The following is a 72,089-nucleotide window of genomic DNA, read 5'->3' as shown; positions in this document are numbered from 1 at the left end:
ACACCTGTTACATGAATTGCAAAATGTGATCAATTTAAATATACTTCCCCCTTTGAGCACTTTTAAAGATCTTTTACAAACATTTTTTTAAAGGAAAATTGTAATTGTTTTTATTGATCTGAGTGTATGTGTGTGTATATATGTTAGTATAGTAAGGTACCTTATATACAGTGAGGAAAATAAGTATTTGAACACCCTGCTATTTTGCAAGTTCTCCCACTTAGAAATCATGGAGGGGTCTGAAATTGTCATCGTAGGTGCATGTCCACTGTGAGAGACATAATCTAAAAAAAAAAATCCAGAAATCACAATATATGATTTTTTAACTATTTATTTGTATGATACAGCTGCAAATAAGTATTTGAACACCTGTCTATCAGCTAGAATTCTGACCCTCAAAGACCTTTTAGTCTGCCTTTAAAATGTCCACCTCCACTCCATTTATTATCCTAAATTAGATGCACCTGTTTGAGGTCGTTAGCTGCATAAAGACACCTGTCCACCCCATACAATCAGTAAGAATCCAACTACTAACATGGCCAAGACCAAAGAGCTGTCCAAAGACACTAGAGACAAAATTGTACACCTCCACAAGGCTGGAAAGGGCTACGGGAAATTGCCAAGCAGCTTGGTGAAAAAAGGTCCACTGTTGGAGCAATCATTAGAAAATGGAAGAAGCTAAACATGACTGTCAATCTCCCTCGGACTGGGGCTCCATGCAAGATCTCACCTCGTGGGGTCTCAATGATCCTAAGAAAGGTGAGAAATCAGCCCGGAACTACACGGAAGGAGCTGGTCAATGACCTGAAAAGAGCTGGGACCACCGTTTCCAAGGTTACTGTTGGTAATACACTAAGACGTCATGGTTTGAAATCATGCATGGCACGGAAGGTTCCCCTGCTTAAACCAGCACATGCCAAGGCCCGTCTTAAGTTTGCCAATGACCATTTGGATGATCCAGAGGAGTCATTGTAGAAAGTCATGTGGTCAGATGAGACCAAAATATAACTTTTTGGTCATAATTCCACTAACTGTGTTTGGAGGAAGAAGAATACCATCCCAAGAACACCATCCCTACTGTGAAGCATGGGGGTGGTAGCAGCATGCTTTGGGGGTGTTTTTCTGCACATGGGACAGGGCGACTGCACTGCATTAAGGAGAGGATGACTGGGGCCATGTATTGCGAGATTTTGGGGAACAACCTCCTTCCCTCAGTTAGAGCATTGAAGATGGGTCGAGGCTGGGTCTTCCAACATGACAATGACCTGAAGCACACAGCCAGGATAACCAAGGAGTGGCTCTGTAAGAAGCATATCAAGGTTCTGGCGTGGCCTAGCCAGTCTCCAGACCTAAACCCAATAGAGAATCTTTGGAGGGAGCTCAAACTCCGTGTTTCTCAGCGACAGCCCAGAAACCTGACTGATCTAGAGAAGATCTGTGTGGAGGAGTGGGCCAAAATCCCTCCTGCAGTGTGTGCAAACGTTTGACCTCTGTAATTGCAAACAAAGGCTACTGTACCAAATATTAACATTGATTTTCTCAGGTGTTCAAATACTTATTTGCAGCTGTATCATACAAATAAATAGTTAAAAAATCATACATTGTGATTTCTGGATTTTTTGTTTTAGATTATGTCTCTCACAGTGGACATGCACCTACGATGACAATTTCAGACCCTCCATGATTTCTAAGTGGGAGAACTTGCAAAATAGCAGGGTGTTCAAATACTTATTTTCCTCACTGTATATATATACACACACTTATTATTATTATTATATATATATATATATATATATATATTTTTTTTTTTTTTTTTGTATATTTGGAGTATATATCTTTTCAACTTTATTGTGAAACTATATGTGCTGCAGTCTTGACCAGGACTCCCTGGAAGAAGAGATTGTATTATCTCAATGGGGCCTTCCTGGTTAAAGGATATAATAATTATTATTATTTTGAAAGTTGCTAATATGTGATTATTAGAAATGCTGTTTCATAGTAGTAAGCAGAATTTTTTTAAATAGTATCACTTATTAAATGTGCCACTTCATTTTACGTAGCTCCTCCAGCAGCTGAAAAGGCTGATCTGTGATTTATGCCGACTCTATAACTTGCCACAGCACCCTGATGTGGAGATGCTGGACCAGCCACTTCCTGCTGGACCCATTAGTCAAGACAGGAAGGTGGGACAAACCTGCACAGATTTATGCAGCCCTATTACCCTCCCATCTGTTTTCTTGTTACAAAGATATTTCATTTAGTGCAAACTAATTGTTGGGTCATGTTCTCTCCAGCATGGAACAACAGATGAGGTGACATCAGAAGAAGAGGAGGAAGAGGAAATGGCAGAGGTACTATACATTAGGACATTTAAAGCTTGTTCACCCAAAAAAGACTATTCTGTCATCATTTACCCGTGTTGTTTCCAAACCTGTATGACTTTCTTTCTTGGAACTCAAAAGGTGACTATCACTTTAATGTGTTCTTTCGGATGTGTTTTTATGACAAGAAAAGTTATCAATTCATACCTAACACTTTTTCTTGTGGCAGCAGGATATTGAAGATCTAGACCACTATGAGATGAAAGAGGAGGAACCCGTTGATGGGAAAAAGTCAGAGGACGATGGCATCGAGAAGGAGAACTTGGCCATTCTGGAGAAAATCCGCAAGAACCAGAGGCAGGACCACTTGAACGTAAGTGTGCATTCGGTAAGGTACCTTTTTTACAATTTTGGGGGTGGGGTGAAGCTATTTTAAAATGCTTATAGTTATTCACACATTTTACACCACTGTTTTAACAATCTTGTATTTGCTCATTAGGGCTGGTAAAAACATAGATTTTCCGATGTGTCGTGTTCTTCGTTGAACAATCATAATATCTATTCTTAAATCCCAAGGTTGATCTTTCACTCTGTGGCAACTATCTATAATGCAAGTAAATGAATCGCATGTGCAACCAAATCTCATGCTATGCAACTAAAATGTCTATGATTTGCCACTTGCTAATACATTTTTGATTCCACTCACCAGTGATTTGAGTAGTATAGTGGAGAAAAAGTTATTAGCCGTTATTAGGGTTTCACCGTTACCACGATTTCTTCCGATATTGGAAATCTCTGTATCGGCCGATCCCATACCAGTGTTGTTTTATTTTTGCATAATCCGTTTAGAATATCTTTACATTGTGTGGAAGTAATTGTGTGTGCTCTTTAATATGTAAAGAGAAACAAACCCCTCTAACTACACAGTATTTCAATATAAATGTATAGCTTTTAACACTTTATAACACTTTATTATTAACTAGTATACTGGATAATGTAGCAGCAAAATTAACAATAATTCCAGAATAAGTCATCAGTAGAAAAGAAGCCCCTTTTTTTTTTCTCAACTTGTATCTGGACTTTAAAGGATTCAGATCTCGTTGAATTTAGTTGTAAGATATCAGTTCACTTTTCAATTTACAGTTATTTTTTTGGAACCCATTCAACTTAAATATTATCATTTGTAAACTACAAGTGATAATAATATATAAATTATATAAACAATTGTAATGTATATCTCAATCGTGCACCTTTAACTTTTTAAACCCTCTCGCTGAACTGGTGGGTCTGTTTGTAGGCAAGTTCACAGTAGTTTAATAAACTTCTTATTCAAATTCTGGTAAAATGCACCTCAAGTGCGATGCTAAATTCATATTATAAGTGAACCGAACTATTGAGCATCTACATCTGAGATGTAGTTCGTTAGTAGCACTCAAATACTGCGCACCGCGTGAAGGCTAAAAATAGCCGTGTGTGTTTGTAAACAGAGCAGCGCCATTCCCTGATGTGCTGGAGCTGCCACATGCATTTTATATATTTACTTATTAAACACAGTTTTTTGTGATTCACAGAGCTGTCGCACATCTTGAAGTGGCTTTGAATAAAATGCACGAGTCATATGAACTACTTTAATTGTGTTTTAATGGTTCTTTTATGTCATTTGTTTGGAGCGTGACTGTAACGAACATGACTAACACAGTACGGATTTGGATCTGGCTCATCGGACCATACCCGATCCGTCTTAAAACTTTAGTATCGGTGCCGATACTGATCCAGGTATCGGATCGGTGCATCCCTAGTTTAAATCAAAACTGATGTGACCAATTTCAATTCTAGTGAGACTTTTCTAGTTTAAAGCGTTATGGAGGAAGTCAAGTCCAACCTATCAAACAGTAGGCAGCTCTAACATGCCAAACTGCGCTGAGCAGGAAAAGAGCAGCACTGTGCTATGCGGCAAAAATAAAATCATTAGAAATCACCTTTACAAAATTGTTTCATGATTTTACATGAGTAAAAGTAACCTATATTTTTACAATGTTATAGTTTCATATGAAGTAATCTAAAGGTAGAATCTATTAGACCTCATTTTATATCAACAGCGGCAGTTGTAGTTAAAGTTTCAAGATGTGTTTCAGCTAGTATTTTTTCATAAATGCAATCATTTGTTATTATTATTTAAGACACGTACATATTACACAGGAGGAAAGGCTCCTCATAACCATGGTTAGCCTTTCCTCCTGTGTAATATGTACGTTCTGTTTGAATTATGTTTGAGATTAGGAAACAAACGGTGTAATAATGGGCTCATATAAGTAAATATGCTCTTCAATTTTTAAAATGGAGGGAGAGAAAGCTTCCTGTCGCTTTTGTTGTTGACATCAACAACAAAAATAATGTCACTTGATGCAGGCCCTTGTACTTGAAAACCATGAACAAAACTATGCAACATAAAAGAAATGCTACCCAGGATACATTAAATACACTTTACGGTTTTACTATGGTGGGTTGCCACTTGATTTCCAATGTAAAATCTGTCCTGATGCAAAACCAGTTGAGAAGCACTGAGTTAAAGTTACAGACAGGAGCAGTCTGGTTGTGCTGTCGTGCTCCTACAGTATATGTTAATTATTATTAATCATTGGACATTACTTTTAAAACTCACAGCTGATGTTATTTTTCATTTAGTAGTTAATGTAACATGCTATGCTAACGTAAACTAACATGCTTTAGTTATATAACATAGTTACATGCTGTTTATAAATCGGTTTATTATTATAACTCTGATTGCTTTATTTTATTTTCAAAAGAGAGACTTTGTTTTTACACATACTTCAATTAAAAAAAATGGTTTCAAGTTTCAATTATAATAAAGCATTTGTTCCACTCCTGTATTAACTGATAATAATTGCGTAATACCGTGAAACCATGATATTTTCTGAGACTGTTATCGTACCGTGAAGATCTCATACCGTTGCAACCCTAAAAGAGACAGTACCAATTAAGCAGATGTTCAACATATCATTGTATGAATACTTGTAAATAGTATCAATTATGCAAGTAAACATGAAGAATGTAACCAATATATGCAATTTCAAGACATTCATTGATTGAGTAGACTGAATTTGAATTTTTCAAAAGCTAAAATGTGACCAATTTGATGAAAAACTAATGATAAAAATATAATTTGTAAAATTAATATTTTCTAATTTTAACTGTATGTTTCCTTTTATAATTAACAACATAAGATGAGAGAGAATTTCTTTATATGTTGGCAAAATGGACATTGTATCATAAATGTACCCATATGAACCCATATTAAATCGAGATCCAAATCAAATCAAGAGTTTGTGAATCGAATCGGGAAGTCTGTATCAATACCCTGCCCTAATGCTCATTGGTAAAAGTAACTTTTTAGATTAATGAATTGTGTTTACTACTCTCCTCATCATTTGTGTAATGCACTAATGCAGAGATTTTGTTTTTATCTGCTATTTGCAAACTCTAATGTGTTCACTGAAGAATAATATTTAATATTATGTATCAATGTGCTGTATATGTTCCCTAAATACCTTATTGTGTTGGTCTTTTAGGGTGCAGTTTCTGGTTCAGTTCAGGCCTCTGACAGACTCATGAAGGAACTCAGGGAGATCTATAGATCACAGAGTTACAAGACAGGTAATTTCAGTCTGTTGTGCATTACAAGAATGACATTTCCATGTCTCACGATTTCTGTTTGCTTGACCTTGTTCAAGTGAAAAGATTAAAAACAGATTTTTTTTACCATTACATTCTGTCTAAGGTATCTATTCAGTGGAGTTAGTCAATGATAGCCTGTATGAGTGGCATGTCAAGTTAAGGACGTAAGTACAGATGCATAACAGCAATATCAAATATCATGTTGGTTGATGATGTTTTTTAGTGTTTATGTCTTTGTGTCTGGATGTTGTTGTTTGCATTGTTTTAAATTCTTCTGTCTTTAAGGGTTGATCCAGACAGTCCGTTGCACAGTGATTTACAGGTTTTGAAGGAAAAAGAAGGCATGGACTACATTTTACTAAATTTTTCTTATAAGGTAAGTAGTTTGTTTCTTTGTTCTACTGAAGAAGAAACAACTGCTAATTGCTGATGTTTTGATTGCAATGAGAGAGAGCTGAATTTCTATTTTTCTAATGGCAGGATAATTTTCCTTTTGATCCTCCATTTGTGCGGGTTGTGTCCCCTGTCCTGTCTGGAGGGTGAGCTTGAACCTTTAAACGTAGTCATGACCTACTAGGCTGGTTTACTTGTATGAATGACATATTTTTATTTTTTTTACATTAATTGACTATATATTTGCAATTAAATAGATAGGACTGCATGTTTCTGTACTCGTAAGACCTTTGTTATTGGTCTTCTGGGTTAAACACTCACATTTTTGAAAATAACATGAAAACACATAAATAAAGTGATATGTGGAAAATGTGATGCTAAACTTAATTTTATGCATCATGATTTAATTGATTTTGGAAAGGGTGTGAAGTATTTTAGACTATGATCAAGCCTGTGTGGGCTTGATTTATGCCAGCAAAAAGAAAGTGGAGAAAGTTTTCTAAAATTGATTAAAAAGAATGAACTTAACTATTTAAGTAAACTAGATTCAAGTAGACAACTCTAATTGGCTGTTTAAATATTGTTGTTTCTACTTAATTTTAGTTGAATTGACTCAAAGTTAGATAATACAATAACACAGCTCAAATAAAGAAGATTATAACTGATTCATGGTGAATCATAAAATAAATGTAATTTCCACAGAAATACATATACACTTGTACTTCAGTTGCACATGCACGAGGAGAACTGTGGTAGTTGGCAAAGTCCAACTTGACCAAAGGGAACACCGATCACTCGAATGGTGACCTCACGTGAACCGACTATTTGTAACAACAAAAAAACATAAATTACCCTCAAAGGGATAAGACCTCTATGAATTCTTAATAGCAACTATTTAAATGCCTCCATAAGTTCCCTTTGACCAAGGAAACATTACTAAAATGCAAGAGATTATGGATATTCTCCATAGCCTCAATGTTGTACTCAATTGTTTGAGTTATTAACACTTAAAATCTTAAATCTCTGGATTTTAAGATGCATAAGTTCAAGGAGCTTAGAGGTTTGATTTGTGAACCCCAAACTAGACATTTCAAGTAATGTTTAATTAAGAAAACTTGATTTTTCCATTAATGACAACATTAGGGTTTACCGTGTAGAATCCATAAAAATGGGATCCATTTTTATTTATATAGGATACATTATTGTCTTAAAAATCGTATTTGTAAATTAGTAAGGCAGCACATTTATATAATTAGCATGTATGTATGCAATTGGGAACTTAATTTTTTTCCTTTTTATAAAATTAAGTTTCAAAATTACAACATATAGTGGAAAAATTTAAAATTATGATCTGAGATATTTGTGCATCCTAATAATAAATGGTTTGTGTTTATCCAGCTATGTCCTTGGAGGAGGAGCCTTGTGTATGGAGCTACTTACCAAACAGGTTTGATTTTCCTGTTTATTATGGCTCTATTTACACCTTGCATTAACATACATTTTCTTGATTGGATCGCTGTCGGATAGCACATGACAACATTAAATGACAGGTATGACACAAATGCATAGAAGACACATTTTCATCAGATCACTGAAACCACATTCAGAGGTGATCAGGGACAGATTCAAAGAATGTGTAAATGCCAAAGTGTTTTTGTTATCCTTATAACTACACAAGTTATTACGTGATGAGGTCATGCTACAGTTAGGTTTGCGACGGTATACCGGTATCACGGTATACCACAGTATGAAAATTGACAGTTATCATACCATGTACATTTGCTTATCTACAGTAATGAGAAAAAAAAATCCAAACGGACGGAGAATCTCACCTGCACATGCGTATCTCCTTTCCTCCTTGAATGCCTATTAGACTCGTCAAATTGTGACACACACATGCCGCGAAAATGTCAGAGAGAAGCGAGGTGGTCTGCTTTAACTCTCTCTCTCTCTCACACACACACACACACACACACACACACTTATGTCAGTGTTTCTCAACTGGTGTTTTGCGACCCAAAAGTGGGTTGCAGGTCTATTCGGACTGGGTCGTAGACAGTAGGGAAAGAACAATGACATGTTCTCCCATTGAAGATATTTCAGTGGCCGTCCAAGTGATAGCCTATTTAGGACTCCCGAAGCAAATTCAATGATAAACTCGCAATCAGCTAAAGGCTTCTCTTCTGCACTTTCGCACAAGTGTAACGGAACCAGCTCACAATCATGATCTACTCTTCTTTCTGGCATGCGCGTGCAACAACTGGGCTTCCCTCGATATTGCGGCGCACAGACCTCAAAACTGATGTGACCAATTTCAATTCTAGTGAGACTTTTCTAGTTTAAAGCGTTATGGAGGAAGTCAAGTCCAACCTATCAAACAGTAGGCAGCTCTAACATGCCAAACCGCGCTGAGCAGGAAAAGAGCAGCACTGTGTTATGCGGCAAAAATAAAATCATTAGAAATCACCTTTACAAAATTGTTTCACGATTTTAAATGAGTAAAAGTAACCTATATTTTTACAATGTTATAGTTTCATATGAAATAATCTAAAGGTAGAATCTATTAGACCTCATTTTATATCAACAGTGGCAGTTGTACTTTTTATTCTGCCAGTGCAGTGTGAAGAACACAACAGACACTTTCATCTTGGACTCTTGTCACCCGCACAATTAACAATATCCCATGAATTATTCCATTGGGATACACTTGAAATATCTCGTTACTATCCTCAAATTCCAACTTGCTCGCACCTCTCCTGTTTTGTAATCTATGTGGCCCGTGCGACACACATGAAACCAGGCTTTCCTCTCGCGTTTCAGGTATGGAGCCTATTTAGCACATACAAAGTGCCATCAAGAGACCTCTGCAACCTGAAATTTCGCCATGACAGCCACCAAAACATGTTCTATGAGGGCAAAACCCTGACTGTCAAAGTGATTGAAAGCATTTCAATGATCCATCAATGTTTTCGGTTCAGTTTTCTATCTGATCACAGTGGGAAGCATTTTACTGCAAGGTGTAAACGCAATCCAGCTAAAGAATATCCAGATACTATCTTTGGTTTCTTCTGTTGATAACAGGGCTGGAGCAGTGCCTACTCAATAGAGTCAGTCATCATGCAAATCAATGCCACTCTTGTCAAAGGGAAAGCCAGAGTGCAATTTGGAGCAAATAAGGTTTGTTCAGCTCTCTTCTTACTTATCAAGTTCACTAGAGCTGCTCCCTCTCCCCCATACTTAAAGTAATGTTGAAGAACAGTTTTGACATTGGTCCTTCCTCTTTGTTTTTGCAGAATCAGTACAATCTTGCCAGAGCACAACAGTCATACAAATCACTGGTTCAGATCCATGAAAAGAATGGTAGGTATTGGTAGGTAACTTAAATGACCCAATTAAAAATGTGTTTTGATCTATTCTTACAACTTTTTTTGTGTGTATGTGTTTTTCTCTAGGCTGGTACACACCCCCTAAAGAAGATGGCTAGGAGAAGAATTTATCTGCTTGCACACTGCAAACATGGGATATCTGGTCAAACCTTTGCTTTATTTTACTAATGTTATTCGCCTCTTCAGCTTGAGTATGATGCTCCCTCGTGTAAGTGGAATCCATCAGCGGGGAAACATTTCCCCTCTTGCTGTCTAGAATAATTGGAAATTTGCATCGTCCTTTATCTTCTGCAAGGCTGGACTTTTTTTGACCTGATCCCATGCCGTCTGGATTTCTCTTTGTTTCTCATGATCATTTTCTTTCTCATTTATGTTTTATTACACTGATGGGACGTTCAGAGCCTTGGTACTAATAGGCATCTAACATGGAGTTTGGAAAAGGCTCCAGGTGTCCTGATCAGAGAAAGACATGTTTTTTTTTTTTGCTTTCTTGTCCTCACTTTTACTCTTTGGAGCATGGCTCTGTTCAGGATAAAAAACATTGATGGAGATGCTCGATGAAGATGCTGGATCTGATCTTCTTTGCTTTTAAAGGATGTTCTTATGGCCATGGTGTTTGGACTTTAAGTGGTGGTTTACTGAACTTAAAACAGGAAATGGATGCAACTAGAGACAATGTGAAGACAATGTGCCACTGCTCTTGCATCTATAAAAACTCCTTTTCTTCATGCATTCTGAGTTGAAACATACTGGTACATTTAATACTGATGTTGTCGAAGAATCGTTACTTGCCACAAATATATGCGCAACTTCTTTAGCAACCCTAATGTTAATGGTGATGGCGAGGAAGAGTAAATGGGGCAGTTATACGAATCTAGCTCCTCTTGTTTTTCCGCTAAGGATGCATTCCATCCAGTGTCCTTATGCTTGATTTTAGCATGAGGCTGATCTGACCAGTAATGGACAAATGCAAACTTTGGCTTTGAAAAGGGTGAAGCAGGACTTGCCGTTGCTCCATAGTTGAACAGAGCTCCACTTGTATACTTGTAAATGGATTTGAAGCGTCTTAAATGTGGTGTTTATGTGAAGTGGGGAAATTCAGACATTGGGACTCGAAATGAGAAAAGGTCTATGTGTCTGGAAAAATAATTGCTCAAAACAGGGGGTAATATCTTAAAAAAATGTATTTATATAAGTGATATGAATATAACTTCTTTTTTTCTTTTTTTTTTGTTCCCACCCCCAGTTTTGTCAACTCCTTGCCTATTTGAAAGATGTTCATGATTTCTGCTCCATTAAAGAACAGTTGTTACAGATTTGAGGTTTGCATTACAAATGGACCTCACATTATCAGCAGTACTTCATAATGCTTTCAAAAGTTTATCGGAACCTTCAGTTTCCTTTTGTGATCATAGATGTATTAAAATCAAGGGTGCAAGTAATCCTGTTCTTGTAGAACAACGCTACAAGAGCATGGACAATTCTCACAATGGCATTGTTTAATATACCTCCAGGATATGATTGTCCAGTATAGAGTCTTAATGATCAATGCTTCAACATTCAAGGTCAATATACATCATACCATACTATTGCTTTGTCACCTGCAACTTTGTGTTGCAGTGAATTATAGAAGTACATTTTCAGCTCTGATGGCTGTCAAAGGTTGTCGTATCTTTAGGCATCTCTCAGTTTTCAATGAAAACTCAGGAAAATCCATTCTGTTCTACAAATATTTTTGGTCCTTTTGTTTTTTCTGGCCTTGCTCTAGCTCGATTTAAAGTAGGTTTGAACAGCTTTCTCTTGCCACAAGTATTTTATCAAGGGGCTTGTTTTCATCATGATAATAAGTGTTAACAGTCAATGGTAATTGGATGATTCTGACTGCATTAGCATATCAGAAATGCCCTATTATCCTGTTCTCATTATGTTTACTGAATCTTAGTTCTTGGTCAAATTTTAGCACATAAATGTAGTTACATGTTGTTTGTCAACCCTCTAAAAGAGCAACTCTCCCATTTGTAAATATTGTGGGACATTTGGGTTGTGATTGTGCCTCTTGGATCTGCACAGATTTTAAGTTAAAACTCCTGAGCCACCAGCATCACATAACAGAGAGGCTCTTGGATACATAGCTTATATCTTTAACATGGATGCAATTTTAATCTTTTACTACAAGCACATGTAAATGTAATTCAAAACAGCGATTGCAAAAGGAATATATTGAATTACTCAAGTTATTGCTGCTGTCCTGTTTTAACAGTTAAGTGCTCGTCTTGGTTTCATCAGTGATGTACAATTAAAAGGCAGACCTCTCCAATTGATGTTCCTTTAAATAGACTTGTCATCTTCGTTCTCAAAAGTGAATGACCCAGGTTTGTCCGCATTGACATAGGTTACTTACATTGGCTCTTTCCTTGTCTCACTTTGAACATGAAGCTCACAGAAACAAATAACAGAACTTCTCTCCGGTGCCATCTCATAACAGAATGGGTTTTGAAGCTCACACTGATGGCATGCTTTCTCTGGTTTTTGTTAGGATTTTTTTATTTATTTATTTTTTATTTCAAGAGAATTTTGACCATGTACAGTATATTTGTAAACTTGCATCAAGTTTATGAATAAAGAATATTACGAGGAACCTCATTGGGGTTGCCTGTTATTATAAAATATTAATTTAAAAACCTCCATATACATTATAAGAGTAAGTGGAAAAAAAACCTTTGACCTTTACTATCCCATAATCCTTTGGGAGTTGAGCTGTCACATAGAGAACCTAAAGTCAGTGTATATATATATATACCAAAAAAAGTTGTTCTTTGTGCTTAAATGGTGCATGTTTAACAAAACCAGAGTCAAGTTAAGTCATTTTTATTTGTATAGCGCTTTTCACAACACAACGCTTTTTTGTTTCAAAGCAGCTTACAGAAAATCATGCTTTAACAGAAAATGAAACTAATATCTATGAAGTCTTGGGTCATCATTGTCAATTGTGTATAAAAAAATAATTAATTGGTTAATAATAATTGCATTTAGAACCTCAGTGAGCAAGCCAATTGTCTCAATTGTGGCAAGGAACACAAAACGCCATACGATGTTGGTTAATTGAAAACAATAACCTTTGAAGAAACCAGACTCCCTGTCAGAGCCAGTTCCCCTCTGCCTAAACAGGATGAATATAATGCCAATATTAGTTATTTGTGAGCAGTACAAGTCATGGTTTAACATTTGTAAAGTGTTAAGGGCCAGTGTTTATAAAAATAATTTGTATGAACTGTAAATTTAATGACTAATGTCTTTGAAGTCCATCCTGGATTAACTGCAGAAGTTAACATAGATGCATTGTCCTTTGTTAGTTAGCTGATGAAGGCTATTTTTTAGCAATTAAATGATAGTCTATGCAATCCATTTCAAGAGTGTAGTCCATCAATAAACAAAGCTCATGCAGGCAGAGATCAATGAGGTGCATCACAGTTCAACCGGTCATGTCGGTGGGGTCCATCCTAAGTCCAAGGTTCAGGCAGTGGCATATGTAGTATCCGATGTCTTACAGTTGGAGTTGGCATCAGTTCATCCTCTGAAGTCAAAAAACTGAAGTGATGTCTGGCTAGCACCGGCTGTAGTTTGTCATCATCACTCAGCAACATGTAGCAGTGGAGTCCCATACCAAGCAGGAATGGAGCTGGATCTGGCTGGCTCTGATAACTTTTGGATATAAATTGTCACCTGTGGGAATTGGTGGGTTATAATATGGGTTTGTGTTGCAGTGAGGGCTGGAGGGGGATAAAAGGGCAATCCAGGCCACTGGAGGAATTGAGAGACACACAAAGCCGTGATTGTGTGTGCTTTTTGTCCTGCTGAAAACCATTAGTTTATGTGTCATTGAAAAGTTTGTGAATCAAGCTTTACGTTTGATTGTTAAACAGCGCCGTGACACCTGCTGAAGGTGGCTGCTGGCTGAAGAATGCGATGCCAAGGGAGTGCTCGATCTGATGGTACTGGAGCAGTTCATCACCTGGCTACCGAAAGGAACAGTGGAGGGGGTCCAGTGCCACCAGCCGGAGTAGCTGAATGATGCAGTCCAGCTGGCTGATGACCATATGGTGGCGTATTCGGTGACCCCCCCGTTCCAGTTCCCCAGAAACAGGGAATCATGTCCCCAAAACCTGCTCCCGTGGAACGTTCAACCCACCAGGTTGCCCTAACCCACTTCACTTTCCCCTGCAGGCTAGTGAATAGATTGACGGGCTCTTAAACAAGCCTTCATAATAAATCTACAACTGATTGACAAATTCACTTGTGAAATGGATTGCTGTAAACTGTGTGCCAATGATTGACTTATGATCAACAATATGGTAGTAAACAATACATTATATTCTTTGCTTTATTTATTCAGCTGTATTCTAAAGCTGCTTTTTGTATTGTCTTATCAATGATTAACTCTTCTGCTACAAGAATGTAATGCATTTTAATTATCTGAATATTTTTTATTTTATATATATATATATATATATATATATATATATATAAGATAACTATATAATTATATATTGATATAAATGTATAATCTTTATATATTGAATTATTGTTATATGAGGGGCTTTCTCAGCAAATATTTGTATATGCAGTTAATTACGGTTAATTAATCGGAACACCATGTAATTAATTCGATTAAAAAATTTAATCAATTGACAGCCCTGCTAATTAGTTGACTTAATTGATTGAGCAACAGTGCTTCTAAAACTATTTAAGTTAACTAGATGCAAGTAGACTAAACTCTGATGTGCTATTTAAGTATTGTTGTTTCTACTTAATGATTTTAATCGAACTGACTCAAATTTAGATCATACAATAACACATTGTATGATCACTTTATCTCAAATAAAGATTATAACTGATTCATGGTGAATCATAAAATAAATGTAATTCCCACAGAAATGCATATACACTTGTACTTCAGTTGCACATGCACGAGGAGAACTGTGGTAGTTGGCAAAGTCCAACTTGACCAAAGGGAACACCGATCACTCGAATGGTGACCTCACGTGAACCGACTATTTGTAACAACAAAAAAACGTAAATTACCCTCAAAGGGATAAGACCTCTATGAATTCTTAATAGCAACTATTTAAATGCCTCCATAAGTTCTCTTTGACCAAGGAAACATAATTAAAGTGCAATGGATTATGGGTATCCCCCATAGCCTCAGTGGTGTTCTCAATAGCTTGAGTTATTTACACTTAAAATCTTAAATCTCTGGATTTTTAAGAAATACAAGTTCAAGGAGCTTAGATGTTTGAGCTGTGACTTGTGAAACTTGACATTTCAATTGATTTTTAATTAAGACTTTTTTATTGTTCTAGTAATGACAACATTAGGGTTTACTGTTTACTAACTGTTGGCACATGTATGTCTTAAAACAAAAGATGGCATGTAGAGTTGAAGTGAAAACATGTTATTATTGTCCCTGCTCTCCTCTAGTCTAACAAAAAGATTACATGAATTGCAAAATGTTCTTGCCACGTGGGGTAGCTGTTTGCCATTCTTGAAAGCTTGTAGTTCTTTCTCTCTAATAAACAGCTGTACTGAATTGGACTAAAACATCATAACTCTAGCATTCACTAGGCCCCTTAGAAGGTAGAATGATTTTAAGGTTTGTTTTGGAGTGTAGATTAAATGTATTGTTTGCTTGTTAATGAACTAAAATTGTTAGCCAACTTGGGTGTCATTGTTCTTAAAAATACATTGCATGCATCTTTTACACCAACTGTAATGTTTTGTACTATTATTTTCAATTCCCCAATACAATTTTCTATTTGGTGTTTAATTAAGGTGCTTGTTTCCATTGCAATAATTAGTGTTAAAGGCCAATGGTAATCTGAGGGCTCCAGCTGTAAAACATATCAGAAATGCCCGATTACCTGGTTCCCATGATGTTTAGGAGTACTTGATCAAATGGGGCTTTTTTGAAAAAATAAATGGCTGTGTGCAAAACCACACCGTGTTCAATAAATGAGGTGCAGACGGTCCACTCGTTAGTGATGAGCGAAACGAAAAAGTCTCTCAGGAAGTGTCTCAGCTGTTGGCCGCACACGGCTACCACAGGACCTACCAACAGTGTAGGGAAAAGTTAAAAACACTTAAAAGTGACTACAGAACCATCAAAGAAATGTGGAAGTGGTTCGACCAAATGGACGCTATCTAAACCGGCAAGCAATGGGAGGGAGAGAGCCCTGGACTGATGTTGATCCACGATGGAGGATGGTACGTTTTGTTACATTAACTCTATACTCTGCTTGAAAGAACATATTTTTAAACATAACTTGCACTAAACTGCACTGTTGCAATGCTGTCTTTGGATGGCAGGAGTGCTAGTAAAAACAAACTTGATAAACTATTCTTGGGTAAAATTGACACAACTAGCAGGATATTAATATTGTATTAACGCAGATCCATGTTTTAAAAGAACTGAGTGGAAAACATGTAATGGAAACAGGGTTCGGGAGTAATGGAATACATGTAACTGGATTATGTATTTAAAATACAAAATATAAGTAAGTATTCCACTACAGTTACAAATTAAATCATTGCTAATTAGAATACAGTTACATTCAAAAAGTATTTTGAATACTGAAGAGATTACTTTTCATTTTATTGTCATTTGTTTCATTTAATATTTAGTCCTTTCAGATGGAAAACATTTTAAAAATGATGTGATCCAAAGTGCATTTGAACAGCGGTGAAACACTTTCTTATGATGTGTTACATTTCATACGAGCAGACAGAGAAGTAAGTTTGAAGTGTTTGGAGCAGAAGAAATTTAAATAAACCTTGTGTAAATTGTCAGATTTATGCTAAGCTAAAATACTATTTCTAACCATTTTACCAGTATTTGAGTTTTTATAGTCAAAACATGTGAAAAAATCTACCAGTGCTGAAGAAGTAATCCAAAGTATTTAGAAATACGTTACTGACCTTGAGTAATCTAACGGAATATGTTACAAATGACATTTTACAGCATGTATTCTGTAATCTGTAGTGGAATACATTTCAAAAGTAACCCTCCCAACCATGAATGGAAACAATTACAATAGGAAGGAATTAAAGTTCAAAGTCATTGTGCTTGGGCCTTTTTTGCTTGTGTTTATTGCTGTGACAGCCTTTTGTTCCACCAGACTACTAGTAATCCACTGTGGAAAATACATTTGAGTAAGAGACTATGTTAAATGACTTTAATTATTCTCAAATCTGTGTAATATCCTTACAAGCACTGCCATAAATCCTAGTTTTTTTATTGATACTGGGTCAGATGCTAGGTCAGATGGGAGCTAGATGTTTGCAACCATTTTTGGGGATGTTTTCATTTTTCCCAGTTGGTTATCATCTCTGTAGTACTTTTTTTTATTATTATTTACCAGAATCTTAATGTTAAATCAGATTGGATTTCCATTCATTCATTCTGCCGGTTACATAACCGGCTTGATAAACTGCACTAGGAGCAACCATTTAGGTCAGTCCTCCTCTGGGGTGAGATTTAACATGAGAGCAAAAATTTAATTTGACTTGTTTGGCTAAGGTATCTTGTGGATTATGTATACCGCAAAACCATAGAGACTCCCTTTTTCATTATTTGATTTATAGTAGCATACCATAACAAATTCCTTTACATTTTTCTCAGTGGCTGTGTAACAGTATATTCATTAATAATGTTTAGCTGGTTTTTGCTAAATATCTTTGAACCCTATTATACTGTCTTTATTTAACTACCCTGTGCAGAGGCAGGCTTTTGCTCTGTTAACTCTTGCTAAGGAGCCTTTCACCTAGAATTACTTAAAGTAATACTTGAAAGCTTATAAAAATAGTATAATAAAAGCATAAATTCTTTTGGGTTCTACGCTGTGTCAAGGTGAATTTCAAGGAGTAGCTGCATGAGCAGGTTTTTAGGAAAATATTTAAGTATTTACAAACAATAATTATCTTAAAATAGTATTTGTTTTGGTAAAGTTGAAGTTCTTGCTTTGTCAGTCAGATTTCAGATTAACATTGAAATAAATCTTCTCTTAGATTATTACATAACAACTGTCTTTATAACTCATTGAGAGAATTCAGCCAAATTCAGCTTTTTTCAACTTTCCAACATGTCTTTTTGGACAATAAAATTACATGTATATAAATATACATAAATATATGGATTTTATTTTTTAAAAGTTGATTAAATTCAAATCTGTCTCTTTTTTTCATTCAAAACTAAATTGCATTAGGTGTTGGTTTCACAAACTGTCAAAAGAACATGTTGTTTTTACTATAAGATATAACTAAAAGTTGCCAAGTAACATTGTTTTAGCATTTATTCTAGGAGCTGATATGCATGTGATATTGGTATTCCAAACATGCACTAAAATTATGTAACTGGTCTTTTTTTTTTTTCAGATGTTGGAACATGGAGAGAGTCTGACTCTTAGCACGTAACATGTCGGGGCTACAGACTAACATTTTAGAACCTGATTTGGTAGCACTGGTGGGTTTTAGGGACTTTAAACTGAAAAAGACACTTTTCCTTGTAGAAAGCTGGAAATTCCGGCTTCCTGAGTTGAATGGAATGCAGCATTACATGTTATCTTCTGAGCATCAGTCAATTAAGTGCATTTATGTTCAGAGATCCGAGATACCAAGTCGGAATATCCCACAAATCCGATTTTGAATTTAATGCAACATAAGAACGCTTCTTACCTGTGGCAAAATCACTGTAATGCACTGCCTCTCATGGTTTATTGCTTTAGTAAAGTCTTGCCAATAATGTTAACAAAAATAATCTTATTGTAAAGGCATTAGGTATTGAACTGAATTACATGAACTTGTTGGGGTTGTTTATGAAAGTGAGGATCCAAATGCAGAATGTTTAATCATTAACAAACAGAAGAAAATACAACTATGAAGGAACCTTATGAAGAAGAATAAGGTTACACAAACATAACAGCAATGTGCTGTTTATCAAAGAACTACATACAAACAAGAATCCACATGGGAGCAAAGAACAAGATCTACCAGGGATACAATTGGGGTAAAGAACAAGAAGACAAACATAAGAGGAAAACACTAAACTTCAAAATAAGAGTCTCTTCAAACTAAGAGTCCTTTGGGGAAAACATAAGAATAACGAGACAGAACTAACATTTAACAATTTTTTTTAACATCTCTGGAGAGATCTGATAGTGGCTGTGCACCGATGCTCCCCATCCAACCTGATGGAGCTTGAGAGGTCCTGCAAAGAAGAATGAGAGAAACTGCCCAAAAACAGGTGTGCCAAGCTTGTATCATAATACACAAAAAGACTTGAGGCTGTAATTGGTGCCAAAGGTGCTTCAACAAAATATTGAGCAAAGGCTGTGAATAATTATTGCTGCACTGTTAACTGTGGGACAGGTGTGTGTGCCTTTCCAAATCATGTCCAATCAACTGAATTTACCACAGGTGGATTCCAATCAAGTTGTAGCAACATCTCAAGGATGATCAGTGGAAACAGGATGCACCTGAGCTCAATTTTGAGTGTCATGGCAAAGGCTGTGAATACTTATGTACATGTGAGTTTTTTCCCCCCGTTTTTTATTTGTAATAAATTTGCAAAGATTTCAAACAAATGTTTCACATTGTCATTATGGGGTATTTTTAGGAAAATGATGAATTTAATCCATTTTGGATTAAGGCTGAAACATCAGGCTAATCAAGCCTCAGAGAGGGATAAGGGCCGACTGGAAGCTGCAGTGCAAGAGAGAGAGAGAGAGATTTACGGACAGCTGTCCGAAACCTGTGTGTGTGTGTGTGTGTGTGTGTGTGTGTGTGTTTGTCTTTTTGTTTCAGTTTATTATTAAACTATTATTTATGTTGTCTAGATGGTTCTATCCTCCTCCTTTCCGTATTTCGGCACCAGTGTAAATGGATTAATGCAAAGGAGGAGGTGAGAACCGGCTTGACAATATAAATAATAGTTTAATATAAAACAGAAACAAAAAGACAAACACGCACACACAGGTGTCAGACAGCTGTCCGTAAATCTCTCTATCGCACTGCAGTTTCCAGTTGGCCTTTATCCCTCTCTGAGGCTTGATTAGCCTGATTAGGGGCCGGGTGATCTGAGGTACAAACATCAAAGAGGAGTCTTCTTACTACACCTCCATTACTGTGAAAACTGGCTTATTTGACGATGATTTTATAGTGATGTTTCTCACTCATTTATTGAAGGTCCAGAGACAAGGAATGCCATTTTGGAGTGAAATTGCAATTGCTGATGAGATATACTGTATAGCAGGTTTACAATATTCATCAGCAATGTGCAATATGACAACCACAATATTTGAAAATGAGACCTTGATGAATTCATTGGAGGATGCAAAATACGACCTTGTTCTTACAGATCATGGTTTTGGAGTTGGAGTATTATTGGCACGTCACCTTTCCCTCCCTATTGTGCTTAATGTCCATTGGACCATGCACATTTTGGCATAGCTCCATCTCCTTTCTCTTATACACCTGTTTCAGGGTTGAAGTTCACCGATAAGATGACTTTCATTCAATGAGTTAAGAATGCGATCACATATATGATGATTCTTTATACGAATTGAATGTACTTTGGCCATCCATACAAAGAGCTCTCCCATAAATGTTTTGGCCCGATGTTGATTTCTTCTCCCTTCTCCAGGATGCAGACAGCTGCCTAATGATAATTCATTTCCCTTTTGAGTTTCCAACTCCATCAATGCCCAATATCATAATCTACATGGTCTACTTCCAGTGAAAACCAACTGTTTATCTAGAGGTATTAAAGGAGGTATTGGACAACCCATTTTACAGGGAGAACACGCAGAGGCTGCCACATGATCAGCCAACGAAACCCCTTTATCGTGCTGTATTCTGGATTAAGTCAGTCACGAGGAATGTCCTGGATTGCTTACCACTCTAGATGTTATTTTGACTCCGTTAGCAATTGCGTTGTTAGTGTCAGTTGGTATTGCCTTATTGATTAAGCTACTTTGGTGCAGGGTTTTAGAAAACAAAGCTAAAGTAGGTGTCAGATTTGACAAAGCTGATGTTGACAGATTTGACATAAAATATGTTGTATAACCTATTATTAAATAAAAACAGTCAGTGAACATTTTTACTAAATAATGCATTCGATTTGGGTTTGTTTCTCAGCAAACATTATCGTATGCTTTCATAACAATCCTGAGTCTCAAGACATTTTTAGGAAAATAATGAGAATTCCACTTGTCATCGTAATTTGTGAAATACACAAACTAAGAGTCTATAATGACTCATACACCAATAGCGGCAGAGCTGCCATGCAAGGCGCTAGCCTGTCATTGGGAGCAACTTGGGGTTCAGTGTCTTGCCCAAGGACACTTCGGCACGTGGAGTCATGTGATTGGCAGCCAACCCGCTCTACCAACTGAGCCACAGCCACCCCTGTTAGACTTCTGAAGTATACTTTTGTGTCCATTTGAAGCCTGAAGGCACTTACCACCATTGACTGCCATTTTATGGCATCTCTGAGAAATAGTTTTCTTCCCAATTTCTCCCTTTGTGTTAAGAAAAGAAAGAAAGTCATATGGGATTATAACAACACAATGGTGAGTTGAATTGTAATTTTTGGGTGAACTAATCCTTTAAGCAAATTTAGGGAAATTCTATGCATTTGCCCGGCCAATCACAGGCGGGAGGAGGCAGACAGGAATGGCGCAATTTTTCAGCGGTGAGGCGATTTTATCTTTCTTCACGACAACTAACATCAATTAGTTTTCTTTGTTATTGTTGTTTGATTAATGGCCTTTATCAGAGCTTAAAAATTGTGGCACCATTTCACTTGCATTGTAAATCATGTTAATACCACCACCACATCTCCGCTGCTCCTGACTAAAGTCCAAGCGAATGACAAATTGCCACTCAACACGGACATCACACTGCATCCAGCAGCCCGCCTGCCATCGAGAAAACCTGTCTGGTTGAACCTGCCGCCAGAGGATATGACAGCTAACTCGGCATGGAGAGATGAGTGGGCAGCAACTGATGTTGTGAACCACGCCCTCGTAGCTGAGTCGTCGGTCTGTCCTCCTGCCTTCGACCTTCCTCGACGACACTGGTCAACGCTGAACCGATTCCGGACAAGAAAAGGCCGATGTGTCAACATTGTTCGGTGGGGTCATGCCACTAACCCGAACTGCAGCTGTGTGGAACCAGAAACCATGCAGCACATTTTCAACAAGTGTCTGCTAATTTATTTCAATGGCGGACTCAAGGCTCTACACCTGGCTGAACAAGATGCTGTTCTGTGGCTGGGCACACAATGCAAACGCATACAAACTTGCATTGTGGACCAAAAGAGCTGAAATATTCTTCTAAAAATCTTAATTTGTGTTCTGCTGATGAAAGAAAGTCACACTTCTGGGATGGCGACTAAATAATGAGAGAATATTTTTTTTGTGTGTGAATTATTGCTTTAAAGTCCGATGTGGCCCCTGTACCAAACATCCACCTCTATTGTGTACCAAACATCCACCTCTATTGTGTACCAAACATCCACCTCTATTGTGTACCAAACATCCACCTCTATTGTGACAAGTGACCCTGCTTTTTAAGATTTTTTATGCACAACAATAACTCTCTCAGTTGGCATTAAGTGAAATTTAGACTCTGCACATAAACTGATTTTTATGTAATTGTTTCATACATTATGAAAAAACTTTTTATCTTTTAATTTCTGTAATCATGTTGCCCTTTTATTTATTTTTTAAAATCAGATTCATGTAGTGTTTACAGCATCACATATAAGAGTATTTTAAAAGTTGTCATTCAGAAACACCTATAAAATACTTATATTTTTTATTGTCTCTGGCAAAAAGCCATGAAAGTGAATGTAAATTACGGTATGTGTGCTACATTTTTAATGTTTTTTTGAGTTTTTATTATAACGGGGCATAGCTTTCACAACTCAGGACTCACTACTCATGAGTACTTTTAAATGAGCTACTCTTTTACTCTTACTTGAGTGATTTTTAGGACAGGTACTTTTACTCTACTCAAACTACATTTTTTAAGAAGTAACAGTACTTTTATTTTTCAGTACTCTTTCCAACCCTGATGCTTTTGTGTACAAGAATAAAAAAGGTAAATGGCCTGTAGATTTGATATTATTATTATTATTATGATTATTATTATGGTCTAAACTACAATTTGAGTTTCATAGCATGAATAACCAATTAATGTAGGCCTACTAATTAGGTTTTCTTTAAATCTATGGTAATTTAACCCTTCTGCGTCAATTTAAAAAGGTTACTCAAAGGTCCTTAGAGGACAAAATGTCAGTGTCAAAAAACTGCCATAATAATATGATATATTATTTTAGTAAATTTTTTAACCAACATCAGTCCTGATCATAACTACCAAATATTCATTCATTTTCAGGATTTAATCCTTTAAATTTGTTAGTTTTTGGCAGTTTGTTTACATTATGCCACTGTTGTTTTTACACACACACACACACACACACACACACACACACACACAAATGTTGTGTTTCCATGTTTTATGGGGACTTTCCATAGACATAATGGTTTTTATACTGTACAAACTTTATATTCTATCCCCTAAACCTAACCCTACCCCTAAACCTAACCCTCACAGAAAACTTTCTGCATTTTTACATTTTCAAAAAACATAAATTAGTATGATTTAGAAGCTGTTTTCCTCATGGGGACCGACAAAATGTCCCCACAAGGTCAAAAATTTCGGGTTTTACTATCCTTATAGGGACATTTGGTCCCCACAAAGTGATAAATACACGCTCACACACACACACACACACACACACACACACACACACACACACACACACAAACACACACACACAATTTCATCTGCATCATTTATTCAAAAAGCATGTATTTGCTCCATAGGCTAAACATCAGAAAAATGGTGCCATCTGGTGGAAAACATTAAAAATCATAAATATAATAGAATTAATAATTTTATGCTTTAATGGCACTGGGAACAAATATTGCTGTTTTAATGGGTTCCAATTGGGACATTTATGTCCTTTAAGTTCCTGAGTGTAACTACTTTGTGTACACAGTGTATTAAAGATGTAGTATAGGTCGCACAAGAGTTAATAAACTTGGGCAATATAATAAACAATGCAATGTGCTCATAGATTATTTTCCAAAATACAAAATGAAAAACAAATAAATAAATAAAACCAAATTCATCAAAAAGTTTTATTTCACTTCTGATTTCCTGCTGTGTAACACATATCTGGCTGGGTTGGTTTTCTACCAGCTCACATACTTGTATTTTTTTCACAGGCAACAAGTGAGCTTCAGTTCATGTGGTAAGTGAAGCAGATTGCCTTGATTTTCTAAATAGTTTTTTTGAGGAGGGAAATGTTTTTTTTTTTGCTGAATTACAAAATGTACCGTCATTTACTGATTACTTGCTTCCATCAAAGGTTGACAAAGAAGATGCATTACATTCCCGTCACTTTATTAGTATTCCTGTGCATATTATCTCAAGTGTACGGAGGTGCAGTGTTGGTATTTACAATTGAAGGAAGTCACTGGGTGAACATGAAGGTGCTTATTGAGGAACTACATACAAGAGGGCACAACGTGACAGTGCTTAGAGACTCTAACAGCTGGTATATCAAGGAGGAGTCTCCTTTCTACACCTCAATCACTGTTTCTAACAAAGGTGGCATTGAAAAAGAACAGCTTGATGCATTTTTGATAGAGATTCTCGTCATCAGAAGACAGAAACTGTCCTTCTGGAACCATCTCAAAATGGCATTAGAAATTGGAAAAGAATTACAAGAGATGCACCGCAATCAACTTTTGAAGATGGGAGACATTTTTGAGAATAAAACCTTAATGGATTCAATCAAGGATGCCAAATATGACATGGTTCTTACCGATCCAGCTTTTGGAGCTGGAGTGTTCCTGGCCCATCGCCTTTGTCTCCCTCTTGTTCTAAATGCACGTTGGACCATGCATGGAGAGGCACATTTGATATAGCTCCTTCTCCACTTTCATACGTTCCCACACCAGGAGTAAAACTAACAGATAAGATGACATTTGGTCAACGAGTGCTTAATGTAATCGGCTACCTTTTTTCGCTTCTTTGCAAAAAAATTTTCGTCTACTCACAATACCAATCTTTTTGCAATAAATACTTTGGATCAGAAATCCATTACGTTTCCCTCCCTCAGGATGCAGACATTTGGCTCATGAGAAATGACTTTACCTTTGAGTTTCCACGACCGACTATGCCAAATGTGATCTATATGGGCGGCTTCCAGTGCAAATCCGCTAAGCCACTTCCAACTGATCTTGAGGAATTTGTGCAGAGCTCTGGACAGCAAGGTCTCATTGTCATGTCTCTAGGGACCCTGTTTAGCTATCTCCCACAGGACATCACAGAAGAAATTGCTGCAGCTTTTGCCCAAGTGCCACAAAAAATAATTTGGAGATACACTGGACCTCGACCTGCTAATATTGGTAATAATACATTACTTGTTGATTGGTTACCCCAGAATGATCTGCTTGGACATCCCCAAACTAAAGTGTTTGTCACACATGGAGGCACTAATGGAATTCAAGAGGCCATCTACCATGGGGTGCCCATTTTGGGTCTGCCTTTAGTATTTGATCAACCTGACAATCTTTCTAGAATGAAGGTTAAAGGCACAGCAAAACTTGTGGATATTACTGAGTTGAACAGGACTATGATTCTACAGGCACTGGAAGAATTGCTGTATAACTCAACTTATAGGGAAAACATGCAGAGATTGTCCCATCTGCACCATGATCAGCCAATGAAATCCCTTGATCTTGCTATCTTCTGGATTGAGTTTGTCATGAGGAATGGAAGGGCATCTCATTTAAGAACACAGTCATTCAGAATGTCCTGGATTGCTTACCAATCTATAGATGTTATATTCACTCTAGTGGTAACATTTGTGACATTTTGTTTTGTGACTTACAGTGTCATAAGATGTATGTGTTTTAAAATGATATTTAAAAAGAAAATGAAATCTGAGTGATTTAGAGTTAAAAGTTTGCCTACTTCTAAGAAAAAATGTATAATCAATATTGTTTTTTATGTGAAAAATTCAAATCTTCTTTTGTTTGTTTATAATTCAATACATTGCTCATTAATTACGTGAATCACAAACTTGATTGCAGTGTACAATCATTGAATAAAGTCATCTTTTTCTATGTCATCATTTCTGCTTGTTAAAATCACAAATATTATAACTAATTGTTATCTTTAATTCAATAAAATCCACAAGCGTAATCTCACTGCAATTTTACTTAACTATTCTGCATTAAAACTGGACTCACTTGCGAAAACCAAACTTGAAGAATGTATTTCAGTTAATCATATCCAATGTATGAGTATTAAAAACCTTGTTGAACAACCATGTGTGCTGTGTTTGTTTAGGAATGGAGCAAACAAACTGTTCTTTATATACTATGAGTATATAATAATGTACAAATTACATTAAAGACCTTTTTCACAGACTGTGATGACACATTTCTGCCATATTTTTCAGTGTAAATCTATAAAAAACATTTTTTTAAAATATTGAGTGTAAATGTATAACATTATTCTTTGTGTTATATTACCCTATAATTACTACAGCTGTGAGGGGGTTTCTTTTACAGTTGCTGAGAGAGTGTCAGTAAATTTGTTTCACTCTTCTGGAAAGTCATTCAAATGTAATAGTTTATTTTTCTCTTTGATCTTGGAGTAAATGGGTAATTAAAATAATATTTGCTGTGATCTCCCATTCACTCCCATTCACCGCTGTCAAAGTTTACTCTGCAAACGTTTACTTCCGTTCCAAAACCCAGAGTTTGAAAAATACGAAGGTAAAATAGTGCCTAAATGATTTGCATGCGCAGAGGAAGAATTGTGAAAGCTTAACCAAAGTGCAACTTAAAAATAAATTGCATGCACACTGAACATTTTGTAAAGGTGTAAATCAAGTTGCAAGCGTACAAAAATAAATATTAGCAATACTTTAATGCTTTGCATAAGTGTAATTAATGTGTTGTGAATCTGTAATTACTTATTAACACAAAGTAAATTTGGTGTGACTTTCTTTTTTTTCGCGCTTACACTTTTGGCACTGTTTTTGCACCTAAACATTGGCAAAAATATTGCAAACCTACAATCAACGATATGCAAGCAAAGAAAGGGTGCCATGAACTGCTAAATGGATTGACCACGTATAATCAGTCTGTATGTGTACTAACTACTGAAAATGTGTAAATGACTTGTATTTGTGGCATAAATATGTCTAGAGATATAATCTCAAATTTTTGACATGAATTCCTTGCAGTTTTGCAAGTGCAAGGGGGAAGGCAGGTCTACCTGCTTCTAGTAACCAATGAGGTTCAAATGAGTTTTTCCTCTCCCCGGTCGCAGGAACCTCATAGAGCACCGCATCAAGACGACCCCGGGGGAGGTGGTTCATAGCCCCTATCGCCTTCCTGAACACAAAAAAGGTCCTTAAGGAAGAATTAGAGGCAATGCTTGATATGGGCGTAATAGAAGAGTCAAACAGCGGTTGAGCCAGCCTGGTGGTTCTGGTACCTAAAGGTAATGGGACGGTCTGGTTCTGTATAAACTATTGCAAAGTGAACACGGTGTCCAAATGTGACGCATACCCAATGCATTGGATTGATGAATTGCTTGATTGGTTGGGCGCAGTTCAATTTTATTAGACGCTGGACTCAACAAAGGGTTATTAGCAGATCCTTTTAACTCCAACTTCCAGAGAAAAAACTGCTTTTTCCACACCATTCAGCTTACACCAATTTGTGACCCTTACGTTCGGTTTGTTCAGGGCCCAGATCATGTTTCAGCGTCTCATGGACAAAATTCTCAGACCCCATACAGCATGCTGTAGTATATTTAGATTATATTATTATTTATAATAATGACTGGTGGTGGCACATGCAACATCCGAGAGCTGTCCTGAGGCAGGGCTCACGGCCTACCCAAAGAATTGTGGAATTGGGCAGGTGGAATTTGGGTATCTGGGGTTCCACTTGGGCCATGGGCAGGTGCGTCCCCAGGTTAACAATACTGCAGCGGTAGTGGCCTGTCCAAGGCTCAAGACCAAAAGGAGGTGAGACAGTTTCTGGGGCTGGCTACTACCGAAGGTTTGTGCCTAGTCTGGTATCACCAGCCTGCTGACTGTTCTTACTAGAAAGGGGGCCCTCGATAAAATCTGCGCTTTGTGGGGGCTGCTTTTACGTGCTCCTAATTTCTCTCTCCCCTTTATTTTGCAGACAGATGCATCATGCACTAGATTGTGTAAACAGCTAACAAAATTGTGACCGCAGGCCATGGACACATGCAGGCCATGGATACACTTTGATTTGCTTTCAGTCTGTCAATAATTTTTCACTTTCTCATAGTGTAGTAGTTGAAGCAAAACATTCATGTCATATTCATATTCGTAATTCAGAACATGACATAATCATATTCTTAACAGTTTCAGCTGAGGGCGCTATTTTGATAATGTTTTGTTTAACAACTCTGAAAAAACCCAATGCTGCTCTACTGTTGGGTGATGGTCTCAAAGGTATCTTTGAAGGGTGGTGATTTAAAAAGAGAGGGCATGTTTAATGTAACGGCTCAGTCTTATTAAGTTCCAGAACGGCTAAAATTGCAAACAATAGCAGCTTCAGAGTCTCTGTGCGGATTAAACAGCGCTACTTTAAAAAAAAAAAATGATATACTTTGTGTAATCATTCAAAAATAATGTGATGATAATGCTTCTTATTGCATAACCTTGTCTAGAGGGCATGTGCCAGTATTCTGAGAGTGCAAATGATATGCAAATAACACATTTCTGTTTTAATTAGCAAAGAGGAAGAACATAATGTTTCATGCCAGAGGCATCATTAGACATCACAGGCTTCATCAGAAATTGGTCTTTGATAATTCATTACTCATTGCCCATAAGGTGCCTAGTATCCTGTAGATATTTTTATTATTATTAGCCTACTGGTGAGGACAGATGTTAAGATGGGCAAAGTTTGCATGAATTAATTTGGAGGCCTGAAAAGCAGAGAACTCAGTCATCAACAAATGTCCCTAAAACAGATTTTGTTCATAATAAATTAAGTAAATAACTTGTACGTTGCTTGTCATATTAGAATAACTTGGCTTCAAAAGCTATGAATCTTAAATTTCAATAATTTGGCACAGCGATATGGGAATGTAATGCGGTCGAAAAGCCTGAAACTACTTTACTGCAGTTTACTGCAGAAAATTAAGCAGCACATCGTATCATCTTTCAACCAAATAGAATGAAGCATTCACATTCAACAGTGCTGTGGTATAAATGGTCACCATTCACTTGCATTGTATGGACCTACAGAGCTGAAATATTCTTCTAAAAATCTTTGTTTGTGTTGTGCAGAAGAAAAAAAGTCATACACATCTGGGATGGCATGAGGGTGAAAATTATGAGAAAATGTCCATTTTAGGGTGAAATATCCCCTTTAAGACAAAAGAGTCTTTTGTATCTGTACAGAAACCATACAGATAATATAGGTTGTCAACCTTTTCTGACTATTTTTCCATATTTAAAGAATACTTTTAAGAAAAAGAAAGTGACAGAAACACAACATTGCATCATAACTCCCTTTTACGTGGCTCAAACAGGGGTAGGGACAATCCATTTTATCTTTGTGAGAGAAAGAGTTTAAAAATCAGTACTAGGGTGATGTAGAACTAATCTGTTGTCATTTCTAACAGAAGGACTGCCAAAACTGGTTTATCATCACCAGCATAGACAGTTGTCAGTTTGAGTAAACACCCATGCTTCCCTGTATAAACTGGTGAAAACATGATGTTTATGTAGAAATAAATATCACCGTTAACATCTGTTCTGGTCAAAGCCAGTGAAAACAGCTTGTTCATGGCATAAAGTGCCATGTCCGCCTACTCAGGACGAAACTATATCGACACAGCTGCAAATATTCACAAACTGGAGTGCAACATGAAAGACCCACAAATGAATTAGCATGCAGGTGTCAAAATGTTGCAGTGGTGTTGTTCAGTTTGGGTAGACAGAGTGCAGTTGTAACACTGAATATTTCCCTTCTAATGCAAGTTTGAATTGTCAATTTCACATTCACATTAGTATGTGCTCTCTGTGTGGGAAATTTGAAAATCATAGCCTACATTGATTCGAAATTATTAGAGAACCGTTTTGGGGGGCACATTTGTCATTTTCTTCTCTTTCGTTGTGAATAAATCATTATTCCTGAATAGCCATGAAAGGATACTTTCCTTGTTGTATTTACTGATTTGTCTACTCAAATTAACATTTTGTGACATGCTAAGATGCAAGGTCACTGAGAAAATCAGGCAAACATGCAATGTGATCAGAAGTGGACAGATGTAACCCTGTTACACCTGTACCCGTTGCATTTGAAAAATGGTTGCCAATACTCCTACTAGAATTTTGTTAGCTTTTATTTAGTCTGAAGCTTAGATAAGACAAATAAATGTATGAATTAATTGGTAGAAAACCAGCCAGATAAACAGCATATTATTAGTGTGTGTGTGTGTGTACGTGCGTGTGTGTACAGACAGACAGACAGACAGACAGACAGACAGACAGACAGACAGACAGACAGACAGACAGACAGATAGATAGATAGATAGATAGATAGATAGATAGATAGATAGATAGATAGATAGACAGATAGATAGATAGATAGATAGAATATGTGTTTTTGTTAGTTTGCATGCATATGCGTGAATGTCACAGGATGCCTTGCATCAGGGTGAGGGAAACTAAGAGAGTATTTCCAGCTGATGTGTTAGAATTGATACATATTATGCAAGCATTAGAAATATTTGAAAACTATGTATAATTTTTATTATAGGTATAATGCATTTTTTTAGCTCATTACAAATGAGTGTTACAACTGTACCTGGTATGAGGACAATTGTAAGAAAAGCCCTTCCTGTCATTGTGGAAAAAAGGAACAATTTATGCAGGTTTTTCATATTTATTATGTTGTTGGAGTATTTAGTTGGTTGGTCTATGATATCTGAATAAATCACAACTATGCTGCAATTTAGTTTAGTTTAGTTTTTTCCTCCACAACGTATCTTACAGAGTACATGCTATTTTTTCAAAATCCCAATGCCATATTTAGCACATTCTATTAACGTAACGTTTCTCATATTTAAATGTTTTGGTTTTTTGCAAACGTATAAGATATTGAGAAGCTTGGATTTGACAAATAAATTAAATCATGCAATTTATTAACCAGATCAATTAATCAGAATACAATTGCAAACTCATATTTGAGATGTCTTCTCTAAAATAGGAAATGCATAAAATAATTTGGACATGGCATAGTCGTAATACACCAACAGCGAATTAAGAAAATGCTCTCTATTGCTGTGGTACGTTCATTGTTCAGCAGGTGGCAGTAGACCATCATATTGAGGACTACAGATTATTGTATACTTGAATTTTTTTCCCCCTCAAGTGTTTGTTTCAGCAGTGAACAGCAATGTAGGCAGCACCACATCATACGTGTGGTTGTGGTGGTAGGTTAGTGTTTGCACTTAACCTGGTTAGCAAAGATTAAACAAACAAAAACTAAGCAAATCAGACTTTCGATGTTATCCCCAATCACTTTCAGCTGCCCCTTGCATTAATATATAAAAAAGAAAAAAGAAGTACATTTAGCAGAGAAAAAAGCTAGTTATTATATAAAACTATAGAACAAAATAATAATAATAATAATAAGACCCTTACTGTTATAATGAAAGCAGTTTTGTACCAAAATCATCCTGTTACTTCTGTAACCTCCATTCCCTGAAGAAGGGAACGAGACGTAGTGTCAATAAAGAGACACTAGGGGTCACTCTTGGGAGCCAGAGACACCTCTGATTTTTGATAAATGGCCAATGGGAATTGGCAAATGGTATTTGCATGCCACTCCCTCGAACACACGTGTATAAAGGAGCAGGCATGCAAACCGCTCATTCAGGTTTTGTGCAGAGGAGCCGAGAATAAGGTCCCGGCCATTTCAGCGGTAGTTCGGCGTTGTGACAGGAGGGACACAATGTCTCGTTCCCTCCATAATGGAACAGAGGTTACAGAAGTAACCAGGATGTTTCCTATCTGTCACTCAGTCGACGTTGTGTCAATGAAGTGACACTAGTTGTCCCCTACAAAAACACCAAAAATAGCTGAACTGTGTTACGTGGACCGGCGGTGCGAGATGGGCAGACAACTGTGTGCTTCCTTTCCGCTGTCTGCCAAAGCAGACAAAGAGCTGCTCAGAGGATCTGAAGCTCTGTGTGGGCCCAAATAGATGCGTAAAGTGTGCACCGGACATGGCAACGTAAGGGCTGTGTCTGCCTCCTCCTGGGGCAGCGCTTGCAGGTTCACCACCTGATCCCTGAATGGGGTCGTGGGAACATTAGGTCGGGGTCTCAGGATCACATGAGAGTTGCCCGGACCGAACTCCAGGCACGTTTCGCTGACAGAGAACTCTTGCAGGTCACCTACCCTCTTGATTGAGGTGAGCGCCGTCACGAAGGCAGTCTTCAGAGAGAGTGCCTTAAGCTCAGCTGACTCTAAGGTCTCAAAAGGGACCCCTCGTCGGCCTCGCAAGACTACAGAGAGGTCCCATGAGAGAACGAGGCATGATCTGGAGGGATTCAACCTCCTGGCACCTCTCAGAAACCTCATGATCAGGTCGTGCTTTCCTAAGGACTTACTGCCAACTGTGTCGTGGTGTGCAGCTATAGCGGCTACATACACCTTCAAGGTGAAAGGGGACAGCTGTCCCTCCAACCTCTCCTGCAGGAAGGAAAGCACCGACCCGACTGCTCATCTCTGGGGGTCTTCGCGTCGGGAAGAACACCACTTAGCAGATGCCACTTCAAGGCACATAGGTGACTCGTAGAGAGGGCCCTAGCCTGAGTGAATGTGTCTACCACGGATAGGCCACTTAGGTCTTCCGCGTCCCATCCAGGGGCCAGACGGGAAGGATGGTGCCCCGTCCTTCCTCAGGGGAATTTGCGAGGGAGGGGCTGATGCGAGGAGCGTGAGGTCCGAGAACCAAGTCTGGGTGGGCCAGCAGGGTGCTACTAGGACGACCTGATCCTCGTCCTCCCTATTTTATCTCGTTACGTAACCTTGTCTGCTCGTAATAAATATTCATCAGCTGTAATAAATATTAAAATACGATATGTAATAAAACAATATTTAATAAATAGTATATTTGCCCTGTGTAAATAACAATAGGAACTGTATCTAAAATAAATAAGGGGTGATAAATAAATGCTAAGTTTACCTATTTACCTAAGTTTAATGCAACGCTCAAATATTTAGTAGCGCGTAAGTTGTGACTTAGTGGTAACATGCGTATAGCTGGAGCAACCGGCCCCTGCACTTGTGTGTGGCTGTGTGTGCTGCAGTGGCTTTGATAAAAGCATGGATTTCTGCGCATGCATCAGATTTGTGTTTTCGGTTAAACTGCATTGCTTTTACAGGCGTTGATTGGGTGGGTTAGTGCATTCCATTTAGGTAGATCCATTTATTTTTTCTGCGGATTATCAAACTAAATGAATGCACTGACTAATAGAGTAAATTGTTAAAACTCAAACTTCAGATTTTACTGGAGCACAGCAGATTTATTCTGGGGCACGTGCCCCAGTAAAAGGGGTCTAGTATCCTTAGTTGAGTAATAATTTATTTAAATTACTTTTCTGAAATGTATTTAGGGTTATTACAGATAAGAAAAATTGAACAGGGAAGCAGAGATCATAATGCCTCATAAGAATGCAGCTTAAATTATTACCTATGTATGTCATCTTTAGAAAGTGTATTTTGCCATTAAGTAATCAGAGATCTTAGGAAGATAGCAAGGATGGTGTGAAACTCAACCCAGTTCCAAAAGTAACATTTGAGGACTTCTAGGGTGTGAGAAGCTCATATCACACATTAGATGTATCACCCTATTTATGTGGTGTCAGCACCATGAAGTATGCCCGTGGAAAGGGTTTGGGAGTAACGGAATACATGTAAGGGGAATATGTATTTAAAATACAAAACATAAGTAACTATATTCCACTACAGTTACAATTTAAATTATTGCTAATTAGAATACAGTTACATTCAAAAATAATTTTGATTACTTTGCATTTCATTGTCATTTGTTTATTTTAACATTTAGTCCTTTCAGATGGAAACATTTATTCATATAAATGATGTGATCTAAAGTGCATTTGAACAGCGGTGAAACACTTTCTTATGATGTGTTACATTCATACGAGCAGACAGAGAAGTATGTTTGAAGTAAGTTTGGAGCAGAAGAAATAGAAATAAACCTTGTGTAAATTGTCAGCTTTAAACTAAGCTAAAATATTATTTCTAGCCATTTTACATGCACATGTTACGAGGCACGATCATATTTTTTATATTAGGGCAAAAATCATATTCTTGGTAATAATCTTTTTATTGTTTTCCTGTAAAAAATATCTAAAAATCCTTAAAACAAGATCAGTAAGATTAATCTTGTTTTAGAAACAAAACTAGATATTTATGTTTTTCAGAGAATGTATTTTTAACATGTGTATTTTTTATAGAGTTTTTAAAGTCAAAACAAGTGAAAAAAATCTACCAGTGCTGAAGAAGTAATCCAAAGTATTTCGAATACATTACTGACCTTGAGTAATCTAATGGAATACATTACAAATTACATTTTACAGCATGTATTCTGTAATCTGTAGTGGAATACCTTACAAAAGTAACCCTCCCAATCCTGCCTGTAGTTCATGCCAATCCATATCTTTATGAGCTATCTCACATTCACACATTAAGGATGCCTTGCTTTGATGATGAATAAAGTCAACACTCTCCTCACTGATCTCAAATTTTAAATAATTCAAAATGAAATAAACTTTAATTGATTCTCCAACTATGTTAGATATGTAGGGTTAGAAACAGATAAAACTGTTAAACTTTAACAGAAATTAGCCTACTATAGTTTGAGGGAATGGGAAACATAATGTGAAGAATTTATTTAGGCAAAACTGGCAATTACAATTGAAATGTGAATATCTTATTTTACAGGATATGGATTTAATGTTCATGAATTCAGTGTTTAATACAAGTTAAACTAAATTGCAGCATTTTTGACATAATGTTGAATTCCACAAAAATTTATTTCAACTTGTCCTTTTTATTCTTAAAAACAAGATTATATTGAGGCACTTACATTGGTAGTGAATGGGGCCAAGCACTAACATTAATTATTTTGTTAAAACTTGTGCATTATTTGAGCTGTAAAGTTGTTTACATCATTGTTTACAGTCGTTGCTGTAGGGTTTACAGCATTACATCGTCATGAAAACGAAGTTGTCAAATTTACTATAACTTTACACAGAAAGGCTAGTAAGCAATTTTATCACTCTAAAATCATGTTAACACACATATTGTTTAAATCTTGTGGCCATACTTTTGAAACAGTCAGTATTTTAACATTTACTGATTGTGCCCCATTCACTTTCATTGTAGGCCTAAGTGCCTCACCGGAACTTTTTTCATTCATTTTTAAAAAATGTTCCTAATTATTATTATTATTATTATTATTATTATTTTTTTTTTATTATTTTTTTTTTTTCTGGTAATCAACATTATGCCATAAATGCTGTCGATTGAGCTGAGATTGAATCGTGTATTGACTTGTATCGAAAAATCAAGTAAATCTCTCCCTAAGGACCTCCACATAACTCTATGATAAGAGACTTAGCGAGATGTTTTAATTTGATAATCAGTTCTGTTCAACTGACCTGAGGATTCTGACTTTCTATCTTGGATGAAGGCAGGAAAGGTCTGCTGGTGCTATCGCGGGAATTTAAGAAGACAGCACCAACGTCTTCTAGCGTCTTTTGAACCGGATGTAAGTGCAGCGGCGGCATCTATTACCTGAGCGCGCTATTGCTAGGCGACGGGCTTCTGTGTGACCCGAATCGAGCTGCATCAAGGGTCGGCTCGTCATTGCAGCAGCTTTCTCTTCACTCACATCCTCCTCGCCAACCCACTCGCCGCTTCTCCCTCTTCCTCCGCATCCCTCCACACATATTCCAGGTAGTCAGACCAAGAAAATGTCTTACACGAGGAATCCGTTGGTGATATTATTCGGAGTCTTGATGATGCGTTCGGGCTCCGCTCAGAACGGTAATGACTTTTTTAAATTATTTATTTTTTATTAATAATGTGTGTGTGTGTGTGTGTGTGTGTGTGTGTGTGTGTGTGTGTGTGTGCGTGTGTGTGTGTGTGTGCGTGTGTGTGTGTGTGTGCGTGTGTGTGTGTGTGTGTGTGTGTGTGTGTGTGAGTAAATGGACGCTTATGAGATGTGACAGTTGTGTTTATTTAGTATTTTAAAAAAGCAGTCCTTGTAGTTTTAAACGGCAAAGCGTATCGCAGATCAGGTTTTAAACAGAACTCAACCAGTTTAAGGGGCCGTTCACACCGAACACGGTCTTGTGCTCAAAAAGCGCTAAGCGTAACTCATATAAAAGAACGCAGGTGTCTCGAGAAGTGCTTTTAAAAGTTGACGTCTTTTCTTTTTTCTTTTTTTTTTTTTTGCCTGAAACTACAGCTGGCCGCAGCGAAACGTTCAAAGATTGAAAACGAGCGCAGACGGACACAAAAACGTTTTCGATGTGAACGGCCCTTTCAATTCGACTTCCCATTCCAGCCTGTTTAAACATAGGCTACTCACAAATGGGTTAGATTTTAATATTTGGCCACTCGTCCCAAAGGGAGCGTCTATTTGTGGCTGTACGAGAGAGGCTTTGATAATTTATGTTCAGGCTACTTTTAGAGTCGATTCTCTTTCAAGATAATCATTTTGATAGAACAATGCAGGAACCGATGAGATGGATCTATTTGTTAATGAAACCCAACCTGCCTGGTTCAACACAGATAGACTATATCGAGAATAGTGGGAACAGAATGAGTTCGGCTTTTGTGTTTGATTTGCATGTGACAATCTAATGATGAGGCTTATGACTCAGGAATGCATTCCAGCGGCTCAAAACCATTTGGTTTTCGCTTCCAATACGATTTTCAGTGACTTCTAAACTATGTTTGCGCATTTTCTCGCTATCCAACTTGTCAAATAGGAAATAACGTTACAATAGAGTCAGGTACAGTGCCAGCTTTGAGCACCGGTCCTCTGTAGCGACGTAAATAGCACCAGTCCATTCTGCTGCATGTTTCTATTAATAGAGCCGATGCAGCAGCGGGATGCATGGCGTTAATGTCCTCCCAGTGCGCGCGGACCTGTTAAAGTCTTAACAGAGGAGCGCCGCGGTGCGTTATGATGTCATAGATGCCCTCAATTAATGAGCTGTAACACATGAGATCGTCTGACTTTTGTGGAGGCATCTATCAAGGGGCCCTTTGCCCATTATATGTGCCCTTTGCATTTGCCCATTATAATGAATTACTGCCGTTTAAAGTTACACTAACTTTTGACCCTCTGGTCTAGTGGTTAAAAAACTATATAATTTCATCTAATTTTCAAAAATTATATGAAAAATTATAATTTCGTTATTTTACCAACCCAACTAATGACTCGTCTGCGCTTTATCAGTAGGTTGCACGACACGTGAAGCAATTTTTTTTTTTAGCTTTCACTTAAGAAGAGTTGTGCACTATTTATTTTAATATATCTCTTTACACAAATACTATTTTCCACTTAAAAACTATAATTTTGTTATTTTACTCACTGATGAGCAAAAGGTCGAGGCAGAAATGACCATGTACCTGCAGGAAATGGCCATTGATGGGGAAGAGGACCCGCTGACTTGGTGGAAAACGAACGACAAAAGGTTTCCGTTCATGGCAAGATTAGCACGGAAATATCTGTGCATATGTGCTACCAGTACTCCATCAGAGCGGGTCTTCAGCACAGCGGTAGTGTAGTTACTCCAATCCGCAGCTTATTAAAACCAGATAAAGTGAATATGTTGGTATTTCTGGCCAGAAACATCGAAATTTAAACATGGTCTATGGTGAAAGATATTAGACTTCTTTACGCATTTTTCGCCATCCGTTGCGGAGCTATTCGATTTTGCATAGGCTATTATTTTTTAAACGTTCATTTGTGTAGTTCATATGACCACTTTACAATATTTCAATAACATAATTTATTTTGTAGCCTGTGCTGAAGTTAATTGTGCTGCTAATTATAAGTGAAATGTTAATGCCGAGTTTCGGTCTGAGTGTTGTACCCGTTTTCTTGTTTTATTTGTTGTTCTTCTATGTTTTAATAAATGTGTGTTATTCATATTCACCTTGTTTCTTTCATTTGATTTGACATTATGGATTTATGGCCAAGGAAATTTTTCTTTAAAAGTATTAACCAGACAAAAGTTATTTGACGTTCGCTGGTCTGGGTTTATCTTAAACTGCCGCTTCAGTGTATACAAGAGCTATGTGACAATGAGCAAGATTTTCTGAGACACTACAACTAATAATAATTAATTAATAAAGGCTATTTTCTTGTAGCCTACAACATAAAATATTTTAATCTAAATGTACAGTGTAAGACATGTAAAAAAAAGACAAGAAGCTAACAATGTCAAGATCAATATTTGTGTAGCCTGCCTGACACGGTATTTTCACAGACTAACACGTCACGTCTCTGGCATATACTACAGTATTTAAAATAACATATATGCATTAGTTATATTCTCAATTTAATTTACAGAGCAATCCCTGCAAAGTTTTTAGGTTAACTATAGAAGAGACTAGGATTAGTGAGTCACACTAGCAAGACTCGCAAAAGGGGGCGTGGCATCACGATGGTGGCTCTACATCGTGATGTTGGTCAGCCATCACGATGGACGATGATATCGTCCATCGGCACAACCCTACTGTGCGCGGATGTATGTAGTTTGAAGCACCGGTGTACACGTGGATACAGGACATCTTATTAGAGCGAATGGACGAATGGACAAATAAATAACGAAAGAAAAGACGGATATCCGAAAGCATGTCATCTGAGCAGATCTTATGCTGGTGTTTTGACTTATTGGAAATGTTGATGTTTTTAAATAAATGACTTTACAAAAACATTAGACGTAACGATTGCTAGTCTGATAAGGTCAAACGTTATAAAGTTTTTATAACTGCAGGATATTCTGGCCAAATACCACGTTAGTAACTAATTTATGGATTGTCATTATTACCAACCAGCGTTCAACATAATTTCAAGACTCACGTGTCCTTGGCAAGCCTAGGACTAAAGGATTTATTTATATAAATTATTGCTGTTATAAAGAAAAATATACACGTGTGCTAGCAAGTGAAAAGTTGCGCATTGATTACAGTATAATTATTGTATTTCACACAGACGTGTGTGTGTGTGTGTGTGTGTGTGTGTGTGTGTGTGTGTGTGTGTGTGTGTGTGTGTGTGTGTGTGATTACACAACTATACATAAACCATACCAATAAAATATCTTAACTTTGAGTTGAGTAAGTAAAAAGCCACCTCTGGGTCACTTTTAAATCCTTGTTGCCAACTCTGAAAAGCCAAGCCGATGTTCATTCGGGTTTTATTACAGACTCTGTCACTTTCCCTTTTTTGCTTGTAGACTCCCACACCATACATGTGCTACAGTATCCAGATCTTATTTTCTCTGTGTATGGATATGATGTCAACATGCACGGGTGAATGACGTATATGCAATGTCCTGACATCCCAACAGCTCTAAAATATAAATCATTATTATAGGTTTATGAAAGTATATTTGGGTAAAGACATGGTTTTTGGAAGATGGATTTTTGTTGCACACTCTCATTAATAATATTTTGTTATTTATTTTTGTTACAAAAAAAGGAACATTGTGTAGTTTAACTGACATTTTCTTTATTTTGACAGATTATCACCTCTTGCATCATAAATCTGACCAATCATTACCTCTAACCCACATGACTGGTTGTTAATATGCAAATAATTTCAGGTGTAAAAGTAGTTGATTTCTATATAGCTGGTGTTGAATGCATGAATGAATGTGACCCATTGATTGGACTAAATAGTTAATTAGTAATTAAAGAACTAGGGATGCACTGATATGATTTGTTCATATCATTTGACATAATTTGTTGTACCAAAAAACATAAACACAGCACTCAATATTTGTGTTATTTGCTTAATTTACTCAATGCAACTTCGATGCCTTGCATCATTTTACGCATCATGACTGTGAGACTAAACCTTGCATTTCTTGAATTTAAGCAGATGTAGGGCTATATCTTGGGCCTGTAAAATGAAAATGTGAAGACAGAATAAAAGTGGTATTGTTATTATATAAAAAAAAAAACTAAGTGAAAAGACCAATAGTATTGCTTATTTTGTCCCAATGAAATGCTCATTCAACATCACAGCATTGATTTTGAGTTAGATGTAGATGTAAATTTTCTGGTATCAACAACAGTAAGGTTATCTATAACATCTATAAAAAGTACTGTAAACCAGTAATTTTTTCTTACACTCAAACTAAAATATTTTATATTTCATCTTAAAAAAAAGTGTATTTTGCATTTGCCCTTTTGAAAATTGAAATGTATTAATTCCTCTATTATTTTTATAGTTTTAACAGTGGTATTTGTAACAAGACCATAGTAAACACATGGAAGCATGAATCTTATTTACTACTATGGTAGATGTAACATGATTTGTAAAACAAAATATGGCGTTTTTGTATTAAAAACTACTCTAAACAAACAATAAATACTAAATATAAACATTTAAAAGTTGTAACAAACATGTATTATATTCCCACACACATAATATAGCCTATGACAAATTGAATAGAGCTGAAGTAGTGATATGATAATATGTATTCTGAATCTATTTCTGCCTAAAGTACAGTTAGTGTTACTATAGTAAATTCAAGAGTGGTCATATAGAAATCTGTGCCGAATTCAAATGGTTTCTGTGTTTCGCGCCGTGCTTCTCACTGGTTCTGTTAAAATGAGCAGAGCTGCTCGTTTCAGTGTTCGAGACTGGTAAAAACGCACCTTCTTTGTGCTTGTGTTGCTCTGTCCATTGAGCCGTATCCACCTACTGAGCCATACTGGTGCAAAAGTGGAAGTTGTGCCTCTGCCTTTCTAGCTGATGCTGCTAAACCAAATACTTCAGCTGCGTCGCTAGATTTCAAAATAAAATTAAATAATTTCGCTATATTTAGAATCTGAAATGTCTTCAAATTATCGATGCATGAAAAGGACATAGATCCCAGGCCTAATGGATATCATATTAATATCTCATAAGTCGAAGTCTGCTGGTTTCAAAGTGTTTTGAATGGTTTTCTTAGTCATGTAGGAGGTAAGTGCCATTTTCACAACTGTCCCATCCATTAATGGCATTTTTTCTGCATTAACGTGAGAACAAAACAGAATAAAAATATTACATGTTCTTTCAAAGTGCCAACCCTTCTACATATTGTGGCATTTTACAAAGTGTGTTACTAATTACTTCTAAATAAACCATCAGCATTTTATTGCTTATTACGATATGCAGATGGTTTTAATTTGGTCAGAAATTTGCCGATAAATATTGGCAGCTGACACATCAGTGCATCCCTCGTCCTAAATGAATTGAACATCATTGCTTGTATGTTTCTCGTATTGGGCCACGAGCTCACAAGATCAAAACCGACACCTCTCCTTTCATCTCACTCATGCTTTTTATCTTGCACACGCAAATGGATGAGCGCACATACCGTGCAAGGCACACACATTTGATCAGATGAATCATTCTGCCATAGCTGTCTTTGCATGTTTCTGGGTATCAAGAGAAAAACAGGGCTATCTGCCTTCAGGGTAAGAGGTTTTCGCTTCCATTCTTAGTGTGCAGCTATTTGTGTGGATTCATTAGCATGCAAACCCTGTCCACATATACAGCAACTACAAGTCTATAGCATAGATATGCTTACACTAAAAGGGGTATCACACAATTTTCATATATTCAAACAAATCCCTTTAAAGAGGCTGCTGGAAGCGTGTTAACTCAGTTAGTTGTGAAGGTCAGACACTATGTTGGTTTCTTTTAATTGACACAAAGGATCTGGGAGGCTCCTCATTGGTTAGCCTATGTGTTGCCTCCTAACTACTGTGAGGCTTCCTTTTTTATACTAATTTTAAGATCTAATTGTTCATTGTTAGTTCATGTTACATTTTTACAACATAATCAAGAAACATTTTGTATTTTTATTTGCACTATTGATCTATTTATTTCTGTTCTTCCCACCAGTTCAAATATGACCCACTGATGATACATTCTTTAAACAAAGTAAATATTGACACATTTGGTTACTAAACCAATAGTTCAGTAACCAAAAAGTTGTGCATCGGAATATGAAAAAAAAAATCTCAATTTAACAAAATTGGGTGATGCAAGAAGAGAACAGCACTGAAAAAAAGACTTACGTTTATATGAAGTTTAAGGGTAAAATTATTTTATCAACTCACCCTCATGCCACCCCAGATGTGAATGATGAAGATTTTTAGAAGAATTTCTAAACTTTGTAGGTCCTCACAATGCAAGTAAATGGGTACCAAAATTTCTAAGCTCCAATGTGCACATAAAGGCAGCATAAAAGTAATCCATAAGACTCCAGTGGTTTCATTAATATCTTCATAAGCATTATGATAAGTGTGGTCAAGAAACAGATCAATATTTAAATCTTTTTACAATACATTCTCCTTCCTGCCCAGTATTTGGCTATATGCACGAAGAATGTGAATCACCAAAACATTCAAATAGCATGGCTTTTGACATTTATTTATGCATTTACATTTGTACTTTAGTTGTTGCTGTTTCATTTTTGACATCATGTAAATGACTGTGCTTCCACACACTTTTCAGCTTTTATTTTTAATTTCAATACAGGTCAATTATTTATTTTTTTCCACTGCTGACATTGAAAAGCAGAATGCACTATTGGTAGATCACTATGCCTTTCAAATTTAGTTTATATGCACACTTATTGCATTACAGATTGTTTACACTTTGCGAAGCGTCATATCTCTGAATGCAGTCAGCTTACACTGCACAGTTAATTGAAGAAAGCATGAAGTGTGGTTTGCAGCCCTCCCTCTTTTAAAAGACCTACCTGCTCAACTACTGTAGCTTCTATGGAAACAGCCTGTCTATCGGCACATCCACACATGAATAATGAGATTGCACTGATGTGCTCGGATTCAAAGCACTATAGAGGTGGTGTCACACTGTTCAAGGCCATCCACTTTGCTTAAGGCATCAAGGATCTCTGCATTATCTCCAAACTGTATGGGTACTGTTCAGAATAGCATACTACCATACTACACCTACTTTATTTGTATTGTATAGAATTTATACTAACCACAGAATGCACATTTTCTGTATCCTTGCAACAGAGTGATATCACTGATAATTCGGTGACAGTAGGTTGAAAGTTATACAGCTGAAATTGGTCTGTGCTTACTGTGCCACACCCACACTAATCAATTTTAGTTTGAAAGCGCATCTTTATCTCTACGTTTTATCATCCTGAGAGCTTTTCGAAAACACTCTGAAAGTGGATACATTTAAAACTGCTGTCTTCACATTATAGTGTGGACAGGGGAAACGGAGATATCTGATATAATTTAATTTATATTATGTAATGAATTTATTGTCATGTGACGCAGTCATGTGATTCATTGAACCCAAAACAGTGAAGATGGTGGCACCTGTTGTAGTGGTGTTGTTGTTTCTGATATTCACTTTGATAGCATTGTTAAAGATAAATGTTACTTTGAACAACCTGCACATTGCATTGCTTCAAAGGGAACAGGAAGCTTACATGTAATTACTGTCTGGCGACAGAACACAGGACAATTGTGTTTCTGACAGAACATGGAATGGTGTTTTTTCTTTTTGCATGCATGCATAGTAAAGGGATTTAAGAGTTTTGATAAGATTTAGTGTGGACAAGCAACCTTCGGAAAACACTTGAAAATGGCAGTGTGGATGGAGAGCGTTTCGAAATGTAAACAATGTTTTCAAATGTATCTGCATTAATGTGGATGTAGCCAGATATTCTAACTACTTCCCCCTTTGGCCGACAATGGAAGTTTTGTATCATGTATCAGCATTTGTGGTCCACAATGTGGAGCCAAATGTTTCACATATGGTAGCCTAAAATAAAAAATAAAAAAAATAGACAGTATAAACTATGCAGTACTTAATTATTTGAAAGCTAGTATTCCATTTTAAAACACATCCCTTACCTTTATTCTATCTTCTTGAGTTCAGTCATTTTCTATTTTTATTGTTTCTTTCTTTCTTTTTAAATGTTTTGTTTGTAGTTTAAGTTTAATCTTATGTTTTTTCATTCCACACACTGTTCTCTCTTTTACTGTACTTCTTTTTCTTTCTTCCCAATCCTTTATTTGTCATGTTTTTCCCCCCACCATTGTCATCTGCTCTCCTGCCGCTTTGCCACATCTCAGCGGGGTTTGTGAAGTCCCCTCTCTCTGAGACTAAGCTGACGGGCGACACCTTTGAGCTGTACTGTGATGTGGTGGGGAAGCCTACCCCTGAGATCCAGTGGTGGTATGCAGAGGTGAACAGGGCTGACAGCTTCTTCCAGCTATGGGATGGTGCACGCAAGCAACACGTGTCCATCAACACGACGTATGATTCAATGGAGTTAGCGTATTAGCCATCACTCATGTCACCATCGAGGATTCTGGGATTTATGAGTGCAGAGCCAGTAACGACCCACGCCGTAATGATTTACGCCAGAATCAATCCATTACCTGGACACGAGCCTAGGCAATAGCTAACGTGTTGCAGAGTGAGTTAACTGTGAAATTCCCTGGGTAGTAGTGGGGAGCTAAAGAAACCAAACACAACCTTGAAGAAACCAAACACAACCTTGATTTTTCCTCAGTTACGTATAGTGTGGTGGCCAGTATTAGTGGATGTGGGATTCTGTAACCGGTCTACTAAACAGTCTGAGCTACTCCCTGTGTACATCACTCTTGCCCTTGTAGACTCTTGATATGCTGCAGTAAACAGTGCATTCAGGAAGTATTCAGACCCCTTCATTTATTTTCCACATTTTGTTATGTTGCATCCTTATGCTAAAATGCTTTAAAAAAAAAAAAAAAACACATCAATCTACACTCCATACCCCATAATGGCAATGCAAAATACAAATTATTTATAACTTTGTAAATGTAAAAAAAATCACATTGACATAAGTATTCAGACCCTTTGCTATAACACTTGGAATTTAGCTCAAGTGCATCCGATTTTTCTGGATCATCTTTGAGATGTTTCTACATATGATTGGAGTCCACCTGTGGCAAACTCAATTGATTGGACATGATTTGGAAAGACACAACTGTCTATATAAGGTCTCACAGCTGAAAATGCATATCAGAGCAAAAACCAAGCCATGAGGTCAAAGGAACTACCTGCAGAGCTCAGAGACAGGATTGTGTCAGGGCACAGATCTAGGGAAGGCTGCAAAAACATTTCAGCTGCATTGAAGGTTCCCAAGAGCACAGTGCCAACTTAATTCTTAAATGGATGAAGTTTGGAACAACCAGGACTCTTCCTAGAGCTGGCCGCACAGCCAAACTGAGCAATCGGGGGAGAAGGGCCTTGGTAAGAGAGGTGACCAAGGATCATGAGTGGAGATGTAAGAAACTTGCAGAAGGATAACCATCACTGCAACACCCCACCGATCTGGGCTTTATGGCAAAGTAGCCAGACGAAAGCCACTCCTCAGTGCAAGATATATAATAAAGCACCTTAAAGACTCTCAGATTGTGATGAAATGAAGATTGATCTGTTTGGTCTCAATTACAAGTGTCATGTCTTTAGGAAACCAGGCCCCCCTCATCACCTGGGCATTACCATCCCAACCTGGAAGCATGGCGGTGGTAGCATCATGCTGTGGGGGTGTTTTTCAGGGGCAGGGACGGGAGGACTGGTCGGGGTTGAAGGAAAGCTGAATGCAGCAAAAAGCAGAGATATCCTTAATGAAAACCTGGTCCAGAGCACTCAGGACCTCAGACTGGGCCATACGTTCACCTTCCAACAAGACAATAACCCTAAGCACACAGCCAAGACAACGCAAGGGTGTCTTAGGACAACTCTGTGAATGTTCTTGAGTGGTCTAGCCAGAGCCCGGACTTGAACACAATCGAACTTCTCTGGAGAGACCTGAAAATGGCTTTCCACCGATGATCCCCCATCCAACTTGACAGAGCTTGAGAGGATCTGCAGAGAAGAATGGCAGAAAATTCCCAAAACCAGGTGTGCAAAGCTTGTAGCATCATACCCAAAAAGACTTGAGGTTGTAATCGCTGCCAAATGTGCTTCAAATAAGTACTGAGTGAAGGCGCTGAATACTTATGCCAATGTGATGTTTTAGTTTTTTTGTTTTTTGCTTTGTCATTATGGGGTATGGAATGTATATTGATGTGAACAAATTAATAATTTAAAGCATTTTAGCATAAGGCTGCAACATAACAAAATCTGAAAAAAATTAAGTGAATAATTTCTGAATGCACTGTATAAGCAATGGCCTATTTTTGTAGTCAACAAGCCCTTATTGAGTATATACGTCCTTCTTCTCCTTGTTTCTTTCTTGTACAATAGTACAGTTTGTTTCTGTTCCAATTAATCCTTTTAATCTGGTAAAATAGCCAGTTGTCAAGTGGTGATTTTTCAATGACAGATGCCGATATCTAGAGGGCTATAGGGCTTTATCATATGTGATATATATAGTAGCATATGATACTTACACAAACATGAAATACTTTATTTGATTTAAACATTTTAAAATATTAATTGTTGTAATTTTATAAAAATGTATTTAACACTATATTTCCTGAAAATGCACTCAAAAATATGTGAAAAAAGAATAGGGCACTCTGAAGTTCACACTTCAACAAGCTCAGTTGACAAAATTGGTTGCATATTGTTTATTACCACAGAAAATAGTTTAATCTCTTCCCATTCGTTTATTTAAAACATGGTTACAGGAAGGCACTTACAATGGAAGTGATTAGGGCAAGTAACAGTCCATAAATATAAAAATATTTCAAAAGTATAGCCTCAAGATGTAAACATGTTAGCATGATTTTAGAATGATAAAATTTGTTCAAATTGATTTTATTGTGATAAAATTGATTACACTGTTTACCCATGTTGGCATAGCACAAAATTGTAATATTGAATATAACTTTACACAGATAAGGTTAGTAAGCGATTTTATCACATTAAAACCATGCATAATGTTAACGTCTTGTGGCTTTACTTTTGAGACAGTGTGTATTTTAATATGTATGGACTGGCCCCATTCACTTCCAGTGTAATAGTCAACTTTAACCGTAATTTGTACTTTTATTTTTATTAAATAAACCAGGGAAAATTCAAAATAATTTTTGTGATAATCAACATTATGCCACAAAGGTCCTCTATTGAGCTTTACTGAACTCGGAACATTCCTTTAATCAACCTAGTGGACTCTAGGAAAATAGCTAAATGTTGTCAGATTAATTGGCTTGGATAATATATTAGTCTGCTGTCAAAGGTAGCAAATACAGTTGTGAAAATGGCCACATTGTTATCGTACATCATCAGTGTCACAATGTGTCATAATGAGTATGTTGCATAGGGTGAGTATGAAGAAGTGACACATAATGTAACACATATGGTGTCATAAATGCTCAGTTATTTGTTCAGAAACATCGTTGCATTGTTGAAATTTTCATAACCTTACCTTGCCTGATGCTTTTTCCCTAAAGATAACTTTTTATCTTTGTAATAGATTGTAATCATTTTATAGTCATGTTTGTGTCTGATAGATTCTTAAGTATATGGTAAGTTCGATATTTATTTCGTAATATATAAGGGCTAATATTTAGTCAGAAGGACATTATTGCAAAATACACCGTGGCAGGGTGATCAGGTATCATCCTGAAGGAGTTTATTTAGTGAGAATGACTGGCTGACAGTACATTATCCTGCTTATTACACAGCTATTTACCAAATAAATTGACCTGAAATATTTGTTTAATATATAATAATATAAAAGGCTCTGAGAGCTACAAGAGACATGAAGCACAGCTTGTAGGAAACTGGTTACCAGGGACAACAGTCAAATATTCAGTTAACGGTCATTACATAAAATCTTTTGACAGCAGAACCCTGCAGTTGCCCAACCAGAATCAACTATTCCAGAGAGCTGTGTAATAACAAATGATATTCTATGGAATATCAAACAATATTCTGTAGGTGCCAGTTAATAAATGGATTAATATGTGAGATTGTTTGTTTAGACAAATTGGCATGAAAGGCTGTGAACAGTTTCCTTTTTTTGATGCAATATATACAGCATACAACACACAGAGTATATAGAGGTATATTCACGGTCCTCTTCAATCAATATGGTAGTATTTCTTTGGCCTTGACCGAAGCATCTGTGTTTTCAGAACCATCAATCTTTTCATCAGATCACATGATCTTACCCATGGGTTACCATAGCCCACCAATCATGCTTCAGTGTAACCTCACAACTTCTCAAAACGCCCACCAAGAGAGCTTCTGGATGAAGAATGGGAAGGAGATCCCAGACACAAAGGGCTATGACAAGAACACTGAGTACAAGTATGTGCTTCTGTGATATTGAACATTATGTGTGCTGTTTAGAATTGATGGCTTCTGCTCGAATTTGGTACATATTATAACACTGATGAAGATACTCTTTTCTTATGTACTGCTTATCATAGAACTGGGATTATAAACTTTACTCACTGAGAAAAAATGTGTGTGTGGGGGGGGGGTACTAATTATTCAAACTTCCTTTAACCATATAAAATGGGGCCACTATGTTTGATTGCTCATATCTTAAAAATGCATATGTCACAGTCTGTCTCCCTCATGTTCTTATATATATATATATATATATATATAAAATTATGTATGCATAATAATTAAGAATATATGGTATGTCTGTACTTTTAAAAAGTTAATCGCATGTTTTCTTTTATACAGACTTACTAAACCGAGGCCAGAGGATGCGGGCGAGTATATGTGCGTGTACAATTTTGACATGGCCCCCCCAGCAAATGCCACCATTGAGGTTAAAGGTAAGGTTCCCTCTTGTATCCTCACATTTCTAAAAATGTTATATACAACATAACATTTGAATGGTCAATGGCAGTGATACTCAAAGTCTGGTCCGGGGGCCAAATCTGGCCTCCTACAAGAATTATCCTCTTTTCATAAAGAATTATTATTTGTCCATTTTCCACTAAATTATGTGATCTGAAGCACTAAAGCGCTCTAATACTCTCATATGGTGTGAGTTCTATTCGTCCAGTAAGCCAGGGAGTGCTCACTTGCATATCTTGAGCAATAAACATTTAATGAACATGCACCTGTGGAACGGTCGTTAAGACACTAACAGCTTACAGATGGTAGGCAATTAAGGTCACAGTTATAAAAACTTACAACACTAAAGTGTCCTTTCTTCTGACTCTGCAAAACACCAAAAGAAAGATGCCCAGGGTCCCTGCTCACCTGTGTGAATGTGCCTTAGGCATACTACATGTAGGCATGAGGACTGCAGATGTGACCAGGACAATATATTGCAATGTCCGTACTGTGAGATGCCTAAGATAGCTCTACAGTGAGGTTGATCATCCTCGCAGTGGCAGACCATTTGTAACAACACCTGCACAGAATCGGTGCATCCGAATATCACAACTGCGGGACAGGTACAGGATGGCAACAACAACAGCCCAGGTTACACCAGGAATGCACAATCCCTCCATCAGTGCTCAGACTGTCCGCAATAGGCTAAAAGAGACTGGACTGAGGGCTTGTAGAGTGCAACCAATAATCCTCTCAGCAGTCAAACTGTCCTCTGTAGTCTTCTGATGTCCGATCTCATAGCTGCACCAAACCAGACAGTTATTGAAGTGCAGAGGACAGACTCAATGACTGCTGAGTAGAACTGTTTCAGCAGCACTTGTGGCAGGTTGAACTTCCTCAGCTGGCGAAGGAAGTACAACCTCTGCTGGGCGTTTTTCACAATGGAGTCAATGTGTGTCTCCCACTTCAGGTCCTGTGAGATGTAGTGCCCAGGAACCTGAATGACTCCACTACTGCCACAGTGCTGTTTAGAATGTGAGGGGGGACAATGTTGGGGTGTTCCTCCTAAAGTCCACAATCATCTCCACCGTTTTGAGCGTGTTCAGCTCCAGATTGTTATGATTGCACCAGTGAGCCAGCCGTTCAACTTCCTTTCTGTATGCAGACTCATCATCTCTGATGAGGCCGATGACAGTGGTGTCATCTGCAAACTTCAGGAGCTTGACAGAGGGATCCTTGGTGGTGCAGTCATTGGTGTAGAGGGAGAAGAGTAGTGGGGAGAGCACACATCCCTGGTGGGCACCAGTGCTGATGGTACAGGTGCTGGAAGTGAATTTTCCCTGTCTCACAAGCTGCTGCCTGTCCGTCAGAAAGCTGGTTGACAGATAGACATGGGAATAAGGAGTTGGTTTAACTTAGTCCGGAGAATAGCAGGGACGATGGTGTTGAAAGCCGAGCTGAAGTCCACAAAAAGGATCCTTGCGTATGTCCCCTGTCTGTCCAGATGTTGCAGGACATGATGCAATCCCATGTTGACTGCATCATCCACAGACCTGTTTGCTCAATAAGCAAATTGAAGGGGATCTAGAAAGGGTCCGGTGATTTCCTTCAGGTGGGCCAACACCAGTCTCTCAAATGACTTCATGACCACTGACGTCAGGGCGACAGGTCTATAGTCATTAAGTCCTGTGATTTTGGGTTTCTTAGGGACAGGGATAATAACTGAGCATTTGAAGCAGCATGGGACTTTTTCTATTGAAGATCTGAGTGAAGATGGGGGCTAGTTGGTTAGCACAGGATCGAAGGCATGCTGGTGAGACGCCATCTGGGCCTGAAGCCTTCCTTGACCTTGCTTCCGAAAGACACGGCACACATCGTCTTCACAGATCTTGAGTGCAGGTTTATTAGCAGGAGGGGTGAGGAGAGGTGTTGCAGGAGGTGTTAATGTTTGTATGAAGTGAAGGTCCGAGTGCGTGTGAGGTGTGAGATTGGGCCTTTCGAATCTAACACACATTCAGGTCATCAACCAGTCGTTGGTCCACCACAGGGTTGGGGGTAGGAGTCCTGTAATTGGTAAGTTGTTTTTGGCCACTCCACACTGATGCAGGTTCGTTGGCTGAAAACTTGTTTTTCAGCTTCTTAGAGTAACTTCTTTTAGCCACTCTGATTTCCTTATTCAGTGTGTTCCTGGCCTGATTGTACAAGACTTTATCCCCACCCCTGTAAGCATCCTCTTTGGCATGAGTCTGAGTTTTCCTGTAGACCATGTTTTATCATTGTTGAATGATAAAATTTCATAGTAGGGATGCACATGTCCTCACAGAAACTGATGTATGATGTAACAGCATCTGTGAGCTCGTCCAGGTCTGTAGCTGCAGCTTCAAAAACACACCAATCAGTGCAATCGAAGAAGGCTTGTAGTTCCAGCTCTGCTTCATTGGTCTATTTCTTAACAGTTCTTACTACTGGCTTTGTTGATTTTAATTTCTGCACGTAGGTCAGAAGAAGATGAGCCAGACAGTGATCAGAGAGTCCCAAAGCTGCACATGGGACATAGCGATATGCTACACAACAATAAAGGATGCATATCGCTCTGTCCCACAAAATTAAAATTCCTGTCTCTGGTGGGGCATGTAATGTGCTGTTTGTATTTGGGCAGTTCACGTGTGAGATTTGCTTTGTTAAAAAACTTTCCAACTTCCTGCGGAGAAAGGTGCATTTCTTAAAGAAACTCTATATCATATTTATTACGTTTAAGTAGAGAAATAATCTTAATTCTTTTTATGGGGTGCCCCAACCCATTCATATTCCACGTGACGAGAGACAATCCACTCATATTAACATTTGACATTTTGACATATAAGAAAAAATGTCTTGTGTGTCAAAGACAAGATTATAAAAACCACATTCCAACATTTGTACAAGAATCAAACCCCAAACATCCCCTAGGAAAAAAAAAACTGAAAAAAGAAAATCGTGCATATTAACCCCACACATGACAGCGCCAACTGGCATCCATCCCTCCAAACTTAAACAGTCTGTGCATGCCTACGAGAGCCCCTGTGTCAAACTTGCCTTTGCATTGCTCAAGTCCGGTGTTTCTATACAGATTTTGTGAGACAGAATTACACAGCAAAAGATCATCTATAAAACAAACTCCAGCCAATAAGAAGAATAAACATAAAGAGCATGTAGCTTCATCCATAAAACTGTCCTGAAGGTGTGTTATTCTACAAAATAAACTCCACCCGATAGGTAGTACCAGTACAAAAAAAGTGTGCAGTTTCCTCAAACTGTCAAGCGAATGTTCAGTGAGCCGGTCCACTCTGGTGCAACATGAGTGCGAGCAAATTACTTACTCCAATGACTTTGCCAGAAATACTCCACAAAATAAATTCCAGCCGTTAAGTAGACTAAGCACAAAGACCGTGTATATTCATCCACAAAACCATCCCAAAGGTATGTTGCTCTACAAAATAAACTCCAGCCGCTAGGTGAAACCAGCACAAAAAGAGCTGTTCAGTGAGCCAGTTCACTCAGCTGCAATGTGAGTACAACAAGTTGACGTCCTCACTCCATTGACTTTATGAAGGACATTGTTTGCTGTGGGCATGTGAATGTTTTACGGCCTTAGCATCTATTATCAATTTGGCCATGAATATCAGTGCAAAAGCGACCTTCCGTTGATGTAAAATTTCTTGCATTCCTTGAATCGATCACGTTTCTTTCTTGTCGAGTTCGCAAAGTCTGGGAACAAGAAAATGCTGTGGTTCTTCCAAGAAAGCCTTTCTTTACTCCTCACATAACACAAGATCTTTATCGGATGATCGCAGATATTTGGTCAGAATTGATCAGGGCCTGTCTCCTTCCACAGATCACTGAGCCAGAACCCTGTGAGCTCGCTCAATTTCCAGCTTATGATCTGCTATGTCGGGCAGACTCGGAAAGATCCCATCCAGGAATTCCACCATATCCTGTCCCTTCACTCTCTCCGGGACTTCCACGACATGCTACAGTTTTCCATGTCCTCCAACTTCTCCCAGACACGCCGGGGCCGGATATAGGCATGGGCAAGGAGGGGCAATGCCCCCCCAAATGCCGTGACTGCCCCCCCAAACGTGATGGCAAAGATCCCAAATTTAAAAAATATTTCAAGAAAAATGGTCAGAGTGAGCGCTCTCTGCTCTCTATCCCTCATTCAAAGTAGCTACTGATTGGTAGATGCATAGGGAGGGCGTGGCCGCTTCACCGGCTTGTGGTGAACCTGCTGAGCTTCACGTCTCAGTCAGTCACTGCAGAGCGGAGCAGGCAGACACACTGTCGTCAGCTGAGCTCAGCCCCTGTTTTGAGTTTCCTTCGCCGTCAGTCACTGAAATTATTTGGTTACTCTTTCTGTAAGCGTGTTCTCATTCCCTCCATATCTCTCTATTGCTTTCTCTTGTAATTTGCACCGAGTGATGAGTCGAGTATGCGCCGATTTCTGGTTGCTAAAGCTAGCACTGGCAGCAGCAACGAGGCTGCTAGGGCATTAGCTGCAGCAGAGACCGAATCCCCCGTCGTTCCCAGCCCATCCGTGGCTGTTGCGGATGAATACAACATAGGCTTAAACACTGAAGCACCGTCACAACCCATAGCTCTGGTTTTCCCCAAACGTAATTTTGGCAAGAGCTCCCGCTCATTCTGCCCAGGTTGGTATCGTGGGAGACCATGGCTCGAATATTCAGCAAAGCTTGATGCGTGCTTTTGTTTCCCGTGTCAGAAATTTGGGGGAACAATGATAGGGATTTGGTTTTCACAAAACAAGGATTTACTAATTGGAAAACTGCATTGGAAAAGGACAAGGGATTCTCAAAGCGCGCATCAAGTCAATGCCACATAAAAAATGCAAAAGCCTGGTCTGAAATGTCCCAAAGAGAGGCCACAGGGGAGACCATTTGTAATTTGATAGGGCCCACACAAATGGAAAAAAAAATAGGTATTATATTAAAACAATTGGAGAAGTAGTTCAGTTCCTAGCAGTAAATGAACTTCCACTTCGTGGCAGTGTGGAAAGTTCAAATGATGATGATTTCTCTGCAGGACTGTTCTTAAAAATGGTTGACTACACACTGGCAAAGGACCCCAAATTTAATGAAATTAACAAACACATCCCACCAAATGCAAAATACACCTCTCACAACATACAAAATGAAATTATTGAAACACTGGCCAAAATGGTATTAAATCAGATAAAAGGTAATTATGACAAAGCAGATTATGCTGGGTTTTGCATCAAAAGTGACGGAACGAGGGACAGATGTAATGTGGAGAATCTGTCAATCATGGTTAGATTTGTCTGTAAAGGCATTCCAGAGGAACACCTGATTGGCCTGCTTGACCTCAGTCAGTTAAATGCTGAATTTATTACCACACAAATTCTTGAGCATCTTTCTGACTCAGGCTATAGTGCAGCTGAAATTGTCAGTCAGTGCTATGATGGAGCTTCTGTCATGAGTGGGGTCAGGGGTGGGGTTCAGGCCTTGTTGCAAAAGAAGGTAGGGAAGGATATTCCTTATATCCACTGCTATAACCACCAGCTGCACTTGGCCGTGGTCCATGCAATGCAAGGAGAGCCGTGTGCAAAAATCTTTTTGATCTATCAGGATCACTGCACTCTTTTTTCACCGTCATTATGTGTCACAGAACTATAATGTTCCCTCCCTTAAACGACTGTTGGAGATCAGGTGGACAAGCCACCATGATGTGACCAAGTGTCTTGTGGAGAATCAGGATGCTATTCTGAGTATCCTGTCAGAGGTTACAGAGGACAGAGCCACTGCTGTTGATATCTGTACAGAGGCATCAGGGCTGTTGATGATGTTAAGGAGGCATCATTTCTTTGAAATAGGAAAATTCCTCCTCAAAGTTCTGGGTTCCTTGAAGTCTGCAAATGCTATGCTGCAGGCTCATTCTGTTGACCGGTGCTGTGCTTCAGAAGTAGTCAGTGCATCTCTGCAGGCTCTGAAGCAGATGAGAGATGAGGAGAGTGAGACATTAACCAGCATGCCTGCACCAGCTGCTAAAAGAAAAAGAACAATGAGCTCACTGCTCGTAGGTAGCGTTATTCACGTCCACTGTAGGCCATGCAGAAGACTCCATGACTCCTAGCCAGGCTCTGAAGAGAGCTCTTCTCAACATTTTGGACATCGCCATTGTAGAGATGGAGACAAGATTCTCCAAAAGCAATCTGGATCTCATGAAAGCAGTTAATTGCCTTCAACCACAATCTCCCTCTTTTCTGGATGTTACCATGTTAAGTCCTCTGCAAAAAATGGCAAAAAGTGACAGTGACAAACTTTCCAATGAGATTCTTGTCGCAAAAATAATGTTGGAAAAAGAATTCAAAAAGACTAATGATGATGAGAACGTAGAGTTTGTAGACCTCTCCACAATTTGCACATATCTACACAGGTATAAGAATGCCTTTCCTCAGCTCCATCGCATGTATGTGACCTCACTTGTGATTGGAATATCATCTGCATCATGCGAGAGCTCTTTCTCCAATTTGTCTCGTGTTCTTACCCCCTTCCGCCGCACTATGCTACATGAGAGAAAAAGAAATTTAGTTATTCTGGCTCACGAGAAGGCTATAACAACAGGTCTAGATATGGACGCATTTGTTAGGACTTTTGCACAGAAAAGCAGACGACTGATGCTATAATGACCGATATAAGCCAAGCTGTGTACAGAGCTAAAGAAATGAAAACAAAAAAAAACAAAAAAAGAAATAAAAAAGATTGAAATAAAAAACGAAAGGACAGACAGACAGACAAGACAGACAGGAAGACAAACAGACAGACAGACAGATAAAAAAAAATAAATAAAAAAAAAATAGATAAATGCAGCCTCAACAGGGCACAAGCCAGTGTCCTATTTGTGCCGGTCCCAAGCCCGGGTAAATGCAGAGGGTAGTGTCAGGAAGGGCATCCAACATAAAACCTATAAGACAAATCAAATGGATCAAAGGAGCTGATAGATTAGAGCTGGGCGATATAGGATTTTTTCATTTCACAATATATTTTTTCATTTCTGGCCATATCGATATATATCACAATATAAATCAAATCACTATATTTGTCAAATTTAAATGTTCCGTTAAATGACTTGCCCCCCCTGATATTCTACCTGCACCCCCTAGTGGGGCTGGCTGAATCCGGCCCTGAGACACGCTCCAAATCCACCTTGGTTGCTAGCGGATAGCTGATAATTCCCTCTCCGAAGACTCCAGGTAATCGATCCATTTCTCGACATCCCCCACTCTTGTAACCACATCACTAAACTTCGCCTCCATGGCAGTGATCGATCAACGTATAACAGCAAGATCCTCCAAGTCAGTAACGACATTCGTTAGCATTGTTTACATGTTCAGCTTCTTTCGCCGCATTTCCCACACTTCTCCAACCAAATCGACTCCCAGGCCCATGGCCTAGAACAGTTCTGGAACAGAGTGAAGCGAATCTCACCGGTTTATGTAATAAAAAGTATTACAACTTGCAAAGTGCACATTAGCTTGGTTAGTTAGGCAGAAAAAATATCCAGGTTTTGTTCAGCAATACAGGGTGAAAATAATTTACAATACTGACATTTATGTGGACTATTATTAAGCATTATAGTGTATGCTATATTAATAAGGTTCAAAAATCAACTTTCAAAAATTTTTATATTTAAAATTTTCGAATGTAATAGTTTTTTATTATTATTATTACCAGCCTGACAATTTGAGTGAAAGGTTTAATTAATAAATTAACATGAGTTTCTTTAAAGGTGCAGTCATTTTTTTCTAAATTAAAAACTTTTACTTCTAAAGAAATGATTTGTAATTTTGAAATCATGCCCACCTACATGAGATGAAGACGGTCATATAGGTAACCTTATAAAAGCTGTTTTATTCTACATTGAGAGGGTCCCCTCATGAGGGCTGCCATGTTAGGATCACATGACCAGCCAGATACTACTCACTTAATCTCAGTAACTGTCCTGTTATTGGACACATTAATTAAGGAATTTAATTAATCCTGACTGGCTGTGAATAGTGAATTTCTACACTATATTCTGTAACTGAAAACTACTGAGCTTGAATGATGCTGCATCCAAGCCACTATGTGCCATTATAAGTCCAAGAAACATGAACATGCACCTTCAATGACAGCATGCGCTCAAGCTGATGATCCATGTTATTTCAGCATGTTTTAAGAATGCTCCAAAGAGCATCTTGTGTGCATCGATGAAAGCAATGACATCTGAACTTTCATGCAAGAATTAACATTGTCAATGTCACAAATGCCTTATTGCATTAGTGACCTAGAAATAGTGCAGAATCTTAAATACTTTTCATTTTACATCATAATGTTAAAAAACAAAAACTTTATTTCAAGGTTTAAATGAGACTTTAAGTCTGCAAATGTAGACATTTCGATCCCAGATTTTCAATGTACACCCAGACTTTTAAATATTTAAGATATTACATATTATATATTTTTTAGGTTTGTGCTATTGTTGTCAAATGTAATGTAACAAAATATCAGCTACAGTGCCAGCTCTGATCTACTCATCATCCTCTGTTTAACAATTGCCTTTAAATCTAACATGCTATTTGGTTTGTGTGTCAGAGATTATCAGCTGGTAAAGTGCCATTCGGTTTAAGCCTGTCCTGGTCACCTCTTCTGGTTATCCTATGGTCAGTTCACAGGCACCAGATGGTGGCCTGCATGTCTGAGGGGGTGGGGATGGAATCACTCTCTCTCTCTCTCTCTCTCTCTCTCTCTCTCTCTCTCTCTCTCTCTCTCTCTCTCTCTCTCTCTCTCTCTCTCTTTCTCTCTGGCACTCTACTTGATTTGTCATTTGACTTATGAATCTCAACATTTGAAGCTTTATTTACTTTTTCATTAATAATTTTATTAATTTAATATTATTGCTGGTTGCTCAGTGACTAAACATTGGAGACTTCACTGTGAATAATCAAATTATGGCTCCATATATTCAGTGTATTTGTTTTTAAATGACATACAACTATTACATAAATGAGATCTTAAATATGTACACTTCAAATGTCATAAACAGCAACATATGTTAGAATAAAATCATTAAAGGTGTCTTAAATTCTGAGACCACTCATGGGAATGCTTCTATTTGGCATTTTTCGAGTTTATACTTTTTTCCCATTACAAATACTATTATCAGCAAAACAATTTGAGTGAAAAGTGCTTGAATTCAACCATGAAACTAACATGAATTTCATAGTATTTGGTATGTCCCCCTTTCAATTTAATGATGGTATGCATTCGAGCATGGCAGCTTTCGATTCAATATTCATTCCTATGGGGATATTTTAGTTATAATGCCTCTTTTGCTTACATATGAAAGAAATTCTCTCCCAGCTAATAATGTTAAATATACAGGGGACCGTCTAACTAGGTACATTATGAAATATCTTGTAAAAAATGAACAAATCTATGTATTCAATCAATAAATATGATATTATATTGCACATATTGTTACATGTTTATTGTTTAATTGCATAGTTTGTACTATTTACAGGTATTTACATTGATTTGTTGAACACGTTCTAAAAACTGGCATTAGACCGTCTTTAATGAGTGCATGTTGGCGAGAGAGACTCAAACGGCTTTATTTTATCTGTGCCATGTTAGAACTAAATGTTTATTTTTGGTTGTTTTTGATCAATAACTGAGTGTAAAGAACAGAAAGGGTATTAAAAGAGACATTATTCAATGACAAATGGGTTGCGTGGATCTCGTCTTTGGACATGCATTACACGGAACAACTTTTACTCTCAAAACGCAGTGAAAGGATCTCACCAATGAATGTGGTGAATCTGTTCACCAAAAAGATTCATTTAGATTTCTTCACTGATTTGTTTTTTGACAATTTTTGCAAATTACACCTACACATTGCACCTGTATATGTGCCAAAATGACTGACTTTTACATTTTGTAAGAGTAGGTCTTATTATCCTTTATTAAAATTTGCTTATCCGCAATTATCTGCAAAAGAGACTTCAGCATTGTGGCATGTTTAAGCATCATTAGCGTTTCCACACAAATTACAACAGAGAAAGGCTTTGTATATATAATATACAAAGCTATATATATAAAAAAGACAACAACACTAGTCTAAAAAATTATTATGAGTTTCAATAATATCCTTTTTGTCATTGTAAATCCACATTTAATCCACATTTTCTGATAAAATGTGCAGATTTTGAACGAGATTGACAAACTAAACGAACGCTATGCAGCTCCTCCTCTTGTTCAGCCAGTCAGCAGATCCTTCATGAACCAGATGACTGATTCATTCATTTCTTTCGCAAACGTGTGCATTCAGTTCAATAATGAATATCGAGACATCTTGTCTTGTTCACACCCAAATGACCAGTGAAGGGTTTATTCGTTCAGTGGTTCAAACCAATAATATGCACCTCACTCATGCTTTTGACAGTCTTTCCAAGCACAACAAAGCAACACAAATGGATTTTGCATGTGTGCATATGTACGAAGAAACTTTAATCACCATAGCTGTTTTCACCACAAATGGCAGGTCTTATTTTCATAAATTAGGGATTATGTTTTGTGCACATAATATCACATAAAACAAAAACATCCACTGCAATGGAACATATGTGTGTTTAAAGGGAAAGGTCAAGCAAAAATGAAAATTCTGTCATCATTTACTTCATGTTGTTCCAAACCCGTATGACTTTCTTTCTTCCGTGGAACACAAAAGGAGATGTAATATAGAATGTTAATGAGGAAACCAACCCCAATGTGTTCTGATATTGTTTCACTGTCATTCCACTCTCCTCTTTTAGCTGTGCCAGACATCACGGTGCACAAGCGCAGTGAGAATAAGAATGAGGGTGAGAAAGCTGTCCTCTACTGCAAATCTGTGGGTTATCCTTATCCCCTGTGGACCTGGTATAAAATTGACAACGGCGCTTACATGGTATCTTTATGGTTCTTGTTTAATTTTTTTTTGTTTGGCTTGGTTTAAAGGAATAGTTCACCAAAAAGTTACATTTCTGTCATTATTTACTCACCCTCATTTCTAAACTTAAACCCAAATGACTCCCTTTCTTACTTGGAACAGTAATGAAGATGTTTAGTAGAGTATTTATACCACTCTTTTCCATGAGTCTATCTGAGTCTATCACGCTCCAAAAGTACACCATAAAAGTATTCTAAAAGTAGTCAAAATTATTTGTGTGCTCTATTGGAAGTCTTCTAAAACTATACGATTTTTTTGTGTAAGAAACAGACCGATAATCTTCTGTCAGATGTCCCAATCGCTATAGTTCTCAATTTTAGTGCACTCATGCAAGCTCTGTGCAGGTTTGACATCCATACATCATAGCAATCAAGCATGACACCAAGTTTTAAATATGTGGAACTGTGTATGAAATTTGAGAGCTATTAAGTAAGGGAAGAATATCAGTGAATATTGACTTCAATTTTGGTCTATTCCTGACACTAAGCTATCGCATGGCTTCAGAGGACTTGGAATATAGCACATGAGTCATATAAATTACTTTTATGATGCTTTTTTGTCTTCTTTGGAGCTTGTCCCTGATCACATTATGCTTTCATTGCATGGAAAAGAGCAGCATAAACTTTATAAAAAATGTCTCCTTTTGTATTCCACAGAAGAAAGAAAGACATACAGGCTAGGAATTATGTGAGGTTGAGTAACTAATGACTATTCCTTTAAAATCCTTATGTTTCTGATACTTAAAACATTTGTGGTTTAACATTTTTTATCAGATATGTGCAGTATAGTATCAGTGTATAAATCAGTGGCTTTCCTTAATCCTCGTTCACCTCTCCTTCTTGCCACTGTTTTCCCTCCCACCCCATCAATCACCTTCCAGGACATTGACAACTCTTCTGGCCGCTTCTTCATTAGTAACAAGGACGGCTTCACCGAGCTGTCCATTATAAACTTGGACATCACCTCCGACCCTGGAGAGTATGAGTGCAACGCGACCAGTGCCATTGGCTCCACCTCCATGACATCTGTGCTGCGGGTCCGAAGCATCCTGGCCCCGCTGTGGCCCCTCCTGGGGGTCCTTGCAGAGATTATCATACTGGTGCTCATCATTGTCATCTACGAGAAGCGCAAGAAGCCGGATGATATGCCTGACGGTGAGTTCATTAGTGTGGAGACTTTTGCAGTTGATTAAAGGGATATTTTGTTTGGAAAAAGTTGACAAAAGGTTTGAGGTTTAGATTTTTCATATTTAAAAGATATTACTAGGAGTCCTCATCAGACACGTGATTGTCCTTACCATAATTTGACTGATAAAATACCAAGATACACAACTATATGGGTCATTGGCATATAAGGTAGTCAGAGATAATAAAAATTAGAAATATTTAAAAAAAGTATTTCGTGGGGCCTGGGTAGCTCAGCAAGTATTGATGCTGACTACCACTCCTGGAGTCACGAGTTCGTGCTGAGTGACACCAGCCAGGGCTCCTAAGTAACAAAATTGGGCCAGTTGCTAGGGAGGGTAGAGTCACTTGGGGTAACCTTCTTGTAGTCATGATTAAGTGGTTCTCGCTCTCAATTGGGTGCGTGGTAAGTTGTGGATCGCGGAGAGTAGCATGAGCCTCCATGTGCTGTGAGTCTCTGCGGTGTCATGCACAGCGAGTCAAGTGATAAGATGCGCGGATTGACTCTGTCAAAGCGGAGGCAACTGAGACTTGTCCTCCACCACCCGGATTGAGGCAAGTAACCGCGCCACTATGAGCACCTAGTAAGTAGTGGAAATTGGGCATTCCAAAAATTGTGGAGAAAGCGGGATCAAATGTAAAAAAAAAAAATATATATATATAAAATCACATCTAGTTTGTAGAAATGTTATATTTGTACATTGCATTTAACATGTACTGCATTTTGTACCAAAAAAACAATGTATGACTTTACTAAGGTGTTGAAAGTAAGAGGTATTAGAACACTTTCCTTGCAACTTGAATACACGAGTGTACACAATTGAATCATTACTTTAAAAATACGTTTCAAGGTAAAAAAAATCATTTTTCAAATACAATGTTTTTTTTTAGTCAGAAATATCAAGAAGTTTTTTATAGGGCTACTCCATGAGATGTGAATAAAATTTCCATTTTCATTAAAATTACAATCATAAGGATGTAACGCTGTCCTCTCAATTTTATTTTTTGTCACATCACAACATAATGGCTACCTGCTTGCTGGTTACTCCGCCTGAATTTGATGTGGTGGAGAAATGTTCATAAATATATATTTTTATTATTATTATTGAACTACTTATCCCAACATAATTTTTTATTTTTTTTTAAGAAATTCAGCTTCAGCTGAGAATTTATTCATTTTTAAGGGTAATTTATTTTGGTCTCTAGACGGTTACACCACTTTGATATTTTAAATGTACAGAGTAACAAAACAAATATCAGAAAAGTTTGAGCTCATAAAAGCTCATATTTTCTTAAAAGTAGAGTTGTAATCAAAGAATTGGTTTATGTGAATTGCATTTTTTATGTATTTCTGAATAAATTAACTGACAAAGAACTTATGTCAAAAATCATGTCATTGACCCATATACAATACAATTTAATGATGGAAACACAATTTCTGAAATCAATGAATGCTTACTATACATTATATTTACAAAAAATGCCAGTAATCTCAAAATGGCCAAAAAGTTGGCGATATATCAGCTTACTGATATAAAAAGCTTAAAAAGCTTACTGTTGTCAGTCAGGAATATTATATTGGCTTGTATTCAACACATTTCCATGCAAGGAAATTTGATTTTATATTAAATAAGGATACCTAACACTTTTTGTAGAGTCATATATACAGTATATATAACATTTCATGAATGTTTCTGAGGCCACCAGGAGTCTGTGATTGGTTTTAAAGTCTATCCTAAATTTAGAAAACAAAATGTTGGTGCCAATTTATTGATGAATCATGATTTCTGTGTGGAAATGTCTGCACAAATATGTGCTTACACATGTTTAGCTTTTTAATTGTACCAGGGAATTTGAACATTTAAATATCTAATATTTACAAACTATATTTAATTAAAGGAAAATAATTTTGTTTATACAGATCTACGTTTATACCAATCACCTTTTCATGCTCCCAGAAAGCCTTTTCTGCTGCTGCTTCTGCTGCTGTGTCATTAGACCTTTAACACAAGATTATTGGATACTCCATATACTCTGTTATCTGATACGGTACTCTTAATGAATAATTCAGTCTGGGGCTGTCCAGACCAAACACACACGCACCTACCTACACACAAACTCGTCCTTCTTTTCCTGTAGGGCACTCGTGTCAGGTCATCTGGACACTTATCTGTTTCCAAGGGAAATATGACTCTTGTAGTGTATGGCTAGGTAGTGGGTAGTGAATTATTGATGTGCATGGAGGTGTAGTAACATGCCACTTAGAACTCACCTACAATATATTGTAAGGAAAAACCAGATGCTATCAGTCCATCAGAATGTATTGCTGAATACTAGTAAATTCACTTTAGCCCTGGATTAATATCCTTTGAGGCTAACATTCTTCTTAAAATCTCAATTTCTCTTCCAAATCAAGTAAAATGGGTAATAAAGTAAATAAAGGTTGAACTACTGCATCCCATAATATTCTTTATATAACACAAGCTTCTCTTTAGGTTCAGAGCTCTCCTAAAGCAGTTAAAGCATTTTCTATTTTACTCCAACAGGAAGATTACCATATATTAGTTTTTTCCTACATTTATTTGGTGCTAATGAAGAGGTTTGGCACACTCTGCACTGCTAATTACTTTGGAAGTTGTTTGGCTAGCATCGCCACCTAGTGGTTTAACCTAGTATTTACCTTATTGGTGCAGATAAACCCAGAGATTAATTTATTAGATTGCTTTTTGTCAATATTAAACATTGTGTGTGCATGTGGACAAAAATACGTTCACAAATGCAGCTTTAATGTGTATAAATTCCACTTCAGCTGTAATTTGTGAAACACAAATGTAGATTTGGGTTAATCTGCACATTTTGTGCACCACTTAATTTGTTTTATTTTTCTTCATAAATCACTGCACTATTAATTTAAGCAATTAAATCATGCATTTAGAACTTGTACCTGTGATTAATATTTAATAACGTAACACATTTCTTTCTCTCTGAATGGCACAAACTAAACACACTGTGGTAAGTGAAAGACTTGCATGCAACTTGAATGAATCTACAGGCATTGACCATATTATAGACCATTCATATATACTTTTACTCATTTTACACTCATTTTGTTTGATTTAAGCTGAAATGGCCTTTTAATTTGCCTTCAACACTGGAATGATTCCTGTTTCTGTTTTAACCTTCAAATGACCTCTGTTTATATGTACATCCTCCACTTAAGTCTGTTCAAACATTTATTAAAGATTTTTCTTTTTCCTTTTCTCATTTCAATTTGCATTTTGTTGTTGAAAAAAAGCTGTTTGACATATAATGCATGTTTTATTCATTTAAAACCAGTTGTATACAATTATAAGGCATTTATGGTCTTTAAATGAAGGTTAGTGAGGTGTATTAGTGGGTGGATTGGATCATTAGGTAGGTTGATGCTCCATAGGTTGAATGGTTTATCTTCTCTCTTCTTATATAGTGCAAGTAATTTAATTACTCTCACCAAAGCATTTTTGTTTTGATGGAGGGAAGTCTTTGTTTACTGTATTATTATTATTAAGGACAATCTCTTTTATTGTGATGTTGTGCAACAATAGCTTCAATATTGAAAGAAAACATGGCACTTAGTTGACTATAGCTGATTTAATGCAGTCAGTTTGTAACATTTATTCAATAACTGGAGTATTATGGCACTTGGAACTGTTGGAACAGAACGCTAAAATGATTGTTGTTTTGCTTTCCATTCTACCCAAGATGACGAACCAGCTGGGCAAATGTAAGTATCGGATTTACATTTTACTAAGACTTATGATGCAACTGTCTTAGATAACTGATGCTGCGGTTGTCTAATTTATACAGAATGTAAGAATCTATGGACATGAATGGATATGATGAATTAAATGTTATGTAATTATAAAATGGAGGAAACTGCAGATTTGTCATTTGGATTTTTTCTTATTTTGGATGTGCTGACTAATTTTGTAATCTCACCTTCAAGGAAAACCAATTCCACCAACAACCACAAAGATAAAAACCTGCGTCAGAGAAATACAAATTGATTTGGTCATTACAAGGTGAGCGTTCAATTACACCAGACATATTTGTTGTCCAAAATAAATGGCATATGGGCAGTTGACGTTGATCATCAGTGTTGAATAGCGAATCAGAATCTCATGAATACTTATTTTGTTCAAATAAAATAAAAAAAGAGAGCCTGACATTATATGATAGGGGTGTTCATTTAAAATTGTAAATTGTTCATTTAAAATTGTCTCCAGTGTTTTCTTTTAACCCCTTAAACTCTATATCACGAAGTAAGTTTACGATCAAAATGTCAAAGTCCCCGAATACATAAGTCAGGCATATGGGGAACTTTTCATGAAATAAAATCAATTTTGCATTTATATTTCATGAAAAAAATAAAAGTAAGGCTGAAAACATCCACACCAGGACATAAAACGCCACCTAGATGTTATGTGCTAGAAATATTAATGTGAATATAAAAGTCTTTCACATAGCACTTAAATGGATGAGTCATATATCAAATGAAAGCTCTCAGTCTCAGGAATGTGATTGTATAGTTTATGTTGTTTCCCTAATACCACGGTTTGAAAGATTTGCAAAAGAATCACAAAGTGAAATATGATTCCTCTAAGACATCAAATATGCAGATTAATGCAGCTGTAAACCCCAAAACTTTATATCTGCTTTTAACTTAGCATTTTTGTTCATAATGTGTTTTTACTTGTGTGTGCGCTTGCTTGGGTGAATAATCAAATGTTGGATCCAAGATGTCAAGATCAAAATATGCAGTCCAACAGAAAAAGCACGCTAAACAAATCATCTGAAAAATATGTTATCGATTTGTATAATCACAAAGGGCAGAATCTCAGATATCTAATGATACCTACTGTAGATTGAGCTTCTAGTCCACTCAGAGGCCGAGATATTCAATGAAACAATGGGGGTGGTGCATTAGCTAAAAATTAGACTGAATGTCTATGGACAAGCACATATGTGAGAGCTAAAATGCATTAGAGCACCACCTACATTTCAGATCAGCATTTTGTGATGAAAGTTACCTTTTTCCAAGTACTTGCTGCTATCTAGTGGAAATAAGACTTTTTAAAGGGAGATAGAGAACAGAACGTTTTTTATTTCTATTCATCATAATATTTTAAACATATACAAAATGTATTATGTCTTTTTTTCTTTATTTGGGGGGTGTACCGTAAAAATGTGATTTTTATTTTATTTTTTATTTTTTGCAGTTAGTTCACGATATATATTAATGGTAATGGTTTTAAATTTAAGTGTGAAAAATTGCAGGTGGCATCCTAAATATCACCAGAGTTTAAGTAGTTAAATTGACTTTAGAAATTATAAAATGGCTAAATTTAAACTATCCTGCATTTTGACATTCTTAACTCCATCTAAAAGGTTTTTTTTCAACTGCTGTTATACTTATTGTGCATGTAGCTATCGTGACCTTATTTACTGAGAGTCTATATGGAACAATAGTGCTTTTAAAAACGCATTCATCACCACAGGACCATTAAAAACTAGTGAAATCATTTAAACTGATGGATTAAAACTGGTAAAAACTCGCAAGAAATAGCAACCAGTTACAGCATCTAAAAACATACTCTTTACCTTAAACAAATATGTATGGTAACCTAAAATCTTGATGTTGAAACCAAGTTATGTCCATGTCCACTTGTGAACTAACCTCAGCAAAAAAAAAATGAACGTCCTCTCACTTTCAACCGCTTTTATTTTCAGCAAATTTAACATATGTACTTATTTGTATCAAAATCAAAAGTAACAGTCAATACTGTTGTGGCCACCAGCTGCATTAAGTACTGCCACAGGTGTGATATTTTGCTGTACCAATCATGTGCAGGAGTTGTTACACATGGTCTGCCACTGCGAGGAAGATCAGCTGTCCTTCCTGTCTCCCTGTGTGCTGGCTTAGGTGTCTCACAGTATGGACATTGCAATTTACTGCACTGGCCACATCTGCAGTCCTCATGCCTCGATGCAGTATACCAAAGGCACGTTCACACAGATGAGCAGGCACCCTGGGCATCTTTCTTTTGGTGTTTTTCATAGTCAGTAAAAGGGTCTCTTTAGTGTCCTAAGTTTTTATAACTGTGACTTTAATTACCTACCGTCTGTAAGCTGTTAGTGTCTTAATGACCGTTCCACAGGTGCATGTTCATTAACTCTTTATGGTTCATTTAACAAGCATGGAAAACATTGTTTAAATCCTTTACAATAAAGATCTGTAAAGTTATTTGGATTTTTAAAAAACTATCTTTAAAATGTAGTGTTGTGAAAAAGGGACGTTTCTTTTTTGCTGAGTTTATATTGAGGAAGTAAAGACAAAGCAGTGATGCTAATTTATCTATTTTATATATCTCCAACTTTCATCACTGTTGTTTGTTGTTTACAGATAAAGGCATTCACTTCAGGACCATATGAACGTTACTCATGGATCAGCGCATTGGTAAACTGGGCAAAGGTGGAAAAGTTAAATTGAAGAACCACCCAAGGCATGCCTTATATATCTGGTGTGAGGAGAATGTCTGAATGGAAGCTGATATATCGCATTAACATCTGAACATTTTCTTGCATGCTTGTGTTGCTTTTTCTTTCGAATCTTTTACTCAAATCAACTATTTCCATGTCAGGCAAAAATTACAAAAATATTTTGCACACTGTTTGATACAGGCTTTTTGTTTTGTTTGTGTATTTATTAATTACTTCTTTTTCAAGCAAGCCTTTAACGTATCGCAAATATGCCATCATGTTTCTGGTATGACAGTTTTTGTACAGATTATCATATGACTGTATACCATTTTGTAAGGTGGCATTAGATTCTACCAATCAATTAAGGGCTTTGCTAAATGTTCCGCCATGTTTAATTTGTTCATGTTTTGTACATTAATGTATGAAATCACTTGAAATATCTAGAGTTATATGAATGTTCTTCATACTGATGCACATATCTCTTTAAATATTCTTGCAAATCATGATTCCATTTTATACTTATGTACCTTATCCATCTCTGAGTTTATATGGCTGACTGCTTTTTATGTATGCATAGTATACAGCATGGCTTTTTATTCTATGCAATATATATACATGCAGTAGAACACTTTTTTTTTTATGTTAGCATTTGGTTGTATATTATTAAGCTTTAATATTATATGTTAGCAGAGTGCACAATTCAAACCATGGAACACACTTCACATGGTTTACCACATCACTGCATGAGCTCCCTACACATATTAAAGGTCTAGGTCAGAATGTGAAGAGAAATGAAAATTTACTGAATTGACATGTCATCTTTATCAATTAAAATGTCCAATGTCTAATGTGTTCTTCCTTTTATTGCATAGTTTGTTTGTTTAAAGGAATAATTCACCAAAAAATGAAAATTCATCATTTACGCATCCTCGTGCTGTTCCAAACCTGTATGATTTTCATGGAATACAAAAGGTGATGTAATTTCCCATACAATGAAAGTGATAGTGACTGAGGCTGTCAGTCCCTTACATTCTGCCTAGCATCTTTTTTACGTTTAACAGAAGAAAGTCATATGTGTTTTTGCAAACAAGCACAAACTATATGCCAAAAAAATACAAGCTAAAAATACTCAAAATGTAATTTACACATTGTTGCATTATTTTCAGCAAAAGGTTAACACCATCTGGTTCAGTATTTTATGTGTTGGTGTAAATGATTGTTTAGCCAGCATAGGGCTGGCAGCATGAAGTCTTTAAAGAAATATGTCTGTATACCAGAGGGGGGCATTGGTGACCAAGACTGAAACTTCAGGGTCTCCAAACTGAACTTTTCTTTTCTTTTTTCTTTTTTTTTATTCCCCACCATCTCAGTTTTCTTTTCTTTATTATTGCATTTAAACTATCTCTGTTGGTGGAAATATACATTTTATTTGCATTGAATTTAAGTATGTATTTTATAGAGGACACTACTATAATGGGTGTAATAGGACATTAATGTTCTGCTAGAAAGATGTGAGAAGAAATAGACAGAACTTTGAAATGTTACAGAGTCCAAACATTGCATGCTCATAAATCTGATTTAATTACAATGGTTTTTCCTAATGTGGTAAATGTCAAATAAATATCCCATTCGCTATAAACCCACACTGAAATTACAATGGTGAAATTAGCTTACTGAGTTACAAAGGTATTCAAAGACTGCAGGCTACCATATGATAAAATGAAAGGTGATCTGCATGCACACACACAAACAAATCACATCCATACAGAATAATCTCATGCTCTTTTCACCACCAATGCCATCGCAATGGAGTATTCCTGGAAAGGCAGTGTTTGTCACAATGCATTTTCTGCTCAAAAGGCAGAGAGCTGTCTTTAGCCTGGTGCTTACAGATTATCATGCCATTATTCTCTCAGTGAATATCTCGTCCCATCAGATCACTTGATGCCCTGACTTTACCATCTGACATGTTAAGTTGTTTCCGGACAGCACTGTAAATCCATGACATTAGACCTGCATTATAAATGCGTGTTTTGAACTGTATGTTTTTTTGCTTTTTTAATACATATGCATTCATGCACTTTTATCCAAAGTGACTCAAATTATACATTGTATCATTAGGCTATGAGTGTTCCATGGAAATATATAAGCTACTGTCACTGTACAGTGTGGTAGCCTGCAATTTAAGGAGCTCTTTCTACTTGATCTAACCATTAAAATTAGTTTTGTTTTGTTTAACATAATGTATTTAGATGGATTAAGAGATGTTAAATAATATTTTATATATAATATATTTTAAACCAGTTAATTTACCTGTTACCACATGAAGCACATTTTTAGGTGATTTTGTCAGTTGTATATGGACATTTTGCCATGGAAGCGCACCATTGTTATTCATAAAACATCTTTCAATGGGCTCTTCAGGAAGTTGTCATTAAAAAAGAAGAAATGTCTAAAAATGCACTGCAATAACACGAGTGCTCAACATGTAGGATATATTTATTAAATGTAGGCTATAAATAAAATCTAAGAACAAAAAAGAAACAAATTACATTCTAAGTATATAAATACACTGGCGGCCAAAAGTTTGGAATAATGTGACAGATTTTGCTCTTATGGAAAGAAATTGGTACTTTTATTCACCAAAGTGGCATTCAACTGATCACAATGTATAGTCGGGACATTTATAATGTGAAAAATGTATATTACAATTCTTAAACTACTTAAAAAAGTTTTCATAAAAAAATCCTCCACATGCAACAGTGACAGCTTTGCAGATCCTTGTTATGCTGTCAGTTTGTCCAGATACTCAAGTGACATTTCACCCCACACTTCCTGTAGCACTTGCCATAGATGTGACTGTCTTGTCGGGCACTTCTCACGCACCTTACGGTCTAGCTGATCCCACAAAACCTCAATGGGGTTTAGATCCATAACACTCTTTTCCAATTATATGTTGTCCAATGTGTTTCTTTGCCCACTCTAAACTTTTCCTTTTGATTTTCTGTTTCAAAAGTGTCTTTTTCTTTGCAATTCTTCCCATAAGTCCTGCACCCCTGAGTCTTCTCTTTACTGTTGTGCATGAAACTGGTGTTGAGTGGGTAGAATTCAATGAAGCTGTCAGCTGAGGACATGTGAGGTGTCTATTTCTCAAACTAGAGACTCTGATGTACTTATCCTCTTGTTTAGTTGTACAGCTGGCCTTCCACATCTCTTTCTGTCCTTGTTAGAGCCAGTTGTCCTTTGTCTTTGAAGACTGTAGCGTACAACTTTGTATGAAATCTTGTATGAAAGCATTACTGAGCCTTCATTCCTCAAAACAATGATTGACTGACAAGTTTCTCTGTTTCTTTTTTTGCCATTTTTTTGTCTTATATTGACCTTAAGACATGCCAGTCATGCACATACTGCATACTGTGGTGACTCAAAAACAAACACAAAGACAATGTTGTTTTTTTTAAATCCCCTTTTCTCACAATTTGGAATGCCCAATTCCCACTACTTAGAAGGTCCTTGTGGTTACTCACCTCAATCCGGTTGGTGGAGGACAATTCTCAGTTGCCTCTGCTTCTGTGACCGTCAATCCACATATCTTATCACATGGTTTGTTGTGCATGACATTTATTCAAGTAAAAAATTAACTGAATCTGAATCAATCTGAATAATTACGTTACACCAGCAAAGCTCATTTTAAAAGTTAAATTAGGTAGAAATAGCTCCGTACCACAACCCTTTAAGCTCCGAGGGTATATTTAAAGATTTCCTGTTTCAGTGGCATACCCAAAAAAATGTGCAGTGCAAAATGATTAATAAATTAGAACACTTCTTATTTTTCTGCAAATTTAGAAGCACTTGTTCAGTTTTGGTCATAATGCTTACATGCATTGTAAAGTACAGCTTCTAAGCTTTAAAACTATGCATATTTTGTGTTGGTCAAGACTGTAGTTATTCATATTTAATATCTTTAATAATATAATATTAATTATATCTTTAAAATATATATATATATATAATTAACTGCGGGCCCATCCGAGCTTAAAGGGTCAAAGTAACAATTTGGCTATACCATTTTCTACAATAATGTACTGTTCCACTTAGTGTTGGACATAATGAAAAGTGTTGCAATATTGTTAATGAGGCTCTTATGATGCTCCTTTTTCTGCTTATTCGTCATGCTGTTACGTCACAAAAATTAACAGCAACAACCCTAAATCATTAATATCAGGCCTAAACTGGTATTTATCAAATTGACATAAAACTCCGCCAAACTAAAGACCTGAATATTAA

General features: G+C 37.1%; 1 protein-coding gene and 2 pseudogenes across 2 annotated transcripts in view; all 3 read left to right on the top strand.

Moving 5' to 3' along the window:
* Positions 1–11,110, top strand: part of LOC127638442 (ubiquitin-conjugating enzyme E2 Q2) — a 12,959-nt gene extending 1,849 nt beyond the window's left edge. Inside the window, exons 3-13 of one of the 2 annotated variants that reach the window (XM_052119973.1) lie at positions 2,061–2,183; positions 2,295–2,351; positions 2,554–2,694; positions 5,912–5,996; positions 6,121–6,181; positions 6,303–6,393; positions 6,498–6,556; positions 7,809–7,857; positions 9,492–9,587; positions 9,704–9,770; positions 9,863–11,110. In XM_052119973.1, the coding sequence (XP_051975933.1) occupies positions 2,061–2,183; positions 2,295–2,351; positions 2,554–2,694; positions 5,912–5,996; positions 6,121–6,181; positions 6,303–6,393; positions 6,498–6,556; positions 7,809–7,857; positions 9,492–9,587; positions 9,704–9,770; positions 9,863–9,894 (861 nt within the window). In that variant the 3' untranslated portion in view covers positions 9,895–11,110. Of the gene's footprint in view, positions 1–2,060; positions 2,184–2,294; positions 2,352–2,553; positions 2,710–5,911; positions 5,997–6,120; positions 6,182–6,302; positions 6,394–6,497; positions 6,557–7,808; positions 7,858–9,491; positions 9,588–9,703; positions 9,771–9,862 lie in introns of both variants that reach the window. The other variant, XM_052119972.1, reaches the window with a different exon arrangement.
* Positions 11,111–24,330: 13,220 nt separating this feature from the next.
* On the top strand, positions 24,331–25,877 carry LOC127638408 (UDP-glucuronosyltransferase 2C1-like; annotated as a pseudogene).
* A 9,863-nt stretch (positions 25,878–35,740) lies between these two features.
* On the top strand, positions 35,741–68,908 carry LOC127638431 (neuroplastin-like; annotated as a pseudogene).
* The last annotated feature ends 3,181 nt before the right edge of the window (positions 68,909–72,089 follow it).

The sequence above is a fragment of the Xyrauchen texanus genome, chromosome 46 (genome assembly GCF_025860055.1).
Source record: "Xyrauchen texanus isolate HMW12.3.18 chromosome 46, RBS_HiC_50CHRs, whole genome shotgun sequence".
NCBI lineage: Eukaryota > Metazoa > Chordata > Actinopteri > Cypriniformes > Catostomidae > Xyrauchen > Xyrauchen texanus.
This window is presented reverse-complemented; position numbering and strand designations above follow the sequence as displayed.